Below are 60,948 nucleotides of genomic sequence, written 5' to 3'. Positions count from 1 at the left end.
AGGCACGGGCAGGGGCAGGCAGTGGGGGGGGGACAGACAGGCACGGGCAGGGGCAGGCAGCGGGGGGGACAGACAGGCACGGGCAGGGGCAGGCAGCGGGGGGGGGACAGACAGGCACGGGCAGGGGCAGGCAGTGGGGGGGACAGACAGGCACGGGCAGGCAGTGGGGGGGGGGACAGACAGGCACGGGCAGGGGCAGGCAGCGGGGGGGACAGACAGGCACGGGCAGGGGCAGGCAGTGGGGGGGGGACAGACAGGCACGGGCAGGGGCAGGCTGGGGGGGGGGACAGACAGGCACGGGCAGGGGCAGGCAGCGGGGGGGACAGACAGACACGGGCAGGGGCAGGCAGCGGGGGGGACAGACAGGCACGGGCAGGGGCAGGCAGCGGGGGGGGACAGACAGGCACGGGCAGGGGCAGGCAGCGGGGGGGACAGACAGGCACGGGCAGGGGCAGGCAGCGGGGGGGACAGACAGGCACGGGCAGGGGCAGGCAGCGGGGGGGACAGACAGGCACGGGCAGGGGCAGGCAGCGGGGGGGACAGACAGGCAGGGGCAGGCAGCGGGGGGGACAGACAGGCACGGGCAGGGGCAGGCAGCGGGGGGGACAGACAGGCACGGGCAGGGGCAGGCAGCGGGGGGGACAGACAGGCACGGGCAGGGGCAGGCAGCGGGGGGGACAGACAGGCACGGGCAGGGGCAGGCAGCGGGGGGGACAGACAGGCACGGGCAGGGGCAGGCAGCGGGGGGGACAGACAGGCACGGGCAGGGGCAGGCAGCGCCGTTCTGCTGCGGATGTCATCGGCAGTGGATTTGTTTCGCCCCTGTCCCGGCGCTCCGGAGCCGCTGCTGCCTTGGCAGCCCTCGCAAGCAGCAGCTGGCAGCGGCCGCACGGAGCCTGCCGCCTCCCCCCGCAGCCCCCCAGCACGCAGGCTGCGGATGGGGGCTGCCCAGCCCCGCTCGGTTCGCCAGGCTCCGGCCGCCGTGTGCGGGGCTGGGGGGCTGGGGGCCGCTGTTTCTGGCCGCCGCCGCTGCCGGACGGTTTCCAGCACACCAAAGGTGGAAGAGGAGCAGCTCGGAAAGCCAAAGCGTTTGCTCGGCTGCCGCCCAGGCTGCCGCTGCAAATTGCCAGGGAGTTTTCAGGAGGGATTAAGCCGCAATTATGTGGGATCTATTTTAGCAGAGGATTTCAAAGGGAGGAGGGTGAATGGCAGGGCTGCTGCGTGCTGCTTGAACACCCACAGCCTTTATCTGGAGGCACGCAGGAGCTCTGCCTTCCGACCCCGCTGCTCCCTTCCAGGCGCCGCGGGAGAGCCGCGGCCGAGCCGCCGGTGCCCAGCCCCCGGTGCCCAGCCCCGCAGCCTGCCCGGGCTGCTGCCGCTGTGCCAAGAGCTGAGAACGAGATGAAAACCCCCAAAAACACAAGGTGGAGAGAAGGAGGGGAGGCTGCTCGGCGTGGAAGCCGCTTTCCCAACCCTCCATCAGCATTCAGCTCGGCTTCCAAATGACCCCGATCGGCAGCAGGCTCCCGTGTGCCCCCCACAATTAAACGGCAGCTGAACTCCCGCTAATAGCCACGGAACAATTAGCTGCGGCAGCCAGGCACTGAGCAAGCAAAGTGGAGCAGCAGGAGTCAATCTCGGAGCAAACAAAGGCTTTAGCTGCACAAAGGAGAGAGGCTGAAAGGGATAAATGCTCTTTGCTTCGCTGGGGGCGGCGTAAAAGAGCCCCGGAGCAACAGGCTGGGTGTCGGCAGCAAGCGGTCCTCACATCCAGGCACTGCCTGGGGGTTCTGGCAGGGCCGGGGCGGGGATGGGATGAGCTCTGCAGGTCCTTTCCAGCCCCTGAGACTCCGAGATTCTGGGGAAAAAAGAAACCAGAAATGGGGAGATTGAGATTGGATGTGAGGAAGAAGTTCTTCCCCATGAGAAGCAGCAGAGAGTGGGCTGGGCTGGAAGGGATCCTAAAACTCATCCAGCTCCAGCCCCCTGCCATGGGCAGGGACCCCTCCCACCAGCACAGGCTGCCCAGGGCCTCATCCAGCCTGGCCCTCAACACCTCCAGGCAGGAGGCAGCCACAGCCTCCCTGGGCAGCCTGTGCCAGGCTCTCCCCACCCTCACTGCCAACAATCTCTTCCTCCTCTCCACTCTCAGTCTCTCCTCTCCCAGCTCAAAGCCATTGTTCCTCAGCCTGGCACTCCCAGCCCTTGTCCAGAGTCCCTCCCCAGCTCTCCTGGAGCCCTGCAGGTACTGGGAGGCTGCTCTGAGGTCTCCTTGGAGCCCTCTCCTCTGCAGGCTGAGCAGCCCCAGCTCTTGCACAATGATCTTCACACAAGGTTAGAGCTTTGTGTGGGGAAATGCAGAAGCAGCAGAGCAGACTGGAACAATGCAGGGGGTGGGGAGCAAGGGAAGGATTTTAAGGCCCTGAATGTAATCTCCCAGCTGGATGGAAGAGCCATTCCTTAGATTGCTGGAAAAGAGAGAAATAAACGAGGAGCAGTGGCCTGGCTTGATAGGAAACTCTCCCTGGCAGATCCTCTTTTGTTTCCCACTGAACAAATGGATTCCATCCTGGTGGGAGGGGCAGAAAGGGAGCAGCTTTCTGATGGAGGGAAAAGCAGCAGGAAAAGCAGGAGAAGCTTCCCTCCTCCTGGGGGGGGGGGGGGGGGTTTCCCCATCTCTTCTGTGCCAATGCCAAGGACAAAACCCAACCCAGAAGCATTTTCCTCTTGAAAAGGGAGAAGCAGACCTGAGCCAGCCCCTGGCTTGGAGAAGGATCACAGCTTGAGCACACTGCCAAAGCTGTGGTAAGCAGGAGCTTATCCCAGGAATGCTACAAGGAAGGCAGTTGGGAGCCCCTGGATCAGCTCTTGCGAGAGGGGAAGGCTGTGCCGGCAGAGAGCCCTGCAGCTGCTTGCAGGGCTCGGGGGAGCGGGAGGCGCTGTGCTTAGTCCATCTCTCACCTTCTCTCCGAATAAAGCTCCTTGCTCGTTCCCAGCTGAAAGGAGACCTCATAAAAGTGATGGCAGGAAATTGAGGGCCGGCTGGGGTCAAGAGAGACAACAACAAAGCTGCTCTTGCAGGGCCATCCACACTCGGCTGGTAGCTCCCACCGAGAGAGGGCTGCAGCGGCAGCAGCAGGAGGAGAATTCAAATGACTGAGATCAGCTGAAACCTTCCTCTCGTTTGCACATCAAAGCAGATGCCCCCAGGGACAGATCTGCTGCTGCCGACTCGCTGCCACCACTTCTGGCTGTAAACATGAGAGCACTTGGGGCTGCTCCCCCTTCTCCTTCAGCTGGAATCCACCCTGCAGGGGGAAGCCCTTCCTGGGAGAAGGCTCTGGAGGGGCTGGAAGGTGTCCAGAGCAGGGCCAGGAGGAGGAGCAGAGGGCTGGAGCTGCTCTGCTGTGAGGACAGACTGAGGGAGCTGGGGCTGTGCAGGCTGGAGAGGAGAAGGCTCCCAGGAGACCTCCTTGTGGCCTTCCAGGATCTGCAGGGGACTACAGGAAAGCTGGGGAGGGACTTGTGAGGGTGTCAGGGAGGGATAGGACTGGGGGGGATGGAGCAGAACTGGAAGTGAAGAGATTGAGATTGGCTGTGAGGAAGAAGTTGTTGCCCAGGAGGGTGGTGAGAGCCTGGCACAGGCTGCCCAGGGAGCTGCTGGCAGCCTCCTGCCTGGAGGTGTTTGCAGCCAGGCTGGAGGTGGCTGTGAGCAACCTGCTGTGGGGTGAGGTGTCCCTGCCCATGGCAGGGGGTAGCAGTCTGTGCTGCTGCTGCCTCAGGTATGACAGCCAGGAGCAGGCTGCAGCCAAGGCAAATGCATCCCAGGCACTGCAGGGGGTAGGGGGAATCAGCTCCAAGGGAGCAGGAACAGCATCACCAAAGCTCCCCAGCAGGCTGAGCTGAGAGCCTGCTTCACAGCCTGGAAGCCACCTTTGAGGGCTTCCTCTGAACACCCCAAAGGGCAGGCAGGCAAATCTGCAGGTGCAGGATGGTACCAGGTCCAGGGCCTGTCTCTGCACTTGGAGTAGAAGCTGTATCTAGAAAGCAGATGCAATTCAGTCCTGCTCCAGCCCAGGCACAGCCTGGAGCCACAGGCAGTCCCTTCCCTCCCTGGCTCCAGAGCAGCCAGAATCCTTCACACTGTTCCTTGCTACACCCCTGGGTGCTTTAAGCACAGCCTTGTGGAACAGTTGGGCTTTGTCCCAGGGGACTGCTGGTTCCTGGGCCCACCCCTGGGAGGAGTGGAAGGTTTGGGGGTGCAGGGCATCCACCTCTGCCACCAAAGTGCAGAATCCCTCTGACTCCTGCGTCAGGAAGCTGGCTGCAAGCACTCAGCTTGGCTGCTCTCCATCAGCCCTTCCCCAAGCCAGGACTTCACCCTCTTGTTTTCTCCTCTTCTTTCCTGTCCTGCTTCTCATCTGCTGCTCTGGGTCTGGGGAGCAGGCAGCTCGGGGGGGGTCCAGCTGGAGTGCAGGGCTGCGGCACGGCAGGAGGCAGCAGGGCCGGCGGGGGGGAGGGTGCGGTGCTCCCAGCCCCGGGTTTGGCACAAGGCAGCTGGGCAGGATGCCAGGCAGATGCTGCTGGGATGTGGGGCAGCGGGGTGGGTTGGGGGGACCCTGGCTGAGTGCTGCAGCACGTCCCTGGCCCACATGGGAGAGCAGCTGAACGCCAGCCCCGTGCTCAGAGAGAGAAACCACACAGCCCCTGGCTCAGGGCTGCCAGACAGGCTCAGGACACAGATCCTCTGCGCCCCTCGGCAACCCTCTGCCCCCCTCTGCCCCCCTCTGCACCCCTCTGCCCCTCTGAGCCCCTCTGCCCCTCTGTGCCCCTCTGCCCCTCTCTGCCCCTCTGTGCCCCTCTGCCCCTCTGAGCCCCTCTGCACCCCTCTGCCCCTCTGAGCCCCTCTGCGCCCCTCTGTGCCCCTCTGCCCCTCTGCCCCTCTGAGCCCCTCTGAGCCCCTCTGAGCCCCTCTGCCCCTCTGCCCCTCTGTGCCCCTCTGCCCCTCTGTGTGCCTCTGCGCCCCTCTGCGCCCCTCTGTGCCCCTCTGCCCCTCTGAGCCCCTCTGAGACCCTCTGCGCCCCTCTGCCCCTCTGTGCCCCTCTGCCCCTCTGAGCCCCTCTGCGCCCCTCTGCCCCTCTGAGCCCCTCTGTGCCCCTCTGCACCCCTCTGCCCCTCTGCCCCTCTGAGCCCCTCTGCGCCCCTCTGTGCCCCTCTGCCCCCCTCTGCCCCCCTCTGCGCCCCTCTGCCCCTCTGCCCCTCTCTGCCCCCCTCTGTTCCCCTCTCTGCCCCTCTGTGCCCCTCTGCCCCTCTCTGCCCCTCTGTGCCCCTCTGCCCCTCTCTGCCCCTCTCTGCCCCTCTGCCCCCCTGCCCCTCTGCCCCCCTCTGCCCCTCTGCCCCCCTCTGCCCCCCTCTGAGCCCCCCTGCCCCTCTGCCCCCCTCTGCCCCTCTGCCCCCCTCTGCCCCCCTCTGCGCCCCTCTGCGCCCCTCTGCGCCCCTCTGCGCCCCTCTGCGCCCCTCTGCACCTCTGCGCCCCTCTGCACCCCTCTGTGCCCCTCTGCACCCCTCTGTGCCCCTCTGCGCCCCTCTGCGCCCCTCTGCACCTCTGCCCCCCTCTGTGCCCCTCTGCCCCCCTCTGAGCCCCTCTGCCCCCCTCTGAGCCCCTCTGCCCCTCTGCACCCCTCTGCCCCTCTGTGCACCCCTCTGCCCTTCTGTGCCCCTCTGCCCCTCTGCCCCTCTGTGCCCCTCTGCTCCTCTGCGCCTCCCCTCCTGCAGGGTGACTCACAGCCACATAACTGTTTGGGTTGGAAAAGCCCTCCCAGCTCATCCGCCCCAAGCTCCTCAACCCCAAGCTCATCAACTCCAAGCTCATCAACTCCAACCATCAGCTCCAAGATCATCAGCTCCAAGCTCACCCAGGCCAGCACCAACCCAGCCCCACCCTGGCCCCCAACCCTGGCCCCAAGGGCCATGGCCACAGGTTTCTGGAGCCCCTCCAGGGCTGGGGCCTCCCCCCCCCTCCCTGGGCAGCCTGTGGCAGTGCCCCCCTGGTGCAGGAGGCAGCAGGTGAGCTCTGCCAGATGCATGCCTGAGCAAGAGCTCCGTTCCTCTCCATGCCTGGCCCAGAGGGGCTCAAGGCAGCTTTGCCTGACGAGAGGTGAGAGCTGCAGCAGGCACAGGGCTGGGCTTGTGTTAGGCTCCTTGGTCTTTTGGACAGCCTCATGCTGGCCCCCAGGCCAAGCATCCCTGCCAAGGGAGTGTCTCAGTTTGCTGCAGAGCAAAGACAAAGTTCCCTTCCCAAGCCAGGAGCAAGTGCAACCAGCAGTGTGCCTGCCAGGGCTGTGCCCCCCCTGCAAAGCCCCTAGAGACAGCAGGGAGGAGGCAGGGCAGACACCTGGCTGCTTCTCAGCCCTTGGAGGAGATGTGCTCTGCCTCCCCCTGCTCTCTCCATGGAGCTGTTCTCCCCTCCAGCCCGTGCTGGCTGCAGGACTGGGGCCAGGAGCCACCAATCCTGCAGCCATCAGGGCTGGAGACACAAATGAGACTGTTTGAAGGGGCAATCAAAATGCTTTATGGAGTCTGGGCTGGCAGGCAAGGAGGAGAGGCTCCTCCAGAGGCATCCCAAGCAGTCCCTCAGCAGTCCTCTGCTCTCCCTCACTCTGAGGGCTCTCTGGGCACTACAGACTGCTGCTGGCAGAGGGGAAGCAGCTTCCCACTGCAGGGCTGAGGGAGAGGGCAGAGAACTCCTCTGGTGAGGACTTCTGTCCTCTCTGCACTGAGTGGCAGAACCACCTCAGGCACTCCTGGGGCTCAGAGATTCATTCACAGATTGGCTCAGCTTGGAAGGGACCCCAAAGCTCAGCCAGCTCCAGCCCCCTGCCCTGGGCAGGGACACCTCCCACCGGCCCAGGCTGCTCAGGGCCTCATCCAGCCCGGCCCTGAACACCCCCAGGCAGCAGGCAGCCACAGCCTCCCTGGGCAGCCTGTGCCCAGCAGCCAGAGCAGTTTATAGCTCTCCTCCTTCCAGCCAGCAGCAGAGTGTCAGCAAAGCAGCCAATTAAGGGGATTAAAAGCTGGAGATGTGTTTTATTGTGCTTTTATGACAGCAGCACTGATCAAGGTCCCCATGGTGTCCTTGTCTCAGACAACTCAGGGATTGATTCATCAAGGGGATTATCACTGCACACTCCCTCAGCTCTCAGTGATGGATGAGCCCCAGCAAAGGAGGTGAAGGTCCCTGGGAGATGTTCACAGCCTTGTTCTACCTCGGGTCAGGAGAGCCAAAGCCTTGGTAGAATTCAATCATAGCAGGGGCTGGGCTGGAAGGGACCTCCAGAGCTCCCCCAGCCCAGCCCCTGCCCCCAGCAGGGACATCCTGCCCTGCAGCAGGCTGCCCAGAGCCCTGTGCAGCCTCACCTTGAACAGCTCCAGGGCTGGGGCCTCACCTGGCACCTCCCTGGGCAGCCTGCTGCAGGGTTCCAGCAGCCTCCTGGGGCAGAGCTTGTTCCTCACATCCAGTCCCAGTCTGCCCTGCTCTCATCTCAAACCACTGCCCCTGGGCCTGTCCCTGCAGCCCTTTGGGAGCAGTCCCTCTGCAGCCTTCCTGTAGCCTTTCAGGTACTGGAAGCTGCTCTGAGGTCTCCCTGGAGCCTTCTCCAGGCTGCACAGCCCCAGCTCTGTCCCCATAGCAGCTGGCAGCCTGGCTGTGGGGAGGGAAAGAGCCTCTCTGGAAGGCTTCCTTCACCTTCCAGGGCTCTCTGTTTACTTTCTGCAGGAGTTCAGCTGTGGGGTTCAGCCCTTTGGAGCCCCTGGGAGGCACTGCTGGAGTCAGGCTGCCTGCTGCAGCCCTTTGTGCAGGGAATCTCTTCAGTAGCTGAAGGGCTCCAGGAGAGCTGGGGAGGGACTCTGGACAAGGGCTGGGAGTGCCAGGCTGAGGAACAATGGCTTTGAGCTGGGAGAGGAGAGACTGAGGCTGGAGAGGAGGAAGAGATTGTTGGGAGTGAGGGTGGGGAGAGCCTGGCACAGGCTGCCCAGGGAGGCTGTGGCTGCCTCCTGCCACCTCCACCCAGAGCAGGCTGCCCAGGGCCACATGGAGTCTGACCTTGGCTGTCTGCAGGGATGAAGCCTCCACCCCCACCCCCTGGGCAGGCTGCTGGCAGCCCCCTGATGAGCTCAGGCATTCCCTAATCAGTTTGGAGCCTCTCACCCAAATCCCAGCTTGGTTTAATTCCTGCACTGCCCTATCTGCTGCTTGCACAGCACCTGGCTGTGCACTGCCTGATGCCACCCTGGCAGTCTCCATGGCAACCCAGCCTGTCACAAGGCAGGATGCTCCAAGGTCACAGCAGCAGAGAGGCAATGGCCACCTGCAGCAGGGGGCCACAGCCACGGCCATGCCTCCTGTCAGGATGCTGCCCCTGGCCATGGGCTTGATGGCCATGCCCCCCCTCTGGCAGCTCAGCTTCAGCCAGCTGAGATTCAACTCTGAAGCTCTTCCTCCTCAGAGAAGCAGTGGGCACCAGGCCCTTCTCAGTGGTGCTCAGTGGCAGTGGGCACAAACTGGAACCCAGGAGTTGCACCTGAGCATAAGGAAAGAAATCCTTCCCTTTGAGGGTGGCAGAGCCCTGGAGCAGGCTGCCCAGGGAGGTGGAGGAGTCTCCATCTCTGGAGGCCTTCCCAACCCTCAAAGTGAAGAAGTTCCTCCTTAAGTCCAAGGGAAGCTCCTGTGCCCCAGTATGTGCCCACTGCCCCTTGTCCTGGCACTGGGCACCATTAAAAAGAGCCCAGCCCCAGCCCATTGACTGCCCGCCTTGGGCTATTGATCACCATTGATCAGATCCCCACAGCCTGTCCCCACAGGGGAGGTTCTGCAGCCTCTGCTCATCCTCATGGCCTCCTCTGGAGCCTCTCCAGCAGCTCCAGGTCCTTCCTGTGCTGGGGGCCCCAGAGCTGGAGGCAGTGCTGCAGGTGGGGGCTGAGCAGAGGGGCAGAATCCCCTCCCTGTGCTGCTGGCCACACACCTTGTGGTGCAAGGACAAGGCTGGCACATCATCAAGGTCCCTCCTAAGGCCAGAAGCCTTCTTCATGCCTCACTGACTTGCAGCAGAGTGAGAGCTTCCCCTGGAGCAGCTGCCCTGGGCTTGATGGAGCTGCTTTGGCACTTCCCTGTGCCTGCTGCCAGTGTGTCCCTCCCTGGTGAGCACAGCATGCTCCATGCCAGCCCTTCCCCACCCCTGCACTCCTGAGCTGATGGGAAGCAAGGAGCCAGCGTGCAGGTGGCAGGGCTGGAGGTGCCTTGCTGGAACAGGTCCTTGGCAGGAAGCCCCAGCTGGGGGTGAGGGAGGGCAGCCAACTGCCAGCTCCCTGCCAAAGCCTCTGTGACAGAGCAGTGCTGCTGTGCTCAGCCCAGCTGCTGCAGGGAGGGCAGCAGGAAAGCAGCCCAGAGATGTGTGCTGCTGTGCACCCAAGCCCTGGGGCACCACCACTTCAGCCTCCTCAGAGGTGTGCAGGCACCACCTTGGGCATCTGGGGGAGCCCAGAGCTTGCTCACAGAGTCATGGAATGGGTTGAGTTGGGAGAGACCCTGAAGAGCATCCAGCTCCAACCCCCTGCCACGGGCAGGGACACCTCCCACCAGCACAGGCTGCCCCAGGTCCTTGTGCTGGGGGCAGCAGAACTGGAGGCAGTGCTGCAGGTGGGGTCTGGGCAGGGCAGAGAAGAGCTCAAGAATGGAACTGCTGGTGGGAGAAGACCCCCAAGGGCCCCTGCCCTGGAGCTCCCCACAGCCTGGGTGCTCTCTCCCTAGCCAAGGGAACTGATTCCCACCAAAACCACATCTAAAGAAGGGAAATGCTGGTGCTAGAGGAAGACCACCAAGGGTCTCTGGGGCTGCTGGGGCACACAGCAGCCCGAGGAGGGGCCCTGGGGAGGGCTGCAGGGAGAACTAGGGGAGAAGATCTGCTGGGAGGAGAGGATCTGCTTGGGCTGCTGTGTGCTGGGCTGCTCCTGTGAATGTCTGCACAGGCAACTGCTGCTGGCAGGCAGGAGGCTATCCCTGAGCAGAGAGGGCCTCCTGAGGCTGCAGCCTCATAAAGCTGCAGTTAACTTTAAGCCTGTGCTTAAAGCCAGCTCCAGCAGCACATGCTTTGAATTATCCACGTGGCTGAGCACCAAGCTAAGGCAAATCCACCCCCAGCCCCTGCTGTGGGCAGGAAGAGCCCTAAGGTCCACCTGAGCCTTTCCACTTGGCCCTGAAAGCCACAGGGCTCCATGCAGGAAGGCTGTGGCCACCAGCACCGAGGAGCCCTTCCCAGAGCTGGAAGTGGTTTCTCAGGGCCACTCAGGGGGTGCTGTAGGTACCTCAGGCCAGGTAGGGCCCACAGGCAGGGCTTTGCTGAACTCTCTGGCTTGGGCCTGGAGATGTGGATTGGACCCAGAAGCTCTTGGTTTCCATGGGAAGGTTTCCCAAAGCCCAGATGACAAAGATGAGGGAGAGGCAGCTGGAGGAGTGCTGGAGGGCTGATGTGAAAGCCAGGCTCCAGCCTGGGCTGGATCCCTGCCTGAAGCAGGGGAAGGAGCAGTCCCTGCTCCAGACCTCATCTCCTGGGGCTCCTCTGCCTTCTCCACACAACCAAACGTGAGGGGGCAGGGGGGAGGGGGTGGAGAAAGCTCCTGGGGATGGGATGTAAGGGCCTGAGGTGGCCTCCTTCACACCAGCATCCTGCTTCCAAGTTAAACACAGGGAGTGGAGCTTGCCTGTGGCTGCTCCAGGCAGGAGGTCTCCCTCAGGCCCCTTTCCACCTCTTGTTTAATGAGAAATGCTTTGCAAGGCCAACACAGAGGAAATGCCAAAGCCATGAGAGCTTTTGCAGCCCCCAAATCCTCCTCCTCACACAGTCCCCCTCCATGGTGACCCAGGTGCTGAGGAGCAGCTGAGCTGTGCCAGGTGCTGCCCCCTCCATGCACCACTGCTGCCCCAGCCTTGGGCTCTGGGCAGCTCTGGCCCCAGAGCATCCACCCCAGCACCTGGGATGGAGTCTCCACTCCAGGTCAAACCTGATTCATAGGACCATAGAATTGTTTTGGTTGGAAAAGACCTCCAGGCCCTGGGGAGACCTCAGAGCAGCCTCCCAGTGCCTGAGGGGGCTCCAGGGGAGCTGGGGAGGGACTCTGGACAAGCAGCCAGGACGAGGGACAATGGCTTGGAGCTGGGAGAGGGGAGACTGAGGCTGGAGATGAGGAAGGAATTGTTGAGAGTGAGGGTGGGGAGAGCCTGGCACAGGCTGCCCAGGGAGGCTGTGGCTGCCTCCTGCCTGGAGGTGTTGAGGGCCAGGCTGGATCAGGCCCTGAGCAGCTGAGCCTAGCTGGGAGGTGTCCCTACCCAGGGCAGGGGGCTGGGGCTGGATGAGCTTTCAGGTCCCTTCCAACCCCAGCCATCCGTGGAAGCTGAAGGTCGGACTCCACCATTTGGAGGTCTTTTCCAGCCCAAACAGTTCCTGTTCCACCATTTCCCCCCTCTCCTGTTTGCTCATCTTCCTCTCCCCCCAGCCAGAGGAGAGGCGCAGCTCAGGAGGGAGAGCTGCCCCCGGGGGTGCAGGGGGTGTCCTTTACCATTGCAGGGGAGGTGACTTTGCCGGGGGAGGAGGGCAGCGCCGGGGAGAGGCAGCAGGCGCTGGGCGCTGCCGGATCCGCGGCCGTTGCCAAGGCAGCGCCGTCAGGGGCCGGTACCCTGCGCACCTCTGCGGGCTGCCTCCAGAGGCGGGGTGCGGGGGGCTGCCCCTCGCAGAGGCACAAGTGTCCTTCCGTGAGCTCTCGAGTAGTCCCCAGGGGCAGCTCGGGGGCGTCCGGCAGAGAGCCTCCCCCGCCCCTCGCTTCCCTGCTCGGTAGCTGAAGCGCAGCGGCCGCGGGGGCAGCCGCCGGGAGCGGGCAGCCGGCAGCCGGTGGCGGGGCCGCTGCCGGCGCCGCAGCGATGTCCTTGGGAGCGGGAGGAGCACGGCAGCCGCACGGCCCCCGGCCCCGCCGCTCGGCACCGCCGCTCCTGCCGGCTCAAGGTCGGACGCGGAGCTCCGCGGGCAGGCAGCGCAGCAGGCTCCGGCTCCGGGCGCACAGCCCCGGCGCTGCCTCCGCCGCGGGGCACGGACCGGGAGAGCTGCGGTGCCCCTGCCCTGCCAGGCACTGAACTCCTCCGCTGCCCCTCCTGCAGCTCAGCCCCGCGTCTGGAGCCGCCGGGAGCGCCGCGGGGCAGGGACGGACAGACGGGACGGGACGGGACGGGAAGGGACGGGAAGGGAAGGGACGGGAAGGGAAGGGACGGGACGGGAAGGGAAGGGACGGGAAGGGACGGGAAGGGAAGGGAAGGGAAGGGAAGGGAAGGGAAGGGAAGGGAAGGGAAGGGAAGGGAAGGGAAGGGAAGGGAAGGGAAGGGAAGGGAAGGGAAGGGAAGGGAAGGGAAGGGAAGGGAAGGGAAGGGAAGGGAAGGGAAGGGAAGGGAAGGGAAGGGGGCAGGGACATATCTGGACAAACAAAATTCCCTCTCTTCATGGAATCACTGAATTTTAGGGGTAGGGACAGACCCCCACAGGTCTTTGAGTCCAAGCCCTGCCAGAGCAGGGCACCCAGGGCAGCTCACACAGGCACACATTCAGGTAGGTCTTGACAGCCTGCAGAGGAGACTCCACAGCCTCTCAGGGCAGCCTGCTCCAGCCCCAGGCAGATGTGCAGATAGGAGATGGGGAAATGCTGGAATCAGGGAATTGTTTGGGCTGCACAAGGCCTCCAAGATGACTGAGTCCAAAGAAGTTTCTCCTCACGCTGAGGTGGCACCTCCTGGGCTGCAGTTTGTGCCCACTGGCCCTGGTGCTGGCCCTGGGCACCACTGCAGAGAGCCTGGCCCCTGCTTCTCGCCCTCCACCCCTCAGCTACTCACAGACACTGCTCAGATCTCTCAGCTGGAGCTGAGGGTTATTTGTGCCTCTGCTCTCCAGTCTGTCTGGAACAACCTCTTGGGTTTCCCAACTCAGCCATGTGCAGAGGCAGGAAGCTTTGGCTTTCTGATTGTTTGAGAGCAGAGCTGCTGCACTGCAAACATTTCCCACTTCTGCTGGCTTGGGAGAGACAAAAGTGCTCCCCAAAGGGAGAGCAGCGAGGGTGAGGACAAGGCAAGCAGATGAAGCTTTGCTGCTGAAGCCACAAAACAGCCCTGGGCACCAAGCTACTGCTGCAGAACTTCCCCTTGCTCAGCACCATCTGCACACTCAGCTGTGCACAGAGAGATCTGATCAGTGGAGCAGGGACCGGAGTGCTGAGCAGCTGCAGCCAGCAGGCACCCAGGAACGAGCTATGAAGAGAAGCTTTGTGCCCTCCCCCATGCCCACAAAAGCTTTGTGCCCTCCCCCATGCCCAGAGAGGCTTTGTGCCCTCCCCCATGCCCACAAAAGCTTTGTGCCCTCCCCCATGCCCAGAGAGGCTTTGTGCCCTTCCCCATGCCCAGAGAGGCTTTGTGCCCTCCCCCGTGCCCACAAAAGCTTTGTGCCCTCCCCCATGCCCACAAAAGCTTTGTGCCCTCCCCCATGCCCAGAGAGGCTTTGTGCCCTTCCCCATGCCCACAGATGCTTTGTGCCCTTCCCCATGCCCAGAGAGGCTTTGAGCCCTTCCCCATGCCCACAGATGCTTTGTGCCCTCCCCATGCCCAGAGAGGCTTTGTGCCCTTCCTCATGCCCACAGATGCTTTGTGCCCTTCCCCATGCCCAGAGAGGCTTTGTGCCCTTCCCCATTCCCAGAAAAGCTTTGTGCCCTCCCCCCTGCCCAGAGAGGCTTTGTGCCCTTCCCCATGCCCAGGGCTGGCAGTCAGTGGTCCCCTCCCAGCCTGGCAGCCGGGCACCAGCAGGGTGCCCAGGGATGCATACTGGGCCCAGTGCTGCTCAGTATCCTCACAGGGCTGTGGCAATGGGGTCCAGAGCACCCTGGTGAAGCTGGCAGGTGACAGCATGGGTGGGCAAGGCTGGCACTCCAGAAGGGAGAGCCACACTCCAGGAAGGCCTGGGCAGGCTGCAGGAGAGGGCTAGCAGGGACCTCCTGAAGCTCAGCAGGGACAAGCGCAGGGTCTGGCACCTGGGAACGCAGAACCCAGGAGCGCAGCTCAGGCTGGGCTGCCCCTGGCTGGAGAGCAGCCCTGGGGAAAGGCCCCCGGGGGTCCTGCTGGGCACCGAGCTCAGCAGCAGTCAGCAGTGAGCTGCAGGGGCAGAGAGCCAGCAGGGTGCTGGGCTGCAGCCCCAAGGGCATCAGCAGCAGGGAGGAAGAGCTCATGGTGCCACTCAGTGCTGGGCAGCCCAGGCTGGAGCACTGCCTGCAGGGTCCCCACGGAACAGCAGAGCTGTGGCCAGGCTGGGAAGTGTCCAGAGAAGGGCCAGGAGGGTGCTCAGAGGCCTGGCAGCCCTGCCTGGCAGGGGAGGCTGAGAGAGCTGGGGGTGTGCAGCTGGAGAGGAGAAGGCTGAGGGGAGACCTCATTGCCGTGGCCCAGGGCACAGAGGGAGGCTGCCAGGAGGATGGAGGATGGCCAAGGAGTGCCAGGAGGGGCCAGGGGGTGCTGGGGCCAGGTCACTGCTGGGGAGACTGCCAGGGGGCTGCAGAGGGCAATGCTCCCCATGGGCACAGTCAGACCCTGGAGTCACCTCCCAGGGGCAGCAGTGCAGTCCCCTCCCTTGGGCAGTGCTCAGCCTCAGCCTGCCAGGGGGCTGGGCCAGCTCCTTCCAGCTGCACCATCAGCTGGGCAGGCTGGGCCAGGGGAGCCCTGGGGGCACTTCCAGCCTGGCAGGATGGGGCTTCTGAAGTTGCCCTGGACTCTGCTGCCAGAGGGCTCCCAGGCCAGGCTGGCAGTGAGCAGAGCTCCTCTCTCCTTGAGTGCAGCTGATCTATTAAGCACTAATTCTATTCCACCACCACAGCCCTGAAGGATAAATGGAGCCTGCTGCCTGCTCCTGGAGGACAGGATTTAAACAGACACAAATAAACACATCCCTGCCTTCCCCTCCCTAACGACATCAGGGGATAGGAGGGAGGACAAAGCAAAGGACAAATGAACACTTCCAAATGGAACCTGTCAGCACAGGGCCTCCTGCTGAGGAAGCCTCCCATCCTCTGCCCATCCTCTGCCAGGCTCCTTGAAGAGGTCACCTGGGCAAGGGTCTGGAGAGCAGGGCTGGGGAGGAGCAGCTGAGGGCCCTGGGGGTGCTCAGCCTGGAGCAGAGGAGGCTGAGGGAGACCTCCTTGCTCTCTGCAGCTCGCTGAGAGGAGGCTGCAGCCAGCTGGGGGCTGGGCTCTGCTCCCCAGTCTCAGGGCATGGAAGGAGAGGCAATGGCCTGGAACTGTGCCAGGGGAGGCTGAGGTTGGAGAGGAGGAGAAATGTCCTTGGTGCCAGCGTGGCCAGGGCCTGGCAGAGGCTGCCCAGGGAGGTGGTGGAGTCCCCAGCCCTGGAGGGGTTCCAGGAACCTCAGCCATGGCCCTGCCAACGGCAGGGGGCTGGAGCTGGGTGGTCTCTGAGGTGCTTCCACCCTGAGCCATTCTCTGTGCTCCTCACTGGTGTCCCTCAGCTCTCCTGGGCAGAACACCGACTCTCTCCTCGCTGCAGGATGTTGCTCAGCTCCAGCAGCTCTGAGCACACTTTGCCATTCCAGAGAGGGAGGTGAGGGCCTGGGCAGCCCTCCTGTGACCACCCCCCAGCCCCCAGCAGCTCCCCAAAGCAAGGGCTCCCCACACACTGCCTCCCCAGCCCCCCTGCAGGGAGCCAATGCTGGGAACATAGCTGGGGGTAGGAGAGCCAGAGAGCCACAGACTGGCTTGATTGATTGAGTGATAAATTCATAGACTGATAGATTGATAGAGTGATAGATTCATAGAGTCATTGATAGATTCATAGATAGACTGATTGATTCATAGATAGATTGGTAGATAGAGTCATAGATTGATAGACTGATAAATAGATTCACAGATTGATGGATTCATAGATAGATTGATAGATTGAGTCATTGATTGATAGATTGATAGATTGAGTCATAGATTGATAGATTGAGTCATAGATTGATAGATTCACAGATTGATAGATTGATTGATAGATTCACAGATTGATAGATTCATAGATTGATTGATAGATTGAGTCATAGATTGATAGATTCACAGATTGATAGACTGATTGACAGACTGGCAGCTGCCTGGCATGGGCTGGGCTGGAAGGGAGCTCCAAGCCCAGCCAGCTGCAGTCAGCAGAGGGAGCAGGGCAGCCCTGTGGGTGCCCAGCAGGGGCAGCAGGTCAGGGGTGAGGCTCCAGAGACTCCACAGGGACTGAGGGAGATGCACTGGGGCGAGGAGGAGGAGGTCTGCACTGCAGCTGGCAGGCATCTGCCCAGCCCTCAGCAGAAGCTGCTCTGGGAGCTCTTCCACACAGCCTGCCGGGGTCTGACCTCCTGCAGCCCTGCACTCGGAGCTGCAGCCTCCCCCTGCCTGCTGCAGCCTCCCCCTGCCTGCTGCAGCCTGCTGCAGCCTCCCCCTGCCTGCTGCAGCCTCCCCCTGCCTGCTGCAGCCTGCTGCAGCCTCCCCCTGCCTGCTGCAGCCTCCCCCTGCCTGCTGCAGCCTCCCCCTGCCTGCTGCAGCTGCCTGCTGTGGTGTCTTGCCTGCCAGACTCCTGAGATGCACTGCTGCTTGGATCCCTGCTTGGGACCTGCCTGCCTCCTGCCTCACATGATGAGAGAGGCAGGAACAGGCCCCCAGGTCCTGGAGGAGGCAGCGTGCTGCCAGTCAGGTCCCTGCTCCTGCCTCCCCCAGCCCCAGGCAGCAGCTTTGTTGCTGCTTCCTTCCAGCAGCAGCCAGGGAAAAGCAGCACCTGCAGAAGTGTTGCAGGTGGGTGCAGGCTCCTGGCTGAAGCTCTGCCAAGCCCCAGCAGGAGGAGGAGGCATCAGTCCTGCCCCCAGAGGGGACTGCCAGCCCCTTCAGCACAGCCCCATGGCCACAGCATCTCCACCAGCTGAGGCAGATCTCTGCCTCTGTCTCAGCCCTGTCTGGCCCTGAGCAGACCTCCTCCATCCAGCCTGCAAGCTCTGAGCAGCATCCAGCTGCTGCCAGACTGCAGAGGGCAATGCTGCCCACCCCAGCTGCTGCTGCCAGACTGCAGCAGGGCAATGCTGCCCACCCCAGCTGCTGCTGCCAGACTGCAGCAGGGCAACGCTGCCCACCCCAGCTGCTGCTGCCAGACTGCAGCAGGGCAACGCTGCCCACCCCAGCTGCTGCCAGACTGCAGCAGGGCAACGCTGCCCACCCCAGCTGCTGCCAGACTGCAGCAGGGCAATGCTGCCCACCCCAGCTGCTGCTGCCAGACTGCAGCAGGGCAATGCTGCCCACCCCAGCTGCTGCTGCCAGACTGCAGCAGGGCAACGCTGCCCACCCCAGCTGCTGCTGCCAGACTGCAGCAGGGCAATGCTGCCCACCCCAGCTGCTGCTGCCAGACTGCAGCAGGGCAATGCTGCCCACCCCAGCTGCTGCCAGACTGCAGCAGGGCAACGCTGCCCACCCCAGCTGCTGCCAGACTGCAGCAGGGCAACGCTGCCCACCCCAGCTGCTGCTGCCAGACTGCAGCAGGGCAATGCTGCCCACCCCAGCTGCTGCCAGACTGCAGCAGGGCAACGCTGCCCACCCCAGCTGCTGCCAGACTGCAGCAGGACAATGCTGCCCACCCCAGCTGCTGCTGCCAGACTGCAGCAGGGCAACGCTGCCCACCCCAGCTGCTGCCAGACTGCAGCAGGGCAATGCTGCCCACCCCAGCTGCTGCTGCCAGACTGCAGCAGGGCAACGCTGCCCACCCCAGCTGCTGCTGCCAGACTGCAGCAGGGCAATGCTGCCCACCCCAGCTGCTGCCAGACTGCAGCAGGGCAACGCTGCCCACCCCAGCTGCTGCCAGACTGCAGCAGGGCAATGCTGCCCACCCCAGCTGCTGCCAGACTGCAGCAGGGCAATGCTGCCCACCCCAGCTGCTGCCAGACTGCAGCAGGGCAACGCTGCCCACCCCAGCTGCTGCTGCCAGACTGCAGCAGGGCAACGCTGCCCACCCCAGCTGCTGCTGCCTGGCCCTGCCTGCTCACTCTGCTTTGGGTGTGGAGACAGCCACAGAATGCTGGGGTTGGGAAGGACCTCAAACAACATCCAGCCCCAGCCCCCTGCCCTGGGCAGGGACCCCTCCCTCCAGCACAGGCTGCTCAGGGCCTCATCCAGCCTGGCCCTCAACCCCTCCAGGCAGGAGGCAGCCACAGCCTCCCTGGGCAGCCTGTGCCAGGCTCTCCCCACCCTCACTGCCAACAATCTCTTCCTCCTCTCCACTCTCAGTCTCTCCTCTCCCAGCTCAAAGCCATTGTTCCTCATCCTGGCACTCCCAGCCCTTGTCCAGAGTCCCTCCCCAGCTCTCCTGGAGCCCTTCAGCTGCGGGAAGCTGCTCTGAGGCTCTGCCTGGAGCCTTCTCCTCTGCCAGGCTGCACAGCCCCAACTCTCCCAGCCTGGCCCCACAGGGGAGGCTTCTGCAGCCTCTGCTCATCCTCATGGCCTCCTCTGGAGCCTCTCCAGCAGCTCCAGGTCCTTCCTGTGCTGGGGGCCCCAGAGCTGGAGGCAGTGCTGCAGGTGGGGGCAGAGCAGAGGGGCAGAATCCCCTCCCTGTGCTGCTCTCTCCCTGCTCTGGCTGCAGCTCAGCACTCAGCTGGCTCTGGGCTGCCAGGGACCAGTGCTGGCTCCTGGGCACTTTGTCCCCACCTGACCCCCCCGAGGCCTTCTCCCCCAGGCTGCTCTCAGCCCCTCCTGCCCCAGCCTGGCTCTGTGCTTGGCACTGCCCTGAGCCAGCTGCAGGACCTTGCCCTTGGCCCTGCTGAGCTCCATGTCCAGTGCAGATGGGGAGCCCCTGGGGCCCACAGAAAGCTTCCTACCTCCACTGGGATTCTCTGAGGCTCTCAGCAGCTCCTCTGAGCTCCTGTGGCCAGGCCAATCTGTATTTCAAAGCACACATCAGAGAGAATATAATTGGAGTGGAGAGCCCAAGACAAATCTGTGTTATCAGCTGCACTTAGCAGAGCAGTAAATCACTGCCACAGCAGCAGCCCCTGCCCACACTGCCATGGGAACACCAGGCCTGGGCACTGCTGCCTGCTGCAGCTGCTGCCTGCCACCAGCCACCAGCTGCAGCCAGCACTGTGCTGCCTGCCCAGCTGCCCACACTCAGTCACTGCTGCACCAGTGCTCAGCACCATCAGATGGCCTCACAGAATGGCTCAGCTTGGAAGGGACCTCAGAGACCATCCAGCCCCAGCCCCTGCCATGGGCAGGGACCCCTCCCACCAGCACAGGCTGCTCAGGGCCTCATCCAGCCTGGCCCTCAACACCTCCAGGCAGGAGGCAGCCACAGCCTCCCTGGGCAGCCTGTGCCAGGCCCTCCCCACCCTCACTGCCAACAATCTCTTCCTCCTCTCCACTCTCAGTCTCTCCTCTCCCAGCTCAAAGCCATTGTTCCTCATCCTGGCACTCCCAGCCCTTGTCCAGAGTCCCTCCCCAGCTCTCCTGGAGCCCTTCATCTGCTGGAAGCTGCTCTGAGCTCTCCCTGGAGCCTTCTCTTCTGCAGGCTGCACAGCCCCAGCTCTCCCAGCCTGGCCCCACAGGGGAAGCTCTGCAGCCTCTGCTCATCCTCATGGCCTCCTCTGGAGCCTCTCCAGCAGCTCCAGGTCCTTCCTGTGCTGGGGGCCCCAGAGCTGGAGGCAGTGCTGCAGGTGGGGGCAGAGCAGAGGGGCAGAATCCCCTCCCTGTGCTGCTCTCTCCCTGCTCTGGCTGCAGCTCAGCACTCAGCTGGCTCTGGGCTGCCAGGGCCCAGTGCTGGCTCCTGGGCACTTTGTCCCTGCTGACCAAGTCCCCTCTGCTCCTGTGGAAGATGCTCTCTGCAGCTGTCTCTGCTGGCTGTGTTTCTGCTTCACTGCCAGGGTTTCTCTCCATGGTGCAGCCAACGCCACCCCCCTGCTCCTCCCCTGCTCTCGGGGGGGAAGGGCTGAGGGAACCTGGGCCCTCACTGAGTCTTTAATTAATAAAGCAGCAGAGGCAGGGCTGGCAGCCCCCAGCAGCGGGGAGTGCTGAGCAGGAGCAGGGCGGGGAGGGGAGGAGGAGGATGGAGAGCAGGAGGAGGGGGAGGAGGGGGAGGAGCAGCCACCTGAGCAGCTTTGAAGCTCTGGGAGCCCTGAGCATCAATTTCCCCGAGCCTGCTTTTGTGCTCCTCGCTTGTAAGAGCAACATCGGCGCCGTGGGATTACAACGGAGAGATTCGCGCTGCCGAGGAGCCAGGAGGGCTCCGCAGAGCGCTGCGAGCGCTGCGCCCAGCGCGGGGCGGCAGGCAGGCTGCGGAGCAGCGCTCGGGGCGGGCACCGCACCCTCGGGGCTGGCACCGCACCTCGGGGCGGGCACCGCACCCTCGGGGCTGGCACCGCACCTCGGGGCGGGCACCGCACCCTCCGGGCGGGCACCGCACCCTCGGGACTGGCACCGCACCCTCGGGGCTGGCACCGCACCCTCGGGGCGGGCACCGCGCCCTCGGGGCGGGCACCGCACCTCGGGGCGGGCACCGCACCCTCCCGGCTGGCACCGCACCCTCGGGGCTGGCACCGCACCCTCCGGGCTGGCACCGCACCTCGGGGCGGGCACCGCGCCCTCGGGGCTGGCACCGCACCCTCGGGGCGGGCACCGCACCCTCCGGGCGGGCACCGCACCCTCGGGGCTGGCACCGCACCTCGGGGCTGGCACCACACCCTCCGGGCGGGCACCGCACCCTCGGGGCTGGCACCGCACCTCGGGGCTGGCACCGCACCCTCGGGGCTGGCACCGCACCTCGGGGCTGGCACCGCACCCTCGGGGCTGGCACCGCACCTCGGGGCTGGCACCGCACCCTCGGGGCTGGCACCGCACCCTCACCCTCCCGGCTGGCACCGCACCTCGGGGCGGGCACCGTACCCTCCGGGCGGGCACCGCACCCTCGGGGCGGGCACCGCACCCTCCGGGCTCGCACCGCATCCTCGGGGCTGGCACCGCACCCTCGGGGCGGGCATCCTCGGGGCTGGCACCGCAGCCTCTGGCGGCGCTGCAGCTCCCCCGCGCCGGGCACTCGGCCTGAGCGCGGTGCCTGCAGCCTCTCATCCCCCTCCTGCTGCCGCCGCAGGGGGCAGCTGCTGCCCATCCAGCCTGGCAAATGGACCCAGCCCGGGAGCCCTGGTGCTGAGGCCCTGCACCCTCAGTGCACTGCTGCGGGCTGGGAACCACAGCACCCTGCTGGGAACCTCAGCACCGCTGCTGGGACCTCAGCACCGCTGCTGGGAACCTCAGCACCGGTTCAGATCCTCAGCAGCTGTGTGCCTGGCATGGGGCAGGGTGTGCCTGGCACCCAGGGGTGGGCAGCACTGTGACTCCAGAGGCAGCCAGGAGCTGCCTGCAGCTCCCTCTCCCTCCCAGACAGCTGCTCTGGGACCTGGGATTCAAAGAGCAAGAAGCTCTTGCCCCCAGTGGGGAAGGGCAGCTCACAGCCAGGGGAGGGGAGGGAAGGGACCCCTGGAGAGCATCTGAACCAACCCCCTGCCACTGGGGGAGGGGAGCAGCACTGGGGGAGGGGACCCCAGAGAGGCAGGCGGGGGGGGATGTGCAGCTCCAGCTGGCAGCCCCTGCAGAGTGCAGCTCAGGCTTCCTCCAGCCCAAGCTAATAAGGATCTCACCAATTTTGCCTCCCTCCTTCGCCTGCAGCCAGCCAGACTCGACGTGGGGGCTGGAGAATAACGGCCAGCAGCCTCCCCCGGCTCCCCTCCCACCCCCTTCCTCCTCTGGCTCCAAATTGGTTTGAAAACATTGCTCCTCCCCTGCCTCCTCCATCCCTGCGATGAAGCCATCAGCCACGGTGACAGCCGCTGCTGGGGACTGGAATCGATCAGCAGCCTGCTCGGGGCTGGGGCTGGCTGCTCTGCCGGGGGGGGTTGGTTCTCCTCCTGCTCGGGCAGGAAAGAGGGAAATCCATTTTGAGAGAGAGTCCAGGGGGCAAGGGGTGGGCTGGCTGCAGCAGGGAGCAGTGGAGGGAAGGGAGGCAGCCCCTGGGCTCTGCCCAGCCCACCAGGGAGAGAGAAGCCCCCAGCAGGGGTTTGCTGCGGTGGGAGAAGGGCAGGCGGCCAGGATGGCTTCCTACTGCCCCCCGAAGAGACACTGAGGGGCTGGGGAGGGGGCAGAGAAGGGCAGCTGGGCTGGGGAAGGGGCTGGGGAGCAGGGCCCTGGCAGGGGGGTTGGGCTGGATGGTGTTGTGGGGTCCTTGCCAACCCCTCCCATGCAGTGGTTGTGTGAAGAGAGCGAGTTGGGAGCAGCCCAAAGCCTCCTGCTCCTGGGGAGCCACCTCTTGCCCACAGCCACTGCTGCCCCCTCCAGCCCTGCCCTCCACACCAGGGTGCTGCTCAGCTGGAGGGGAGCTGGCTGGCCCCAGGCCTCTGGGGGAAGCAGAGGAAGTCAGCAGAGCCTCTTGTCTCCCCCTGCCTCCCCCTGGTCTCCAGGACTCCCCTTTTGTGCCCCTGGAAGCCGCAGCTGCCCCTGCTCGGCGCTGGGGACTCAGCCAGCAGAGAGGAGCTGCAGGGCACCCAGGGCTGCAGCTGCAGTGCACTGCCTGCCCCTGGCCAGCTGCTTTGCTGGGCTGGAGTAAAACCTCCAAGTCTCTTATCTTGCAGCCTGCCTCTTCCCTTCCCCTCCCTGCCCCTTCCCTTCCCCTCCCTGCCCACAGCTCCTCCACTTACTGCACAGCACAGAACTCGTTTGCTTCAGCCCCGCGGAGCTGCGAGCTTCCTCCTCCTCCTCCTCCTCCTCCTCCTCCTCCTCCTCCTCCTCCTCCTCCTCCTCCTCCTCCTCCTCCTCCTCCTCCTCCTCCTCCTCCTCCTCCTCCTCCTCCTCCTCCTCCTCCTCCTCCTCCTCCTCCTCCTCCTCCTCCTCCTCCTCCTCCTCCTCCTCCTCCTCCTCCTCCTCCTCCTCCTCCTCCTCCTCCTCCTCCTCCTCCTCCTCCTCCTCCTCCTCCTCCTCCTCCTCCTCCTCCTCCTCCTCCTCCTCCTCCTCCTCCTCCTCCTCCTCCTCCTCCTCCTCCTCCTCCTCCTCCTCCTCCTCCTCCTCCTCCTCCTCCTCCTCCTCCTCCTCCTCCTCCTCCTCCTCCTCCTCCTCCTCCTCCTCCTCCTCCTCCTCCTCCTCCTCCTCCTCCTCCTCCTCCTCCTCCTCCTCCTCCTCCTCCTCCTCCTCCTCCTCCTCCTCCTCCTCCTCCTCCTCCTCCTCCTCCTCCTCCTCCTCCTCCTCCTCCTCCTCCTCCTCCTCCTCCTCCTCCTCCTCCTCCTCCTCCTCCTCCTCCTCCTCCTCCTCCTCCTCCTCCTCCTCCTCCTCCTCCTCCTCCTCCTCCTCCTCCTCCTCCTCCTCCTCCTCCTCCTCCTCCTCCTCCTCCTCCTCCTCCTCCTCCTCCTCCTCCTCCTCCTCCTCCTCCTCCTCCTCCTCCTCCTCCTCCTCCTCCTCCTCCTCCTCCTCCTCGTCCTCCTCCTCCTCCTCCTCCTCCTCCTCCTCCTCCTCCTCCTCCTCCTCCTCCTCCTCCTCCTCCTCCTCCTCCTCCTCCTCCTCCTCCTCCTCCTCCTCCTCCTCCTCCTCCTCCTCCTCCTCCTCCTCCTCCTCCTCCTCCTCCTCCTCCTCCTCCTCCTCCTCCTCCTCCTCCTCCTCCTCCTCCTCCTCCTCCTCCTCCTCCTCCTCCTCCTCCTCCTCCTCCTCCTCCTCCTCCTCCTCCTCCTCCTCCTCCTCCTCCTCCTCCTCCTCCTCCTCCTCCTCCTCCTCTCCTCCTCCTCCTCCTCCTCCTCCTCCTCCTCCTCCTCCTCCTCCTCCTCCTCCTCCTCCTCCTCCTCCTCCTCCTCCTCCTCCTCCTCCTCCTCCTCCTCCTCCTCCTCCTCCTCCTCCTCCTCCTCCTCCTCCTCCTCCTCCTCCTCCTCCTCCTCCTCCTCCTCCTCCTCCTCCTCCTCCTCCTCCTCCTCCTCCTCCTCCTCCTCCTCCTCCTCCTCCTCCTCCTCCTCCTCCTCCTCCTCCTCCTCCTCCTCCTCCTCCTCCTCCTCCTCCTCCTCCTCCTCCTCCTCCTCCTCCTCCTCCTCCTCCTCCTCCTCCTCCTCCTCCTCCTCCTCCTCCTCCTCCTCCTCCTCCTCCTCCTCCTCCTCCTCCTCCTCCTCCTCCTCCTCCTCCTCCTCCTCCTCCTCCTCCTCCTCCTCCTCCTCCTCCTCCTCCTCCTCCTCCTCCTCCTCCTCCTCCTCCTCCTCCTCCTCCTCCTCCTCCTCCTCCTCCTCCTCCTCCTCCTCCTCCTCCTCCCCCTCCTCCCTAGGAGGAAACAAATCTCCTTCTTAAGCACTTTCCCCTTGACCTGCTCCTTTCTCCACCGAGGAAATTGAGGTCAGGGAGCTGCTGCTGAGCAGGGGCAGTCATCTCAGTGCCTCTGGGTGCAGCAGGGCTAGGGGTGGCCAGCAGCAGCTCTGTGCCTCCCAGCTGGGCTCCTGCCTGCCCCCAGCAGCTGTGCCCAGGCTGGGGAGGGCAGCAGCTGCACTGCCCCCTTGCCCTGACACAGGAGGTGCTAGGAAGAGCCTGGATGAGGCCCTTGGTGCCATGGTTTAGCTGCCCAGATGGTGCTGGGGGAGAGGTTGGACTGGGTGATCTCAAAGGTCTCTTCCAACCTGGTTAATTCCATCCCATCCCATCCCATCCCATTCCATCCCATTCCATCCCATCCCATTCCATTCCATCCCATCCCATTCCATTCCATCCCATCCCATTCCATTCCTTGGGCCTGGCAAGGCAGCTGCTGGGAGATGCCTCTGAGGCTGCTGCCAGGCTGCCACTGTGGCATTCCTGTGCCCACTGCTAGGGCAATTTGTGGCCAGGCTCTGCTCAAGGGGCTGTTGCCTGCTCCAGCAGTCAGCCTCACTGCCTGGAGGAGGCTTGGCCTGGATCAGCTTCAGTTTCCCTTCTGGATTTGCAGTCTGCAAAGCAAACTGGACCTGGTTTGGAGTTGGATTGAGAGCTGCAGGAGAAAATCTTCCCTCAGCTGCCAGGGAGGACTCTCCAAAGCAGTGGCAGCAAAAGGGAAAACAAGAGCAAAACAAAGAACTCAAAGGAGGGAAGAAAGCTGCAAGCCAGGGCCAGCTCTGGGGGCCAGGATGCTGAAGAGCTCAGAATGAGCTCAGCCCAACCCCAGTGGCCTGGGCTGGAGCAGCTCTGCTGTCAGCACAGGCTGAGGGAGCTGGGGCTGTGCAGCCTGCAGAGGAGAAGGCTCCAGGGGCACCTCAGAGCTGCTGCCAGGGCCTGAAGGGATCCCCCAGCCCCAGCCTCTGCTGCTGGGGAGCAGCTCCCCCAGCCTCAGCCTCAGCCTCTGCTGCTGGGGAGCAGCTCCCCCAGCCCCAGCCTCAGCCTCTGCTGCTGGGGAGCAGCTCCCCCAGCCCCAGCCTCAGCCTCTGCTGCTGGGGAGCAGCTCCCCCAGCCCCAGCCTCAGCCTCTGCTGCTGGGGAGCAGCTCCCCCAGCCTCAGCCTCAGCCTCTGCTGCTGGGGAGCAGCTCCCCCAGCCCCAGCCTCAGCCTCTGCTGCTGGGGAGCAGCTCCCCCAGCCCCAGCCCCAGCCTCTGCTGCTGGGGAGCAGCTCCCCCAGCCTCAGCCCCAGCCTCTGCTGCTGGGGAGCAGCTCCCCCAGCCTCAGCCTCTGCTGCTGGGGAGCAGCTCCCCCAGCCTCAGCCTCTGCTGCTGGGGAGCAGCTCCCCCAGCCCCAGCCTCAGCCTCTGCTGCTGGGGAGCAGCTCCCCCAGCCCCAGCCTCAGCCTCAGCTGCTGGGGAGCAGCTCCCCCAGCCTCAGCCTCAGCCTCTGCTGCTGGGGAGCAGCTCCCCCAGCCTCAGCCTCTGCTGCTGGGGAGCAGCTCCTGCCCCCCAGGGCTGAGGGGAGCAGTTGCCATGGATACTGGGAGCCTTTCTTTGGCTGCTGCCAGCTCTGGAGAGGTTTCTGCTCTGAAATGCTTGGACACAGAGCAGGTGGCTCCAAGGCAGGCAGGCAGCAGGCAGTGCAAAGCTGGAGCAGGCTGAGAGCAGAGCTGCTGTGGGGTCAACCATTGGCACCGTGGCAGGGAGCCAGGCCAGGGCTGCCCAGGCCTGCTGCAGGGCCAGGGCAAGGCCTCTGCCTCTGCCTCAGCAGCCAGGGCTTGGGTTGGAAAAACCCTTTCAGGTCCCCAGTGCAGCCTCTCCCCAGCCCTGCCCAGGCTGGGGCTGGCCATGGCCTCAGCACCACAGCTCTGCCTCTCTGATCCCCCTCCAGGGATGGGCACTCAGCCACCCCCTGGGCAGCCTGGGCCAGGCTTGGAGAAGCCTTCCAGGCAAGAAGTTTCTTCTGATGCCCAACCTTAGCCTCCCCCTGGGGCATCCTGAGGCTCCAAGGCTGTGCTGCCATTCAGCCAGGCAGGGAGAGGCTGGGGGGGCACATGGGATGAGCTCCCAGGCTGCTGCCACCCCCAGCCATGCTGGGTGTCCCCAGCTGCCTGCCTGAGCCCTGCCCCAGCTCCTCTGCCTTCCCAGCTCCTCTGCCATGCACACTGCCACTGCAGCCTCCCATGCCAGGGGGCACAGGGGGGCAGGGCTGGGTGAGCTTTTGGGGCCCCTTCCAGCCCCTAACATCCTTGGTTCTGTGCAGGGAGGAGGTCTGGAGGGCAGCTTGGTCTGCAGCCCCTCTGCCAGTGCCCCTCCAGCCCAGGCCTGCCCATTGCTGTGTGCAGCACAGAGCCATGCAGGGCTGCAGAGCCTGGGGGTGCAGAGCCTGGGGGTGCAGAGCCTGGGGGTGCAGCTGCAGGCTGTGGTGTTCCACCCCTGCCCCAGTGGCCAACAGCCTGGGGCAAAGCACAGGCCCAGTCCTCTGGAGCCACTGGTGGAGCTCCCTGGGTGAGGAGCTGGATCCCTGCTGCTTGCTGCTCAGCTCAGCCCAGGGCAGCTGCAGCACAGCAGAGCCACTGGCACAGACCTGTGGCTGTCAGCTCCTCATGACAGCCCTGCTCCACACTCACCTTGCAGCAGGGGAGACAAACAGGAGATGAAAAACCTCCACAGGAGCCCTTCACAATCAAACCTTGCAAGGTGTAAAGCAGAGAGGGACAAGAGAGCAGCCCTGGGACACAGCTGCCACAAGCTGCCCCCAGCCAGCCTGCTGCAGCCCAGGGCAGGGAGCAGCACTTCAGAGGGGCAGCAACAGAGCTCCCCTCAGCCCCTGCTCCCCTCAGCCTGCAGCCCCTGCTCCCCTCAGCCCCTGCTCCCCTCAGCCTGCAGCCCCTGCTCCCCTCAGCCCCTGCTCCCCTGAGCCTGCAGCCCCTGCTCCCCTCAGCCCCTGCTCCCCTGCAGCCCCTGCTCCCCTGAGCCTGCAGTCCCTGCTCCCCTCAGCCCCTGCTCCCCTCAGCCCCTGCTCCCCTCAGCCCCTGCTCCCCTCAGCCTGCAGCCCCTGCTCCCCTCAGCCCCTGCTCCCCTCAGCCCCTGCTCCCCTCAGCCTGCAGCCCCTGCTCCCCTCAGCCCCTGCTCCCCTGCAGCCCCTGCTCCCCTCAGCCTGCAGCCACTGCTCCCCTCAGCCCCTGCTCCCCTCAGCCCCTGCTCCCCTCAGCCTGCAGCCCCTGCTCCCCTCAGCCCCTGCTCCCCTCAGCCCCTGCTCCCCTCAGCCTGCAGCCCCTGCTCCCCTCAGCCCCTGCTCCCCTGAGCCTGCAGCCCCTGCTCCCCTCAGCCCCTGCTCCCCTCAGCCTGCAGCCACTGCTCCCCTCAGCCCCTGCTCCCCTCAGCCCCTGCTCCCCTGAGCCTGCAGCCACAGCTCCCCTCAGCCCCTGCTCCCCTCAGCCTGCAGCCCCTGCTCCCCTCAGCCCCTGCTCCCCTCAGCCTGCAGCCCCTGCTCCCCTCAGCCCCCCTGCTCCCCTCAGCCTGCAGCCCCTGCTCCCCTCAGCCCCTGCTCCCCTCAGCCCCTGCTCCCCTCAGCCTGCAGCCCCTGCTCCCCTCAGCCCCTGCTCCCCTCAGCCCCTGCTCCCCTGAGCCTGCAGCCCCTGCTCCCCTCAGCCCCTGCTCCCCTCAGCCCCTGCTCCCCTCAGCCCCTGCTCCCCTCAGCCTGCAGCCCCTGCTCCTCTCAGCCCCTGCTCCCCTCAGCCCCTGCTCCCCTCAGCCTGCAGCCCCTGCTCCCCTCAGCCCCTGCTCCCCTCAGCCCCTGCTCCCCTCAGCCCCTGCTCCCCTCAGCCCCTGCTCCCCTCAGCCAGGAGCCTCTGCTCCTGGGGACTCTGTCCCCACCTGACCCCCCCAAGGCCTCCTGCCCCAGCCTGGCTCTGTGCTTGGCACTGCCCTGAGCCAGCTGCAGGACCTTGCCCCTGGCCCTGCTGAGCTCCATGGGGTCGGTTTGGGCTCAGCTCTGCAGCCTGCCCAGGGCCCCCTGGCTGGATCCTTCCCCCCAGTGCCAGCAGCACACAGCCTGGGGGCCTCTGCAGGCTTGCTGGGGGAGCCTCAGTGCCCCTTCCCTGCCCTGCCCAGGGTGCTGGAAGGGGTTTCAGAGGCCTGGCCTCACCTCCTGGCCAGGGCAGGAAGCCAGCAGGGGCACAAGCACACAGCCCCTGCTCAGCAGAAGGCTCTCAGCACCCAAAGCAACAAGTGCAGGGAGGGCAGCAGCCAGAGGGTGCTGCTGGGGGGAGCTGCTCAGCAGCCAAGGGCTGGGTAGGAAGCAGATGTTGTGCTCCTTTCCCTCGAGGTGAACATCTGTGCACATCAGCTGGAGCTGCCTTAAGCACCACTTGGCTCTCCTGCAGCTGGAGGGAAGTGCTGTGCCAACCATCCCTGTGTGCCCTGTGCCAGGCTGCAGGCTCCCTGCCAGAGCCCTCTGTGCCCAGCTCCCACCCAGCATCTGCACCAGAGCCTGTCCCAGAGTGCCACACCTGCACCCCAGGGGTGCTGCCAGGGCTGGGGCAGCTCTGCTGGGAGCACAGGCTGGGGGAGCTGGGGCTGTGCAGCCTGCAGGGGAGAAGGCTCCAGGGGGGCCTCAGAGTTTGCTCCCCCAAATTTAGCCTAAATGACCACCAGGTCACTCTGATTCCTCTCAGCCCTTCAGCCCCAGCTCTGGCAGCCTGCAGCCTGCCTGCCACCCTCTGAGCCCCCAGGGGCAGGCACCAGGCTGCAGGGGGGCTCTGGGCACAGGGCTCGGAGCACAGCAGGGCAGGGGCTGGAAGGGACCTCCAGAGAGCATCCAGCCCAAGCCCCTTCCAGGGCAGGGCACCCAGGACACAGCCAGGGGGGGCTGGAAAGGCTCAGCTGAGGGCCCAGAGCTGGACACAAGATTCCAGCTGTGGCCTCAGCAGGGCAAAGCAGAGGGGCAGGAGAACCTCTCTGATCTACTGACCACAGCCCTGCTGATGCCCCCCAGGCTGCCCTTGGCCTTCTGGGCCACCAGGGCACATTGCTGGCTCCTGGCCATGCTGCTGGCCACCAGCACCCCCAGGTTCCTCTCCCCAGAGCTGCTCTCCAGCAGGGCAGTCCCCAACCTCTCCTGCTCCATGAGGTTGCTCTTCCCCAGATGCCAGACCCTGCCCCTGGCCTGCTTGGATTCCATTCCACCTCTCCCACCCTACCCCCAGCCTGCTCAGGTCCCACTGGGTGGCAGCACAGCCTTGAAGGCTCAGGTCACAGCAGGGGAGGTTTGGGTGGGACATGAGAGGCTCAGGAGCATCCCTCTGTCCTCAGTGACCTCCAGTTTCAAACCACTGTCCCTCATCTGTCACCACAGCCCCTTCTGACCCCCCCCAGCTCCTCTGTAGTCTCCTGCAGGGACTGAAAGGCTTGGGGCAGGGGAGACTGAGACTGGAGAGGAGGAAGAACTTCTTGGCAGTGAGGGTGGGGAGAGCCTGGCACAGGCTGCCCAGGGAGGCTGTGGCTGCCTCCTGCCTGGGGGTGCTCAGCCCTGAGCAGCCTGTGCTGGTGGGAGGGGTCCCTGCCCAGGGCAGGGGGCTGGAGCTGGGTGGTCTCTGAGGTCCCTTCCATCCCAAGCCATCCCATGAGCACCTCTGCATTGCACTCAGCCGGTGACACCCAGCAGAACCCTCAGCTCTGTCCCCAGCCCTTCAGCAGCGAGCGCAGCTGTGCCCAGAGGAGGCTGGCACCGAGCAGGATGCCCTGGCCAGGGCCTGCCAGCCCCAGCTGTGCCCCAGCCAGGGCTGCCAGACATTCCCCTGCCTGTTTGCACTTCCCCTCCTGTTTGCTTTCCCTGGCAGCTTGCAGCTCCCCTCCATGTTTGCATAGCTGCAGGCAGAAGCTGGCACCGAGCAGCTGAAGCTTTGGAGCTCCACTGCCAGCCGAGCAGCAACAGATCCAGAGCCTGCTGCAAGCCTCCCAGCTGCCTGCTTCTGCACCAGCAGAGAGGCAGCCACTGAGGAAGCCCCAGGCAGGGCAGGCAAGCAGGGACTTGGGCTCTGCTCTGCACATGTCCTGCCTGGCACTGCCCTGCCTGGCACTGCCCTGCCTGCCCCTGCCCTGCCTGGCACTGTCCCCTGCCCTGCCTGCCCCTGCCCCGCCTGGCACTGCCCTGCCTGCCCCTGCCCCCCTGCCCTGCCTGGCACTGCCCTGCCTGCCCCTGCCCCCCTGCCCTGCCTGGCACTGTCCCCTGCCCTGCCTGCCCCTGCCCCCCTGCCCTGCCTGGCACCGCCCCCCTGCCCTGCCCCCCTGCCCTGCCTGGCACTGCCCTGCCTGCCCCTGCCCCCCTGCCCTGCCTGGCACCACCCCCCTGCCCTGCCTGGCACTGCCCTGCCTGCCCCTGCCCCCCTGCCCTGCCTGCCCCCGCCCCCCTGCCCTGCCTGGCACTGCCCCCCTGCCCTGCCTGGCACTGCCCTGCCTGCCCCTGCCCCCCTGCCCTGCCTGGCACTGTCCCCTGCCCTGCCTGCCCCTGCCCCCCTGCCCTGCCTGGCACCGCCCCCCTGCCCTGCCCCCCTGCCCTGCCTGGCACTGCCCTGCCTGCCCCTGCCCCCCTGCCCTGCCTGGCACCACCCCCCCTGCCCTGCCTGGCACTGCCCTGCCTGCCCCGGCCCCCCTGCCCTGCCTGCCCCCGCCCCCCTGCCCTGCCTGGCACTGCCCCCCTGCCCTGCCTGGCACTGCCCTGCCTGCCCCTGCCCCCCTGCCCTGCCTGGCACTGCCCTGCCTGCCCCTGCCCTGCCTGGCACTGCCCCCTGCCCTGCCTGGCACTGCCCTGCCTGCCCCTGCCCCCCTGCCCTGCCTGCCCCTGCCCCCCTGCCCTGCCTGGCACTGGCCCCTGCCCTGCCTGGCACTGGCCCCGTGACCTGCCTGGCACTGGCCCCGTGACCTGCCTGGCACTGGCCCCGTGCCCTGCCTGGCACTGCCCTGCCTGCCCCTGCCCCCCTGCCCTGCCTGCCCCTGCCCCCCTGCCCTGCCTGGCACTGGCCCCTGCCCTGCCTGGCACTGGCCCCGTGCCCTGCCTGGCACTGGCCCCGTGCCCTGCCTGGCACTGCCCTGCCTGCCCCTGCCCCCCTGCCCTGCCTGGCACTGGCCCCCTCCCCTGCCTGCCCCTGCCCCCCTGCCCTGCCTGCCCCTCCCCTGCCTGCCCCTGCCCCCCTGCCCTGCCTGGCACTGCCCTGCCTGGCACTGCCCCCCTGCCCTGCCTGGCACTGCCCTGCCTGGCACTGCCCTGCCTGGCACTGCCCTGCCTGCCCCTGCCCCCCTGCCCTGCCTGCCCACAACATTTAGTTCCTGACTCATTGGTGCCCTCTTGCTGCTGCCCTGCAATGCTCCCAGCTGCTCTGGCTGCCTGCAGGGCTGGGAGCTCCTTAACCCCCGGTGGCTTTTCCCACCTCCTCTCCTGCGGGCACCACCTGGGGAGGCTGAGCTCCCTTCAGGCCCAGCCCTGGGTCAGGCTGCCTGCCCTGGCAGCTCAGGGGTGATGCTCACTGCAGCTGCTGCTTTCATCACTTTGGTTTCCTTCTCTGCCTCAGAGCAGCCCCAAGATTGGCTCTGTCCTTGCCCAGCCCCTTCCTGTGCTCCCTTCCAGCAGAAAGCAGATTCCTCCCCCCCTGCCCCTTGGCTTGCCCTGCACTCCTTGCCCACCAGGCCCAGCTTTGCTCTTCCCCCACTGCCATCCCCACTCATGCCCCAGGCAAGGATTCCTCTCCCCTGCTGCTCCTCTCAGCCAGGTTGGGCCAGGGGGTGATGCCCACCCAGGGACACAGACATCCATCACCTCCTGCCCCCTGAACCCAAGGGCCCTGCCTCTTGACCACCTTCTTCCTCAGGGCTTTGGGTCTCAGTCACAGCAAACAGGTGCCCAGGAAGCCAGCAGCAGCCTGGCAGTGCTGTGGGCAGCAGCAGCAGGGCAGGGATTGTGCCCTGGGCTCGGCACTGGGGAGGCCACAGCTTGAGCCCTGGGGTCAGTTTGGGACCCTCACTCCGAGGACACTGAGGAGCTGGAGCAGCTCCAGGGAGTGCTGCTGGCTGCAGGGGGTTGGACAAGATGAGCTTTGAGGGTCCCTCCCAACCCAGTGCAGTCAGTGACTTTGGGGGGGTCCCTCTCAGAGCTCACCTGAGCCCCATGGGAAGGGCATGCCCTGCCCAAAAGGACCCAGTACCACTGGGACCCCGAGGGAGGACTCCCTCAGTGCCAACCAACTGCTCCCTCAGTGCCAACCACCTCCTGCTTGCTCTCAGGGTGCCTGCTGGCCCTGTTCCCACTGCTCACTCTGCTCCCTGGCCATGCCTTGGCTGGCCCTAAGCCCCAGCAGCTTCCCACAGGGGCTGGGGGGTGTCCTTTGCCCAGCAGGCAGGGGGATTTGTCCTGCCCCAGCCTCTTCCATGCTGCCTGGCCACCTGAGCAGCAGATCCCCACTCCCAGCAGCTGCTCTCCCCCAGACTGACAGAAGGCTCAGAGGCAAACACTGAGAAATGCTGGGGGGAAACAAAGCTGCTGGGAACGTGGAAGAGACAAAGGCAAAGCAGTGCCTGGGCTGCCAGGGGAGCTGGGATGAAGCCTGCTCTGCATGGCAGGCACCAGCCCAGGGCAGGGAGGAAGGGGAGAGGAAGCTGTGTGGGCAGAGCCAGCACTCTGGAGGGAGAGGCAGAGGTCAGGGGAGCAGGAGGCAAAGCCAGAGGCTCATTAGCTCTGCTGCTCATGGAACCATTGCCTGCTCTCACCTTCAGTGCTGGCTGCTGAAACAGCAAAGCTGAGCTCCAAGTGCCACAGACACCTTTCTGGTGCCCTCCACAGAGCAGCACCTCTTCAGCAAGCAGCCAGGCAAGCCAGCAGCAGCCTCCTGAGGAGCTGTGGCAGCCCCCGAGGTGAGAGCAATGCTTAGGGGCTGAGCCCAACCCCACTGACCCCACAGCCTCCACCTGCAGCCTCCAGCCAGCACCCCTCATGGTGCAGCTGAGCTGGCAGCAGAACAAGGCTCTGTGCCCCCCAGCTGTGGGGCAGCCTCAGAAGCTCAGCAAGGCCCAGGGCAGGCTCCTGTGGCTAAGCTTCAGCGTGGTACCCTAGAGACAAAAGTGAGCTTGCTGCCCAGGGAGCTGCTGGGCTCAGCAGCCCTGGAGGTGTGCAAGAAGGGTCTGGATGGGGCCCTTGGTGCCATGGTCTGGTGCCATGGTCAGGGCTGGGTGATCAGTGGGACCTGATGATCCTGGAGGTCTCTTCTGGCTGGTTCTGTGATCTGTGTCCTGCACCTGGGCAGGGCAGCCCCAAGCTTAAAGCCCAAGTGTGGGGCAGGCCAGGCTCTGGCACCTGGGAGTCCCTGCTGGCAGCAGCAGGACTCATCTGTGCCCCCTGCAGAGGGCAGAGCAAGGCATGCAGAGGCTGCCAGCCCAGCACCCAGCGAGAGCAGCACCTCCTGCACTGCCCCAGGGCAGGGTCCCAGAGCCCCAGAGGAGGGATGAGGAGAGGGAATGGAGCAACACCAGCTCTGCACCAGCAGGGCAGAGACTGACCAGCTGCTGACAAGCTGCCTGGGGTCAGCCTTCTCCTGGGCCTTCTCCTGCCCCAGTGCCCATCCTTGGCACCACAGAGCAAGAGGAGCCCAGCACCTGGCACTGGCCCCGGCAGGACCCTTCACACACAGGGGAACAAATCATGGAATGGGTTGGGCTGGAAGGGACCTCAAAGTTCATCCAGCCCCAGCCCCCTGCCCTGGGCAGGGACCCCTCCCACCAGCACAGGCTGCTCAGGGCCTCATCCAGCCTGGCCCTGAGCACCTCCAGGCAGGAGGCAGCCACAGCCTCCTTGGGTAGCCTGTGCCAGGCTCTCACCACCCTCCTGGGGAGCAACTTCTTCCTCACAGCCAATCTCAATCTCCCCACTTCTAGCTCTGCTCCATCCCCCCCAGTCCTATCCCTCCCTGACACCCTCAGAAGTCCCTCCCCAGCTTTCCTGCAGCCCCCTGCAGACCCTGGAAGCTCCAACAAGGCAGCACCTCCAGCCACTGCTGCCCCAGCAGCCTCCCCCGCACCACCACACTCCTGACCCTGCTCACAGCTGAACCAGGGACGAGCTCAGCATCCTGCCACTGCCCTCAGCAGAGAACAAACCAGCCCAGGAGGTGCTGCCAGGCAGGCATCCTGCCCCAGGAGGTCACCAACCCAATCTGCCCCAGCCAGGGGACAAGGCCAGCAGGCAGACCAGGCTGGATCCTTCCCTTCCCTGCAACTGATCTGTGCCCTGTGGGGGCCGAGAAGAAGAGAGCAGAGGGAAAACCACTCTGGCTCGAGGGCAGGAGATGGAAAAAGCCTCTTTGGAAGGCTCCTGAGCTGCTCCAAAGCGAAGTTAAACAAAGCTCTGAAATGAAAAGGCAGCTCCAGGGCACGGGGGGGGGCTGGGGAGGCCTCAGCAGAAAGAGCTCAGCGCTGCCCTCCCCAGGGGGCTCTGCTCTGAGGCGATCGGGCAGAGCGCTCCAGAGCAGCGAACCCGCAACGATGAGAGCCAAACACAGCGCAGCGGCTGCAGGGGCAGCCCCCCCGCGCTGCACTGCCAGGACACCAGCAGCACTGCAGCCCCCCCCCAGCCCTGCACTGCCAGGACACCAGCGGCACTGCAGCCCCCCCGCGCTGCACTGCCAGGACACCAGCGGCACTGCAGCCCCCCCGCGCTGCACTGCCAGGACACCAGCGGCACTGCAGCCCCCCCAGCCCTGCACTGCCAGGACACCAGCGGCACTGCAGCCCCCCCCCAGCCCTGCACTGCCAGGACACCAGCGGCACTGCAGCCCCCCCCCCAGCCCTGCACTGCCAGGACACCAGCGGCACTGCAGCCCCCCCCCCCAGCCCTGCACTGCCAGGACACCAGCGGCACTGCAGCCCCCCCCGCGCTGCACTGCCAGGACACCAGCGGCACTGCAGCCACCCCGTGCTGCACTGCCAGGACACCAGCGGCACTGCAGCCCCCCCCAGCCCTGCACTGCCAGGACACCAGCGGCACTGCAGCTCCCCCCCAGCCCTGCACTGCCAGGACACCAGCGGCACTGCAGCCCCCCCCCCAGCCCTGCACTGCCAGGACACCAGCGGCACTGCAGCCCCCCCCGCGCTGCACTGCCAGGACACCAGCGGCACTGCAGCCCCCCCCAGCCCTGCACTGCCAGGACACCAGCGGCACTGCAGCCCCCCCCAGCCCTGCACTGCCAGGACACCAGCGGCACTGCAGCCCCCCCCCCAGCCCTGCACTGCCAGGACACCAGCGGCACTGCAGCCCCCCCCCCAGCTCTGCACTGCCAGGACACCAGCGGCACTGCAGCCCCCCCGTGCTGCACTGCCAGGACACCAGCGGCACTGCAGCCCCCCCCCAGCCCTGCACTGCCAGGACACCAGCGGCACTGCAGCCCCCCAGCCCTGCACTGCCAGGACACCAGCGGCACTGCAGCCCCCCAGCCCTGCACTGCCAGGACACCAGCAGCACTGCAGCCCCCCCGTGCTGCACTGCCAGGACACCAGCGGCACTGCAGCCCCCCCCGCGCTGCACTGCCAGGACACCAGCAGCACTGCAGCCCCCCAGCCCTGCACTGCCAGGACACCAGCGGCACTGCAGCCCCCCCCAGCCCTGCACTGCCAGGACACCAGCGGCACTGCAGCCCCCCCCAGCCCTGCACTGCCACGACACCAGCGGCACTGCAGCCCCCCAGCCCTGCACTGCCACGACACCAGCGGCACTGCAGCCCCCCAGCCCTGCACTGCCAGGACACCAGCGGCACTGCAGCCCCCCCCCCGTGCTGCACTGCCAGGACACCAGCGGCACTGCAGCCCCCCCCAGCCCTGCACTGCCAGGACACCAGCGGCACTGCAGCCCCCCCGTGCTGCACTGCCAGGACACCAGCGGCACTGCAGCCCCCCCGCGCTGCACTGCCAGGACACCAGCAGCACTGCAGCCCCCCAGCCCTGCACTGCCAGGACACCAGCGGCACTGCAGCCCCCCCCAGCCCTGCACTGCCAGGACACCAGCGGCACTGCAGCCCCCCCCCGCCCTGCACTGCCACGACACCCGCGGCACTGCAGCCCCCCAGCCCTGCACTGCCAGGACACCAGCGGCACTGCAGCCCCCCCGCCCTGCACTGCCAGGACACCAGCGGCACTGCAGCCCCCCAGCCCTGCACTGCCAGGACACCAGCGGCACTGCAGCCCCCCCCCGTGCTGCACTGCCAGGACACCAGCGGCACTGCAGCCCCCCCCAGCCCTGCACTGCCAGGACACCAGCGGCACTGCAGCCCCCCCGTGCTGCACTGCCAGGACACCAGCGGCACTGCAGCCCCCCCCCCCGCCCTGCACTGCCAGGACACCAGCGGCACTGCAGCCCCCCCGTGCTGCACTGCCAGGACACCAGCGGCACTGCAGCCCCCCCCCAGCCCTGCACTGCCAGGACACCAGCGGCACTGCAGCCCCCCCGTGCTGCACTGCCAGGACACCAGCGGCACTGCAGCCCCCCCCCCAGCCCTGCACTGCCAGGACACCAGCGGCACTGCAGCCCCCCCCAGCCCTGCACTGCCAGGACACCAGCGGCACTGCAGCCCCCCCCCAGCCCAGCACTGCCAGGACACCAGCGGCACTGCAGCCCCCCCCAGCCCTGCACTGCCAGGACACCAGCGGCACTGCAGCCCCCCCCCAGCCCAGCACTGCCAGGACACCAGCGGCACTGCAGCCCCCCCGCCCTGCACTGCCAGGACACCAGCGGCACTGCAGCCCCCCCCAGCCCTGCACTGCCAGGACACCAGCGGCACTGCAGCCCCCCCGCGCTGCACTGCCAGGACACCAGCGGCACTGCAGCCCCCCCCCCAGCCCTGCACTGCCAGGACACCAGCGGCACTGCAGCCCCCCCAGCCCTGCACTGCCAGGACACCAGCAGCACTGCAGCTCCCCCCAGCCCTGCACTGCCAGGACACCAGCAGCACTGCAGCCCCCCCCAGCCCTGCACTGCCAGGACACCAGCGGCACTGCAGCCCCCCCCCAGCCCTGCACTGCCAGGACACCAGCGGTACTGCAGCTCCCCCCCAGCCCTGCACTGCCAGGACACCAGCAGCACTGCAGCCCCCCCCAGCCCTGCACTGCCAGGACACCAGCGGTACTGCAGCCCCCCCCCAGCCCTGCACTGCCAGGACACCAGCGGCACTGCAGCCCCCCCCCAGCCCTGCACTGCCAGGACACCAGCGGCACTGCAGCCCCCCCGCGCTGCACTGCCACGACACCAGCGGCACTGCAGCCCCCCCGCGCTGCACTGCCAGGACACCAGCGGCACTGCAGCCCCCCCCCCAGCCCTGCACTGCCAGGACACCAGCGGCACTGCAGCCCCCCCGCGCTGCACTGCCACGACACCAGCGGCACTGCAGCCCCCCCGCGCTGCACTGCCAGGACACCAGCGGCACTGCAGCCCCCCCGCGCTGCACTGCCAGGACACCAGCGGCACTGCAGCCCCCCCGCGCTGCACTGCCACGACACCAGCGGCACTGCAGCCCCCCCCCAGCCCTGCACTGCCAGGACACCAGCAGCACTGGAGCCCCCCCCAGCCCTGCACTGCCAGGACACCAGCGGCACTGCAGCCCCCCCCCCAGCCCTGCACTGCCAGGACACCAGCGGCACTGCAGCCCCCCAGCCCTGCACTGCCAGGACACCAGCGGCACTGCAGCCCCCCCCCAGCCCTGCACTGCCAGGACACCAGCGGCACTGCAGCCCCCCCCAGCCCTGCACTGCCAGGACACCAGCGGCACTGCAGCCCCCCCCCCAGCCCAGCACTGCCAGGACACCAGCGGCACTGCAGCCCCCCCCAGCCCTGCACTGCCAGGACACCAGCGGCACTGCAGCCCCCCCCAGCCCTGCACTGCCAGGACACCAGCGGCACTGCAGCCCCCCCCCGCCCTGCACTGCCAGGACACCAGCGGCACTGCAGCCCCCCCGCGCTGCACTGCCAGGACACCAGCGGCACTGCAGCCCCCCCCCAGCCCTGCACTGCCAGGACACCAGCGGCACTGCAGCCCCCCCCAGCCCTGCACTGCCAGGACACCAGCGGCACTGCAGCCCCCCCGCGCTGCACTGCCAGGACACCAGCGGCACTGCAGCCCCCCCCAGCCCTGCACTGCCAGGACACCAGCAGCACTGCAACCCCCCCCAGCCCTGCACTGCCACGACACCAGCGGCACTGCAGCTCCCCCCCGCCCTGCACTGCCAGGACACCAGCAGCACTGGAGCCCCCCAGCCCTGCACTGCCAGGACACCAGCAGCACTGCAGCCCCCCCCCCCAGCCCTGCACTGCCAGGACACCAGCGGCACTGCAGCCCCCCCCCCAGCCCTGCACTGCCAGGACACCAGCGGCACTGCAGCCCCCCCCCAGCCCTGCACTGCCACGACACCAGCGGCACTGGAGCCCCCCGCCCTGCACTGCCAGGACACCAGCAGCACTGCAGCCCCCCCGCGCTGCACTGCCAGGACACCAGCGGCACTGCAGCCCCCCCGCGCTGCACTGCCAGGACACCAGCGGCACTGCAGCCCCCCCGCGCTGCACTGCCAGGACACCAGCGGCACTGCAGCCCCCCCCCCCAGCCCTGCACTGCCAGGACACCAGCGGCACTGCAGCCCCCCCCCAGCCCTGCACTGCCAGGACACCAGCAGCACTGCAGCCCCCCCCCAGCCCTGCACTGCCAGGACACCAGCGGCACTGCAGCCCCCCAGCCCTGCACTGCCAGGACACCAGCAGCACTGGAGCCCCCCGCGCCGAGGGCTGCAGCTTGGCCACCCCGAGCCAACAGGGCACAGATCCAAGCCCCCTGCCCTGCCCAGAGCTGCTGGCTGAGATGCTCAGCAGGCAAGCAGTGCCTGGGGGTCTTCCCCTGGGGGAACAGCAGGGCTGGAGCTGTCTCTCTCCCTCTTTTCTTCCCATAGGACATGCTGCAGGGCTGCCCCCCGCCGTGGGGCACAGCAGCAGGCGCAGGGCAGCACTGCCCTGCAGAGCCTCCCAGAGAAGGGTTTGGCTTGGCAAAGACTTTATGAGAGAGCCCAAGCAGTCCCCAGCTCTGCTGAGGCTGGGGCCCTCCCCAGCACCTCTGCACAACTCCTCCAGGGATGGAGACTCCACCACCTCCCTGGGCAGCCTGGGCCAGGCTTGGAGAAGCCTGACAGAGAAGCAGTGTCCAAGCTAACCCTCCCCTGGGGCAGCCTGAGGCCAGTTCCTCTCCTCCTATCCCCTGAGACTGGGGAGCAGAGCCCAGCCCCCCCCTGGCTGCAGCCTCCTCTCAGGAGCTGCAGAGAGCAAGGAGGTCTCCCTCAGCCTCCTCCTCTCCAGGCTGAACACCCCCAGCCCCCTCAGCTGCTCCTCCCCAGCCCTGTTCCCCAGCCCCTTCCCCACCTTTCCTGCCCTTCTCTGGCCCTGCTCCAGCTCCTCAGTGTCCTTCTGGGAGTGAGGGACCCACACCTGAACCCAGGGCTCCAGCTGTGTCCTCCCCAGTGCCCAGCACAGAGCACAACCCCCAGCAGCTTTGTTGGCCTTCTGTGGGCTGCTCCAGGCCCTTCTGGATGCTGCTGGACACAGGGACCAGAGAGGGTCCCCACAGCTGGAGTGCAGCTCCCCCAGGCCCTGGGGAGGTGGTTCCCAGAGGGGCAGCACTGACCAAGGAGAGCTGCAGCAGGGAGCACCCAAGGAGTGCTCAGGAGTGATCCAGGGGGCAGTGGCAGGGGAAGCCCTGGGGTCACAGCACACAGTGTGGCCAGGTTCAGGAGGCAGCCCCCGGAGCTGTGGGCAGCAACCCCTCCCTCAGCCACGAAGTTCCTGGAGCCAGCACTCAGCTCCCCAGAGCTGCAAGCTCTGCTCCTCTGCCTGGAATAACAATGCCCTGGAACGACTCTGCTGCCTCTGCTTGCTGCTGCCACAGAGCCACAGCAACACTCAGCTTGGAAGAGACCCTCGGGATCAGCAAGTCCAACCCAGAGCCCTGCTCTGCAAGGCTCAGCCTAAACCACAGCCCCAAGCACCACAGCCAACCCCCCTGCAAACACAGCCAGCCCTGGGGACTCCACCACCCCCCTGGGCAGCACATTCCAAGCCCTGACCACTCTGCAGGGGGAAAAAGGTTTCCTGATGTGCAGTCTGAGCCTCCCCAGGGGCAGCCTGAGGCCATCCCCTCTTGTTCTGTCACTACTGACCTGTGAGCAGAGCCCAGCAGCAGCCTCTCCACAGCCTCCTTGCAGGGAGCTGGAGGCAGCCAGGAGGTCTCCCTCAGCCTCCTCTCTTTCACACTAACCATCCCCAGCTCCTTCAGCCTCTCTCCAGCAGATTCCTTCTCCAGGCCCTTCCCAGCTTCCTTGCCCTGCTCTGCCCTGGCTCCAGCCCCTCCACAGCTCTCTTGGGCAGAGCTGCCCAAGCCTGGGCACAACCCTCCAGCCCCTCTACAACGTCCTTTCAGGTAGCTTCTGAGAGCAAGAGCAGCTCCCTGCCAGCACAGAAGGAGCAGGAGGAGGGGGGAAACACCACCACAACCAACAGAAAGCCCAAACCACACCTCGGAGCACAAAGAACCGGAGGCTGCTCCGCAGAGGGCTGAGCCAGACCCCGAGCAAGGGCACCGGCACTGCTTGCCCACGGCCAGCACCGCGCAAGGCAGGAAGCCCCGGGCGGGGGCTTGTCCTTCCCCCACCCACCCCAGTGCTCCTCCAGCAGATGAAAGGGGAAGGGCAGAGCAGGGAGAGAGTCCCCACAGCTCGGCCGGCAGCCGGCAGCGCTCCGCTCGCAGCTTCCCCTCGGCGGTGTGCGCAGCGATCAATGCAGGCTGCCGCAGCGCCCCGAACCGAAGCTTGCTGCTGCCACCTGCAGTCCCTCCTCCGAGACCGCCGGGCGCCGGCTGGCACCGCCGGGCACCGCCGGGCACCTGGGGCAAGCGGCGGGCGCGCCCCGGGCTAAGGAGGCGGCAGCTCTGCAGGAGCTTGCCAAGGGCTGCAGGCAGCCAGCACCCTGCTGCCCCCGTGCCAGCTGCCAGCAGGAGGCTAGAGCCTGGGAAAGGCTTTGCCATGGCCCCGGAGCTGGCAGATCCCAGCAGGCTGACTCAAACAGCTAACAAAGCACAGCAGGGGCTGGGCTGGAAGGGACCTCCAGAGCTCCCCCAGCCCAGCCCCTGCCCCCAGCAGGGACATCCTGCACTGCAGCAGGCTGCCCAGAGCCCTGTGCAGCCTCACCTTGAGCAGCTCCAGGGCTGGGGCCTCACCTGGCACCTCCCTGGGCAGCCTGCTGCAGGGTTCCAGCAGCCTCCTGGGGCAGAGCTTGTTCCTCACATCCAATCTCAATCTGCTCTGCTCTCATCTCAAACCACTGCCCCTGGTCCTGTCCCTGCAGCCCTTTGGGAGCAGTCCCTCTGCAGCCTGCTTGGAGCCCTTCAGGTCCTGGAAGCTGCTCTGAGGTCTCCCTGGAGCCTTCTCCAGGCTGCACAGCCCCAGCTCCCTCAGCCTGTCCTTGTAGCAGAGGTTCTGCAGCCTCTGCTCATCCTCATGGCCTCCTCTGGAGCCTCTCCAGCAGCTCCAGGTCCTTCCTGTGCTGAGGGCTCCCCAGCTGGCCCCAGCCCTGCAGGTGAGGTCTCCCCAGGGCAGAGCAGGGGGGCAGGATCCCTCTCTCCAGCTCTGGCCGTGGTGCTTTGGATGCAGCCCAGGCTGCCCTTGGCCTTCTGGGCTGTAAGGACAGCAGAGATCACATCTGGAAGGGATATTGGCTTCTGATATCACCCAAATGAAACCAATCCACCCCCAAGCCTGAGCACACAGAGCCAGCAGATGCAAGAGCCTGTGCAAGGGCATTCTCCCCCAGGAGGGACCAGCAGGATAGCCCTGGGATAGGATCTAGGTTTGTGCAAAGTGGGTGACTGAATGAGATGTGCCATTAATGCTGCAGCACAGACTGGATCCATGGCAGCCTCCCAAAGCCCAGCACCCACTGCCCCTGAACAGAGCTGCAGCCCACAGCACTCCAGGAGCTCACACCCCGAGAGGGCTCCACACCAGCAGAGGGAAAGCAGCTCCTTCCCCTGCCAAGCCCTGCCTGAGCCCTGCCTGAGCCCTGGCAAGCAGCAGTGGCCTCCAGCAGGAAGCTGAACCCAGAGCAAGAGCTCAGCCTTCAAAACAAAATAGTAACAGCAAGCAAAAGCACCAAGTCCAAAGCCCTGCAAGCAGGAGGCTGAGAACAGACCTGCTGGAGAGCAGCACAGAGGACAGGGACCTGGTGGCCAGCAGCGTGGCCAGGAGCCAGCAATGTGCCCTGGTGGCCAAGAAGGCCAAGGGCATCTTGGGGGGGATCAGCAGGGCTGTGGTCAGTAGGTCAGAGAGGTTCTCCTGCCCCTCTGCTCTGCCCTGCTGAGGCCACAGCTGGAATCTTGTGTCCAGCTCTGGGCCACTCAGCTCAAGAGGGACCTCAGGGAACTGCCTGAGAGAGTCCATCCCAGGGGCACAGAGCTGCTGCAGGCAGTGGAACATCTCCTGGGAGGCCAGGCTGAGGCAGCTGGGGCTTGGAGCTGGGAGCAGAGCAGCCTGAGGGCTGCCCTCATGGCTGGGGATAAAGATGTGCAGGGCTGGAGCCAGGCTCTGCTCAGGGATGTGCAAGGACAGCACCAGGGGCACTGGGGGCAAGCTGGAGCAGAGGAGGTGCCAGGGGAACAGGAGGGAAACCTTTGTCCCTGTGAGGGTGGCAGAGCCTGGAGCAGGCTCCAGAGAGGTTGTGGAGTCTGCTCTGGAGCCTTTCCAACCCCCCCTGGATGTGTTCTGGGTGCCCTGCCCTGGGTGCCCTGCTCTGGCAGGGGGGTTGGGCTGGATGACCTCTGGGGGGTCCCTTCCAGCCCAAAACTTTCAGTGAGTCTGTGAGAGGAGGGCTCCAGTGTCCCAGGACTCGAGGCTGCAGCAAAGGTTATTTGCTAATGAACAAGGCCAGCAGGAGCTTCAAACCTCTGAACAACTCCCCCTGGGCTCCCAGGGCAAATCAATCTCCTCCTGCAAAGGGAAGGAAGCTGCTGCCAAAGGAGCACTTCAAAAGCATTTACCAGGCAGGAAACCTCCAGGAGAGTTAAGCAGAGGGGGCAGAACCCCTGGCTGTACACACAACCTGACAGCAGCTCTCCAGTGCTGGGGTCCTGCTCCAGCAGGGCTGTGGTGAGCAGCTCTGTGATCCCCCTGCCTGCACTGCTCGAGTTTGCTCTCTCACCTCACTTGTGGCTATTTCCCCCCACCCCCAAGTTAAATTATAGCTGGAAAGTCCAACCCTGTGCTGGGCTGCAGCCAGAGCAGGGAGAGAGCAGCACAGGGAGGGGATTCTGCCCCTCTGCTCTGCCCCCACCTGCAGCACTGCCTCCAGCTCTGGGGCCCCCAGCACAGGAAGGACCTGGAGCTGCTGGAGAGGCTCCAGAGGAGGCCATGAGGATGAGCAGAGGCTGCAGAACCTCCCCTGTGGGGCCAGGCTGGGAGAGCCGGGGCTGTGCAGCCCGGAGAGGAGAAGGCTCCAGGAAACCACAACCAGCCCCAGGCAGCCCCCTGCGCACTCCACACGTGGCCAGAACAAGCACCGGAGGCGGCCGCAGGGACCCCCGGCCGCAGGGACCCCCGGCCCAGGTCTCACATCGGAACCCCTCCCCCCCCAGCACCCTACCTGAGCGCCGGCAGCAGCCCAGGGACCTGCTCCGCTCGGCGGCACAGCCCCAGGTGGCTCCCGAGCCTGGCCCCACCGCGGCCAGCACCCTGCGCTGCCTCCTGCCCCTGCGCCCCCCGCCCGCCCCCCCCTGCTCCGCTCCTGCCCCGCTCCTGCCCTGTGCCGCACGACCCCCGCCCGCCCCTGCTCCGCCCCTGCCCTGCCCCGCCCGACCCCCGCCCGCCGCTGCCTGCCCCTTCCTGCCCCGCCCGACCCCCGCCCGCCTCTGCCTGCCCCTTCCTGCCCCTGCGCCCCCCGCCCGCCCCTGCTCCGCTCCTGCCCTGTGCCGCACGACCCCCGCCCGCCTCTGCTCCGCTCCTGCCCTGCCCCGCCCGACCCCCGCCCGCCTCTGCCTGACCCTGCCCCGCACGACCCCCGCCCGCCTCTGCCTGCCCCTTCCTGCCCCGCCCGACCCCCGCCCGCCTCTGCCTGCCCCTTCCTGCCCCGCACGACCCCCGCCCGCCTCTGCCTGACCCTTCCTGCCCCGCACGACCCCCGCCCGCCTCTGCCTGACCCTTCCTGCCCCGCACGACCCCCGCCCGCCCCTCTGCTCCGCTCCTGCACTCACCACGGCCAAGTGTGCAAGGCCAGGCTGGACGGGGCCCGCAGCAGCTGAGTCGAGAGCTGTGCCTGCCCCCGGCAGGAGGTTGGAGCAGAGCAGCTCCGAGGTCCCTTCCGGCCTAAGCCGCTCGGTGATCAGCACCGAACCGGCTGCAGCTGTTCCTCCTCCCGGGCAGCAGCAGGGAGCCTGTGCCAGCCCTCCCCGACCTGCCCTCCCCGACCTGCCCTTCCCGACCTGCCCTCCCCGACCTGCCCTCCCCGACCTGCCCTCCCAGCCACCTTTCCCTTCTTTGCAGGACAGCTCCCGGTGTCTGCAGCCTGGGAGAACAGAGCAAGAGCCCAGGGTGGGCAACGACTGAGTTTTGCCATCCAGCCTTGGGTCTTCTGGTGCCAAATGCCAGCCCCGGTGCCAAATGCCAGCCCCAGTACCAAATGCAAACCCCGGTACCAAATGCCAGCCCCGGTGCCAAATGCCAGCCCCAGTACCAAATGCCAGCCCCGGTACCAAATGCCAGCCCCGGTGCCAAATGCCAGCCCCAGTACCAAATGCCAGCCCCGGTGCCAAATGCAAACCCCGGTACCAAATGCCAGCCCCGGTGCCAAATGCAAACCTCGGTGCCAAATGCCAGCCCCGGTGCCAAATGCCAGCCCCAGTACCAAATGCCAGCCCCGGTGCCAAATGCCAGCCCCAGTACCAAATGCCAGCCCCGGTGCCAAATGCAAACCCCGGTACCAAATGCCAGCCCCGGTGCCAAATGCAAACCTCGGTGCCAAATGCCAGCCCCGGTGCCAAATGCAAACCCCGGTGCCAAATGCCAGCCCCGGTGCCAAATGCCAGCCCCAGTACCAAATGCCAGCCCCGGTACCAAATGCCAGGCCCGGTGCCAAATGCCAGCCCCGGTACCAAATGCCAGCCCCGGTGCCAAATGCAAACCCCGGTGCCAAATGCCAGCCCCGGTACCAAATGCCAGCCCCGGTGCCAAATGCAAACCCCGGTGCCAAATGCCAGCCCCAGTACCAAATGCAAACCCCAGTACCAAATGCAAACCCCGGTGCCAAATGCCAGTCCCAGTACCAAATGCCAGCCCCAGTACCAAATGCCAGCCCCGGTACCAAATGCAAACCCCAGTACCAAATGCAAACCCCGGTGCCAAATGCCAGCCCTGGTGCCAAATGCCAGCCCCGGTACCAAATGCCAGCCCTGGTGCCAAATGCCAGCCCCAGTACCAAATGCCAGCCCCGGTACCAAATGCCAGCCCCGGTACCAAATGCAAACCCCGGTGCCAAATGCCAGCCCCGGTGCCAAGTGCCAGCCCCGGTGCCAAGTGGCAGCCCTGGTGCCATGTGGCAGCCCCGGTACCAAATGCCAGCCCCGGTGCCAAATGCCAGCCCCGGTGCCAAATGCAAACCCCGGTGCCAAATGCCAGCCCCGGTGCCAAATGCAAACCCCGGTGCCAAATGCAAACCCCGGTGCCAAATGCCAGCCCCGGTGCCAAATGCCAGCCCCAGTACCAAATGCCAGCCCCGGTGCCAAATGCAACCCCTGGTGCCAAATGCAAACCCCAGTACCAAATGCCAGCCCCGGTACCAAATGCCAGCCCCGGTACCAAATGCAAACCCCAGTGCCAAATGCCAGCCCCAGTACCAAATGCCAGCCCCGGTGCCAAATGCCAGCCCCAGTACCAAATGCCAGCCCCGGTACCAAATGCCAGCCCCGGTGCCAAATGGCAGCCCCGGTACCAAGTGCCAGCCCCAGTACCTAATGCCAGCCCCGGTACCAAATGCCAGCCCCGGTGCCAAATGCAAACCCCGGTGCCAAATGCCAGCCCCAGTACCAAATGCCAGCCCCGGTGCCAAATGCCAGCCCCAGTACCAAATGCTAGTCCCGGTGCCAAATGCCAGCCCCAGTACCAAATGCCAGCCCCGGTGCCAAATGCCAGCCCCGGTACCAAGTGCCAGCCCCAGTACCAAATGCCAGCCCCGGTGCCAAATGCCAGCCCCGGTGCCAAATGCCAGCCCCAGTACCTAATGCCAGCCCCGGTGCCAAATGCAAACCCCGGTACCAAATGCCAGCCCAGGTGCCAAATGCCAGCCCCGGTGCCAAATGCCAGCCCCGGTGCCAAATGCCAGCCCCAGTACCAAATGCCAGCCCCGGTACCAAATGCAAACCCCGGTACCAAATGCCAGCCCAGGTGCCAAATGCAAACCCTGGTGCCAAATGGCAGCCCCGGTACCAAATGCCAGCCCCAGTACCAAATGCCAGCCCCAGTACCAAATGCCAGCCCCGGTACCAAGTGCCAGCCCCAGTACCAAATGCCAGCCCCGGTACCAAATGCCAGCCCCAGTACCAAATGCCAGCCCCGGTACCAAGTGCCAGCCCCGGTACCAAATGCCAGCCCTGGTACCAAATGCAAACCCCGGTGCCAAATGCCAGCCCCGGTGCCAAATGCAAACCCTGGTGCCAAATGCCAGCCCTGTGCACAGAGGCCAGGAGAGAGGGCAGAGGTTGCCTGTGGCTGCCAGTGCTGTGCCAGCCCCTGCCAGCCCTTTGCTGTGGTTCTCTGGGAGGCTGTAAAGCAAAGCTCCTCCTGGCTGCCCCTTCCCAGGCCAGGGGAGCCCAAGCAGCACAGCGAGGTGGCAGCAGAAACTGGGCAGGAGGAGAGGAGGCACCAGAGAGAGCAGCCCAGGGGCCCCTCAGGCTGCATCCTCTGAGTGCTGTTTGTAGATAAGAGCCTTCAAAGACTTTGGTTTATTGCTTCCAAAACAAGCTGGCTGCAGCCAGGGCTGCGAATCCAGGGAGGAAAGCTCTCCCCAAGGCCAGTGTTGCCTGTCTGGATGATCACAGAGCCACACAGCTGCCAGGGCTGCCAGGGAGCTCAGGGCTCAGCCAGCTCCAACCCCCTGCCATGGGCAGGGACACCTCACACCACAGCAGGTTGCTCACAGCCACCTCCAGCCTGGCTGCAAACACCTCCAGGCAGGAGGCTGCCAGCAGCTCCCTGGGCAGCCTGTGCCAGGCTCTCACCACCCTCCTGGCCAACAACTTCTTCCTCACAGCCAATCTCAATCTCCCCACTTCCAGTTCTGCTCCATCCCCCCCAGTCCTATCCCTCCCTGACACCCTCACAAGTCCCTCCCCAGCTCTCTTGCAGCCCCCTGCAGATCCTGGAAGGCCACAAGGAGGTCTCCTGGGAGCCTTCTCCTCTCCAGCCTGCACAACCCCAACTCCCTCAGGCTGTGCTCACAGCAGAGCAGCTCCAGCCCTCTGCTCCTCCTCCTGGCCCTGCTCTGGACACCTTCCAACCCCTCCAGAGCCTTCCTGGCACAGAGGCTCCAGAGCTGGCCCCAGAGCTGCAGCTGTGGTCTCAGCAGAGTGGAGCAGAGGGGCAGAATCCCCTCCCTGGCCCTGCTGGCCACACTTCTCTTGCTGCAGCCCAGGCTCTGCTTGGCTCTCTGGGCTGCCAGTGCTCCCTGCTGGCTCCTGCTGAGCTTCTCCCCCAGCACCCCCAAGGCCTTTTCTCCAGGGCTGCTTTCCAGCCAGTCCCTGCCCAGCCTGGATCAGTGCCTGGGATTGCCCTGCCCCAGCTGCAGGACCTTGCCCTTGGTCTGGTTGACCCTCCTGAGGCTGCCATGGGCTCAGCTCTCAGCCTGCCAGAATGATGCCAGAACTCCACTGGGGTCCAGCATTTTCTTGTGGCCTCCCAGCAGAGCTGACCTGGCAGGAGTATTTCCTTGGCAGGAGGTGCAGAGGAGCTGTGAGGGGAAGACACTTCCAGGGGAGGTGAGGGCAGAAGGGGCTCCTGCCCCTGGCTCTGTGCTCAGTGCCAGCGAGGCAGCCACCTGCCAGGGTTTCAGCCCCCTCTGTCTGCTCAGGATCCAGGGAGTGAAGCCTGGCTGCTCTTTGCAAGCAGCTTCCAGTGGCAGCAGAGCAACCCAGTGCTGATAATCTGCTGAATAACTGAGGGAGAGGATTCTCATCCCTCCCTGTGGGGGGTGAGAGGGGGAAAACAAGGAGAGGATTAACGAGGGAAGGGGAGAGAAAGCAGAGAGGAATCTCTCCTGCTCCCAGGACAAGTGGAGAGCTGGCTGCAAGGAGCCAGCCCCAGGGCTGTCCTTGGCCTTCTGGGCAGCCAGTGCCCATTGCCAGAGCTGGAGAGAGGGGATCCTGCCCCCCTGCTCTGCCTTGGGGAGACCTCACCCTCAGGGCTGTGTCCAGATATCCCCAACTCAAGCAGGACATAGAGCTGATGGAGGGGGTCCAGAGGCGGACACAAAGGTGATCAGAGGGCTGGAGAAGCTCTGCTGTGGGGCCAGGCTGGGAGAGCTGGGGCTCTTCTCATGCTAAGGTGGATCCTGGGCTCCAGCTTGTCCCTGTTGGTCCTTGTCCTGTCTCTGGGCACCACCAAGCAGAGCCTGGCCCCTTGCTCCTGCCCCCCAGCCCTCAGTAGCAGATGGGCATTGACAAGGTCACCTCTCAGCTTTCTCCTCTCCACGCCCAACAGCACTGCACAGCATTGCAGCTGTGGAGGCTCTCCAGCAGGTCCCTGTCCCTCTGGCACTGGGGAGCCCAGCTCTGGCCACCACCTGGCTTTGAGCCTGCTGCTGCTGGTGCCCTGACTCCTGCAGCAGCCTCAGGGGCAGAGCCTCGCTGTGCATGCACTGCAACCCCGCAGCACTGCTCGCCCCACGGTCCCAGCTGCAGCTCTGGGGGGTGGGGGGTGTCCTCTGGAGAGCAGCTGGCAGCAGAGCAGCAGGGATGCTGTCTGCAGACGACTCCTCTGCTCAGAAATTGATTTCTGGCAGGCTTTAGTGGGACATTATTGAAGCCATTTGTAAAATTGCTCTGCTCTGCTCAGCTGGCAGCAGGCAGGGGCTGGAGCAGCAGTGTGGAGATGAAGCTTTTCACTCCCAGTTAATATGGATTGTTTCACTCTTATTAAAGCACCTCAGGAAGGTCAGAGGCAAAATGCTGCCAGGAGATTCTCCCCTGCTGGAGGAAAATGGGAACTTGCCTTCCAGATGCCCAGCTGGGGGGACCCAGGTGTGGGGAGCAGGATCTGCCTGCAGCAAGCCACCCCCAGCAGGGCCACACTTCAGTCACCCTCCCTGCCCACAGGGCAAGGGATGGGAACTGCACACAGCAGTGTGAAGGGTTTGCTCCTGGCCTTCAGCACCTCTGGGGGTGCTGTCAGTCACCTTGCCACAGCTTCCCCATGGCAGCTGGGGAGCTGAGAGGGCTCCAGGAGGTCTGGCTTGGAAACAGAGTCATAGGATGGCCTGGCTGGAAGGGACCCCCAAAGCTCCTCCAGTCCAAGCCCCTTGCAGGCAGCTGGAGAAGGCTGCTCAGGGCCCTGCCCAGCCTGAGTGCTGCCAGGGATGGGTCTGGGTGACCTGTCCCTGTGTGTCCTCATCTGCAGTGCTGTGCCCAGTGCTGGGCTCCACAGCTCAGGGGAGACAGAGACCTGCTGGGGACAGCCCAGGGCAGGCTGTGAGGATGAGGAAGGACTGGAACAGCTCTGCTGTGAGGAGAGGCTGAGAGCCCTGGGGGTGCTGAGTGTGGAGAGGAGAAGGCTGAGAGGGATCTGATCAATGCCTCTCAATAGCTGAGGGCTGGGGGTCAGGAGGCAGGGGCCAGGCTCTGGCTGGTGGTGCCCAGCGACAGGACAAGGACCAGCAGGGACAAGCTGGAGCCCAGGAGGTGCCACCTCAGCATGAGGAGAAACTTCCTTGGGGTGAGGCTGCTGGAGCAACTCCTACAGGGAGCTGTAGGATGGGAGCAGAAGGAGAGATCCCAGGTTGCTGCCTGCCAGCTGCATCCCTTCCTCCTTTCCCCCCTGCTCTCTCTCTTCATCTCCTCTGCAAAATTCTTCCTGCCACCTCCTGGCAGGAGCTGCAGTTGCTGCAGTGCCTCAGCAGCAGGGCAGTGCTGGGAGCCTCCAGAGCCTGCTGGGCAGCTCTCCAGGTTGGGAGTGGGTGAGAGCTTGCACAGAGCCTGGCTGGGGCTGCGTGGCCAGAGCCTGCACTCTGCACATCACACCTCGGGGCTCTGCCTTCTCACTGCCTCTCCGAGCTGGATGAGCTTCGAGGTCCCTTCCAACCTCAACCATGGTTTGAATCCAAGGATCAGTCACTGAATCCTCAGGGCTGGATCAGGTCTTACATCCCCTGGAGAGCAAGGCAGGCAGCAGACTCCTCCAGTTCCCCCCCTGTGGCCATCCCTGCAGGGTCTGATGCTGCAGGGTGGCTCCTGAGCAGGCTTCTGCTGGAGCCCTTCTGGGGAGCACAGTGTTGGCAGGGATGTGTCTGGGGGCACCCTGGGAGGGCACAGAAGGGCTCCTGCAGGTCCAGCTCACGGTGCTGCAGCTGCCTGGGGCCAATGAAGTGAGCACTGCAGCCTCCACTGCTTGGAGCTTCGGACACCTGGGTGCAAGGCTGAGCAGTGCCCAGGCTGGAGGTGGCCTCAGCAGGGTTTGCCAGCAGCAGCTGCAGGGACCAGCAGGCTCCCTGCACTTAGCTCCTCTGGGGCTTGGCACTGTCCCTTCCCAGTGTCCCCCTGCAAGGAGAGGGGCAGAGGCCAGAAAGCAGGGCAGGAGGGCAGCTCCTGCTGCCTCAGGGGCTGCTGTGCTGCAGGGGGCCCCGTGGGGAAGGACTCGAGGGGGTGGTTGTGTGTGGACCCCAGCAGGAGCCTCACCATGCCTCAGGGGGAAGGCTCAGCCCTTGTCCAGCCTGCTGCTGCCGAGGGGGGCAGGACATGGAAGCTACCAAACCAAGGGCTGGCTGGTGGGGAGGCAGGGAGGGGGCAGGCCATCCCCTGGTGGCTGTGGGCAGAGGGGGCTGCTGGCATCCCCTGCAGCATCACCCTGGGAGGGAAACAGCAAGCATGAGCTTGGCTTCACCTCTCTGGTAATGCCAAAAGCATCTCACCATGGCAGCACTGAGGAGCAGGACCATCTGCTTGCTCCCCAAACATCTCCCAGATCAAGAGGGGCATGGCCAGAGCCCAAGGGAAGGGATCCTGCCCCTTTGCTCTGCTAGAATCCTGCCTCCAGCTCTGCTGTCCCCAGCAGGAGAAGGACTCAGAGCTGCTGGGGAGAGGCCAGAGGAGGCCACAGAGATGCTGCCAGGGCTGGAGCAGCTCTGCTGTCAGCACAGGCTGAGGGAGCTGGGGCTGTGCAGCCTGCAGAGGAGAAGGCTCCAGGGGTACCTCAGAGCTGCCTGCCAGGAGCTGAAGGGATCCTGCAGGAAGGCTGCAGAGAGACTTTTGCTGAGGGGGTCTGAGCCAGGCCAAGGGGAAATGGTTTGGAGCTGAGGCAGAGCAGGGTCAGAGTGGAGCTGAGGAAGAAGTTGTTCAGCAGGAGGGAGCTGAGGCTCTGGCACAGGCTGCCCAGGCAGGCTGTGGCTGCCTCCTGCCTGGGGGTGTTCAGGGCCAGGCTGGATGAGGTCTTGGGCAACCTGGGCTAGTTGAGAGGTGTCCCTGTTCATGGCAGGGGTTGGAGGAGATGCTCTCCAGGGGTCACTTCCAGCCCCTAAGGTTCTGTGATCTTTGGTTTGGATCAGCACAGGAGAGTGGGAATCTGACAATGGGACTGAAACCAGCAGGGTGTCCTTGGGTGGGATGAGAGCTGGCAAGCACAGTGGTGCCAGGCACAGGGAAGTCATCTCCTCAGGGTGGGGAGGCCAAAGTCTCCTCTGGAGCCTCTCCATCAGCTCCAGGTCCTTCTTGTGCTGGGGGGCCCAGAGCTGGGCACAGCCCTGCTGGTGAGGTCTCCCCAGAGGGGAGGGGCAGGATCCTCTCTCTCCATCCTGACTTTGGATGCCCTTGTCCAGAGGAGCAGTGCCCAGGCAGTGCCCCCAGCCTGCTGGGCTCTGCAGAGCTGCCTGCCCACACAGGGCCTGCCCCCAGGTACAAGCCCCTCTGCTGGCCCTGGGAGGTCGGTGACACATTCGATCGGCCCCCAGCAGCCCCAGGGCAGGGGGGGCTGCTCAAGCAGTCAGCCTGGGGAGGGAGGACCTGCACTGCAGAGCCATCCCTCCAGCCCTGCCTGTGCTCAGGAGCCCTGGGGAGGAAGGGTTCACAAGGGGAACAGCACTGTTCAGTTAGCAACAGCCCTGCAGGGCTGGCAGGAGCCACGGGGGGGGAAGCCTCCTGCTCTGACTGTGTGCAGCAATCTGTGACACTCACAGCTGGACCCCCAGGGAAAGGGAGCAGGGGAAAGGAAGCCTTCTGATCCTGGAGAGCAGCACAGGGGAGAGGGACCCGGGGGGGCTGGTGGCCAGCAGCGTGGCCAGGAGCCAGCAATGTGCCCTGGTGGCCAAGGGCATCCTGGGGGGCATCAGCAGGGCTGTGGTCAGTAGGTCAGAGAGGTTCTCCTGCCCCTCTGCTCTGCCCTGCTGAGGCCACAGCTGGACTCTTGTGTCCAGCTCTGGGCCCCTCAGCTCAAGAAGGAGCTCAGGGAAGTGCCTGAGAGAGTCCATCCCGGAGGCACAGAGCTGCTGCAGGCAGTGGAACTTCCCTCCCTCTGCACACCTCCAGGCAGGGCTCCTGCCTCCAGTTCACACTTTCCAGGGGGTAACAAACTTCCAGTGGGACTTTCTCCTTCCCCCATCCTCCCTCTCTTCACAACCTCCTTCTCCTCCCTGCCAGCTCCTTGGCTCCCCCCCAGCAAGCTGCCCCCAGGCTCGGTGGCGACTCAGCAGCGCTTGAGGCTGCCGAGGAGCTCCGGAGGAGCTGCTCAGCCTTTGCTGGGGAGGGCTGAAGGGAGGCTGGGACCCAGCCCATGCAACCTTCCCTGGGAGGCTTTCCTAAGCAGCACCACATTAAAACAGAACAGAGAGAGAGGGGGGAGGGGATGGAAGGGGAGGGGGGGAAGCAAAGAAAGTCTGAAGGTTTGCTGCTGGGAGCTGCTCTGCTGGCTGCCAGTTCCCCCGGCGGGGAGCAGGCTGAGGCACACAGAGAGGCCTGGCAGAAAGGAGGCAGGATGCAAAGCTGGCTGTGCTCAGGGTGGGTTTATTTGCTGTTTAATGTTAACCAGCTAATGTATTCATCACCACCACCCCCCCAAGAACACACCCCCCCCCCCCCCCCCCAGCCTGCCTTTTGAAGCCCTCAGCTGGCAGAGGGAGATAGCAGCTTCCTGAGAGCATTTTTCATGCTCCTTTGATGACTGCCAGGGGGAAGGGGGGGAAATGATAAAATATATATTCAGAGAGCTGAAATGCCATTTTTTTCTCCCAATTTCACAGGGCTGTGCAGGCAGGGAGGCAGGGAGGCATTCATTAAGATTAGTTGGAATTACTTCAGCAGCGTGAGCCTCCCCCGGCCGGCCGGGCGCCGCAGCGCTGCGGATTAGTTATTGATCAGCTGCCACCAGTGCTTGGGGGCTCTCCCCGTGCCTCTGGGTGGGCTGCTTTCTGCTGCCTTCCTTCCCTCCCTCCCTCCCTCCCTCTCTCCTCTCTCTTCTGCCAGCCCAGCCTGTGAAATCCACAAATTAAACCGGCAGCTCTTCAGGCTCTGCTTTGTGTGGGGGAAGGAAAAACGAATCACAAGTGGAATTACAGACAAGGACAAAAATCCCTCCTTTGTTCCTGCAAGCCTTGCTCTGCCCTGCCCTGTTCTGCACTGTTCTGCCCTGTTCTGCTCTGTTCTGCCCTGCCCTGTTCTGCCCTGTTCTGCTCTGTTCTGCCCTGTCCTGTTCTGCACTGTTCTGCCCTGCTCTGCCCTGCCCTGTTCTGCACTGTTCTGCCCTGTATGCCCTGCACTGTTCTGCACTGTTCTGCACTGTATGCCCTGCCCTGTTCTGCACTGTTCTGCCCTGTTCTGCCCTGCCCTGTTCTGCCCTGCTCTGCCCTGCTCTGCCCTGCCCTGTTCTGCCCTGCTCTGCTCTGCCCTGCCCTGTTCTGCCCTGTTCTGCCCTGCTCTGCCCTGCTCTGCCCTGCCCTGTTCTGAACTGTTCTGCACTGTTCTGCCCTGCTCTGCTCTGCCCTGCCCTGTTCTGCCCTGTTCTGCCCTGCTCTGCCCTGCCCTGTTCTGAACTGTTCTGCACTGTTCTGCCCTGCTCTGCCCTGCTCTGCCCTGCCCTGTTCTGCCCTGCTCTGCCCTGCTCTGCCCTGCCCTGTTCTGCACTGTTCTGCCCTGCTCTGCTCTGCCCTGCCCTGTTCTGCACTGTTCTGCCCTGCTCTGCCCTGCCCTGTTCTGCCCTGTTCTGCCCTGTTCTGCACTGTTCTGCCCTGCTCTGCCCTGCCCTGTTCTGCCCTGTTCTGCACTGTTCTGCCCTGCTCTGCCCTGCCCTGTTCTGCACTGTTCTGCCCTGTTCTGCCCTGCTCTGCCCTGCTCTGCCCTGCCCTGTTCTGCACTGTTCTGCCCTGCTCTGCCCTGCCCTGTTCTGCCCTGCTCTGCCCTGCTCTGCCCTGCCCTGTTCTGCACTGTTCTGCCCTGCTCTGCTCTGCCCTGCCCTGTTCTGCCCTGTTCTGCCCTGCTCTGCCCTGCTCTGCCCTGCCCTGTTCTGCCCTGTTCTGCCCTGCTCTGCCCTGCCCTGTTCTGCACTGTTCTGCCCTGCTCTGCTCTACCCTGCCCTGTTCTGCCCTGTTCTGCCCTGCTCTGCCCTGCCCTGTTCTGCCCTGTTCTGCCCTGCTCTGCCCTGCCCTGTTCTGAACTGTTCTGCACTGTTCTGCCCTGTTCTGCCCTGCTCTGCCCTGCCCTGTTCTGAACTGTTCTGCCCTGCTCTGCCCTGCCCTGCCCTGCCCTGTTCTGAACTGTTCTGCACTGTTCTGCCCTGTTCTGCCCTGTTCTGCCCTGCTCTGCCCTGCCCTGTTCTGCACTGTTCTGCCCTGTTCTGCCCTGCTCTGCCCTGCCCTGTTCTGAACTGTTCTGCCCTGCTCTGCCCTGCTCTGCCCTGCCCTGTTCTGCCCTGTTCTGCCCTGCCCTGTTCTGAACTGTTCTGCCCTGCTCTGCCCTGCCCTGTTCTGAACTGTTCTGCACTGTTCTGCCCTGTTCTGCCCTGTTCTGCCCTGCTCTGCCCTGCCCTGTTCTGCACTGTTCTGCCCTGTTCTGCCCTGCTCTGCTCTGCCCTGCCCTGTTCTGCACTGTTCTGCCCTGTTCTGCCCTGCTCTGCCCTGCCCTGTTCTGAACTGTTCTGCCCTGCTCTGCCCTGCTCTGCCCTGCCCTGTTCTGCCCTGTTCTGCCCTGCTCTGCCCTGTTCTGCCCTGCTCTGCCCTGCCCTGTTCTGAACTGTTCTGCCCTGCTCTGCCCTGCTCTGCCCTGCTCTGCCCTGCCCTGTTCTGCACTGTTCTGCCCTGCTCTGCCCTGCCCTGTTCTGCACTGTTCTGCCCTGCTCTGCCCTGCCCTGTTCTGCACTGTTCTGCACTGTTCTGCCCTGTTCTGCCCTGCTCTGCTCTGCCCTGCCCTGTTCTGCACTGTTCTGCACTGTTCTGCCCTGTTCTGCCCTGCTCTGCTCTGCTCTGCCCTGTTCTGCACTGTTCTGCCCTGCTCTGCCCTGCCCTGCCCTGCCCTGCTTTCCTCTGCCCTGCCCTGCCCTGCCCTGTCCTGCCCTGCCCTGTCCTACCCTGCCCTACCCTGCCCTGCCCTCCTCTGCCCTGCCCTGCCCTACCCTGCCCTAGCCTGCCCTGCCCTGCCCTGCCCTGCCTTGCCATCCTCTGCCCTGCCCTGCCCTGCCCTACCCTGCCCTACCCTGCCCTGCCCTCCTCTGCCCTGCCCTGCCCTGCCCTGCTCTCCTCTGCCCTGCCCTGCCCTAGCCTGACCTGCCCTACCCTGCCCTGCCCTGCCCTGCCCTGTCCTCCTCTGCCCTGCCCTGCCCTGTCCTCCTCTGCCCTGCCCTGCCCTGCCCTGCCCTGCCCTGTCCTCCTCTGCCCTGCCCTACCCTGTCCTCCTCTGCCCTGCCCTCCTCTGCCCTGCCCTGCCCTGCCCTGCCCTGACCTCTCTGCCTGCTTCTCCCTGCTGCTGCAGCCTCAGCCCTGGGTGCTGTGCAGAGCTGCAGCTGCAACCCCCTGCAGGTCTGGGAGCAGGCTGGGGGCTTGCAGGGGGCTTGGAGCACGCAGCAGGACTCAGAGGGGCAGAGGGCTGGAAGCTCCTGAGGGGATGTGTCTGTCCGGAGAGGGAGGGAGACAGTTCCTTTGAATATTCCTGTGCTGTGAAGTGAGAGGCACAAAGCAGGCCAGAATAGCAACAGCCAGGCTATTGGTTACATAGAGAACATGGAAATAAGGGGGGGAGAGGGAGAAGAGAGAGAGAGAAGAGGAGAGGAATCATATTACCACACCCCTCACCCACCCCAAGACAGTTTGAGTCTGTGGAGGAAAGGTGCTGGGTCTGTAGAGCAAGGGTGCTGAGGCTTTGGCTGGAGATACAATGTGGTCCCTCTGGGCAGCCTGGGTCTGTAGAGAAAGGGTGCTGAGGCTTTGGCTGGAGAGTAGATGTGGTCCCTCTGGGCAGCCTGGGTGTGTAGAGCAAGGGTGCTGAGGCTTTGGCTGGAGAGGAGATGAGGTCCCTCTGGACAGCCTGGGTGTGTAGAGCAAGGGTGCTGAGGCTTTGGCTGGAGAGGAGATGAGGTCCCTCTGGGCAGTGTGGGTCTGTAGAGCAAGGGTGCTGAGGCTTTGGCTGGAGATGCAATGTGGTCCCTCTGGACAGCATGGGTCTGTAGAGAAAGGGTGCTGAGGCTTTGGCTGGAGAATAGATGAGGTCCCTCTGGACAGCCTGGGTCTGTAGAGCAAGGGTGCTGAGGCTTTGGCTGGAGAGGAGATGAGGTCCCTCTGGGCAGCCTGGGTCAGCTCCATGAGTGGCAGCAAGCGGCACTTAGGACATGGAGAGAGGGTTCAGGCTGCTTCCTTCCTTCTCAGCGGCATGGTCCTCCTTCAGCGTTTTTCTCTCTGTTTTTCTTCCTCCTGAGCCAGTAGTGCTCAAGTCTTTCATACAGTTTTTAGCCCTTAGGTATGTGTCCGAGCATTGTCCCTCAGGAATTCAGGAGCCAGGAAATCATAAGTATCCAGGTATCGTTCCCCAGGAAGTCTTTCTGTGTATTCATGTGGGTTTGGACAGTGGTCTGGATGGAGTGGGGGGGGAGCCCTCCGCCTCCTTCCTCTCCATCTCCCTGCCTACCCACTTATCACACATCAGGAGACAGGTGGAGAGTCCATGGACTCATCACCTTCCCTTCCTGGGGGTATCTGATAGCTAGGAATGATCTTGTGCTGTCTGGGTCCTTGGGTCATTGCTATAGGCCAGCTGCAGCCCAGCCAACATGGATTTAGGAAGGGCAGGTCCTGCCTCTCCAACCTGATCTCCTTCTATGATCAGGTGACTGCCTGGTGGATGTGGGGAGGCCTGTGGATGTGGTCTATCTGGACTTCAGCAAGGCCTTTGACACCGTCCCCCACAGTAAGCTGCTGGCTAAGCTGTCAGCTCGTGGTTTGGACAGCAACACTCTGTGCTGGGTTAGGAACTGGCTGGAGGCTGAGCCCAGAGAGTGGTGGTGAATGGTGCCACATCCAGCTGGCAGCCAGGCACCAGTGGTGTGCCCCAGGGATCAGTGCTGGGCCCCATCCTCTTTAACATCTTCATTGATGATATGGATGAGGGGGTTGAGTCAGTCATCAGAAAGTTTGCAGATGACACCAAGCTGGGAGCAGATGTTGGTCAGTTAGAGGGCAGAAAGGCTCTGCAGAGGGACCTCAACCGACTGGACAGATGGGCAGAGGCCAACAGGATGGCATTTAACAAGTCCAAGTGCCAGGTGCTGCACTTTGGCCACGGCAACCCCATGCAGAGCTACAGGCTGGGGTCAGAGTGGCTGAGAGCTGCCAAACAGAGAGGGACCTGGGGGTGCTGATTGACACCCACCTAAACATGAGCCAGCAGTGTGCCCAGGTGGCCAAGAGGGCCAATGGCATCCTGGCCTGTATTAGGAATAGTGTGGCCAGCAGGAGCAGGGAGGTCATTGTGCCCCTGTACTCTGCATTGGTTAGGCCACACCTTGAGTACTGTGCCCAGTTCTGGGCCCCTCAGTTTAGGAAGGACATTGAGACACTTGAAGGTGTCCAGAGAAGGGCAACAAGGCTGGGGAGAGGCCTTGAGCACAGCCCTGTGAGGAGAGGCTGAGGGAGCTGGGATTGTTTAGCCTGGAGAAGAGAAGGATCAGAGGTGACCTCATTGCCCTCTACAACTACCTGAAAGGTGGTTGTAGACAGGAGGGGGTTGGTCTCTTCTCCCAGGCAACCAGCACCAGAACAAGGGGACACAGTCTCAAGCTGTGCCAGGGGAGGTTTAGACTTGAGGTGAGGAAAAAGTTCTTCACTGAGCGAGTCATTCGTCATTGGAATGTGCTGCCCAGGGAGGTGGTGGAGTCGCCGTCCCTGGAGGTGTTCAAGGGGAGATTGGACGTGGCACTTGGTGCCATGGTCTAGTGGTGAGGTCTGTTGGGACAGGTTGGACTTGATGATCCTTGGGGTCTCTTCCAACCTTGGTTACTGTGATACTGTGATACTGTGTTATCACGATGCAATCGCAAGGGGATTTGCATCCAGGATTGGTACTGTCTGGGCAAGCAGCAAGTGATTTTATCTTTGTTGAGTCACACCAGGACTAGACTCTTACAGGGTGGTGGAAGGAGGGCTGGAGGGCAGCATCCTGTCTGTGCTGGACACGGCAAGGATCCCTCTGCTAGCATCTGTGCGCTACACAGCGGGAGGGGGCAGGCCACAAGGCTGCTCCCCTGAGCCATCCCCTGCTGAGCCAACCACATAGCCAAGCACTTGGGGTAGGAGCCAGCAGCTCCCAGTCCTGTCCAGCTTGCTGGTCACATAGAACCACAGCAGGGCAGGGGCTGGGAGGGACCCCCAGAGGTCACCCAGCCCAACCCCTGCCAGGGCAGGGCACCCAGAGCAGGGCACCCAGGGCAGGGCACCCAGAAGACATCCAGGGGGTTGGAAAGGCTCCAGAGCAGACTCCACAACCTCTCTGGGCAGCCTGCTCCAGGCTCCAGCAGCCTCACCCCAAGGAAGTTTCTCCTGATGCTGAGGTGGCACCTCCTGGGCTCCAGCTTGTCCCTGCTGGTCCTTGTCCTGCCCCTGGGCACCACCAGCCAGAGCCTGGCCCCTTCTCTGCACTGCTGATCACAGCCCTCCGGGCTCTGCTGTTCAGCCAGCTCAGGATCCCTCTCACCAAGCACTCTCCTGGCCCAGACTTCCCTCAAGGATGTCATGGGAGGTGACCATGGAGCAGAGGTCTTTTCCATGCCCCCACCTGCCTGAGACCCCAAATGCAGCTCTTGACCTCAAAGCTCAGCCAGCCCCAGCCCCCTGCCCTGGGCAGGGACCCCTCCCACCAGCACAGGCTGCTCAGGGCCTCATCCAGCCTGGCCTGGGCAGCCAGGCAGGGGCAGGGGCAGCCCTGGGCAGGGGGCAGGGCAGGCAGCCTGGGGCTCTGCTGCCTCTGGCTCTGCCCTGCTGGCAGCCCAGGCAGGGGGCAGGGGCAGCCCCGGGCAGGGGGCAGGGGGCAGGGGCAGCCCCGGGCGGGGGACATCCTTGCCAGCAAGGCTTCCTGAGCAGACCAGCCCCACCTGGGCAAGGGTCTGTGCCACCTCACCAGCCCAGCAGAGGTGAGAGTCACACCCAGCCCCATGGCCACCACCAGAGAGTCAGGGAGAGGGTTGGGTTGGAAGGGACCTCCAAGCTCCCCCAGCCCCAGCCCCCTGCCCTGGGCAGGGACCCCTCCCACCAGCACAGGCTGCTCAGGGCCTCATCCAGCCTGGCCCTGAGCCCCTCCAGGGAGGGAACACCCGCAGGGCAGCCTGTGCCAGGCTCTCCCCAGCCTCACTCTCAGCAATTTCTCGCTCCTCTGCAGTCTCCCTCTGCCCTCCTGCAGCTCCTGCTCTCTCCCTCTCCCTCCCTGCCTTCAGGTGAGCTCTGCAGAGAGGGCTTCTCCCGGGCTGCCTGCTCCCCTCCAGCCTCTCTGGCTGTGTGTCAGGCTTGTTTTACACATGCACCAGTGCAATCTCCTCCTCCATTTGTATTCCATCTGCCTCCCCCAGGTTCTGCCTTGCCTGGGCTGCCTCATTTGTATGCACTTAATCTGCCTTGATCCTGCTTTGTGGAGCCTCTTCCTTCGCTGGGTTCAGGCAGGAGCAGAGCAGAGGCTTTGCAGGGGTTTTGCA

The 60,948-nt window shown here is 64.9% G+C and overlaps 1 protein-coding gene across 1 annotated transcript; it reads left to right on the top strand.

Annotated features, from left to right (window-relative positions):
- Positions 1–793: 793 nt before the first annotated feature.
- On the top strand, positions 794–21,172 carry LOC128897655 (polysialoglycoprotein-like). The gene is made up of 4 exons (XM_054166465.1): positions 794–1,088; positions 11,619–11,762; positions 11,887–12,050; positions 20,294–21,172. The coding sequence occupies exons 1-4, from the start codon at positions 794–796 to the stop codon at positions 21,170–21,172; spliced, it is 1,482 nt and encodes a 493-aa protein (XP_054022440.1).
- Positions 21,173–60,948: the final 39,776 nt, after the last annotated feature.

Source organism: Dryobates pubescens, chromosome 13, assembly GCF_014839835.1.
Source record: "Dryobates pubescens isolate bDryPub1 chromosome 13, bDryPub1.pri, whole genome shotgun sequence".
NCBI classification, from domain to species: Eukaryota; Metazoa; Chordata; class Aves; order Piciformes; family Picidae; genus Dryobates; species Dryobates pubescens.
This window is presented reverse-complemented; position numbering and strand designations above follow the sequence as displayed.

Coding starts and splice junctions, on each gene's coding strand:
- LOC128897655 (XM_054166465.1), top strand. CDS start 794: ATGTCATCGGCAGTGGATTTGTTTCGCCCCTGTCCCGGCGCTCCGGAG. Junction 11,763..11,886: donor GGGCTGCCTCCAGAGGCGGG/GTGCGGGGGGCT, acceptor CCTGCTCGGTAG/CTGAAGCGCAGCGGCCGCGG. Junction 12,051..20,293: donor GCCGCTCCTGCCGGCTCAAG/GTCGGACGCGGA, acceptor CTCGCTTGTAAG/AGCAACATCGGCGCCGTGGG.